The 71,706-nt window shown below is 49.1% G+C and overlaps 1 protein-coding gene and 2 pseudogenes across 3 annotated transcripts; 2 read left to right on the top strand and 1 right to left on the bottom strand.

Annotated features, from left to right (window-relative positions):
* The first annotated feature begins 12,895 nt into the window (after positions 1–12,895).
* LOC311194473 lies at positions 12,896–23,660 on the top strand (annotated as a pseudogene). Its single transcript has 5 exons — positions 12,896–13,024; positions 13,692–13,762; positions 16,083–16,467; positions 18,672–19,000; positions 23,565–23,660. The product of its transcript is annotated as an uncharacterized misc_RNA (transcript).
* An 83-nt stretch (positions 23,661–23,743) lies between these two features.
* On the bottom strand, positions 23,744–67,162 carry LOC311194472 (ventricular zone-expressed PH domain-containing protein homolog 1-like; the record flags this gene model as incomplete). The annotated part of the gene is given in 13 exon segments (XM_084267579.1): positions 23,744–23,829; positions 23,944–23,998; positions 25,579–25,677; positions 37,150–37,289; positions 41,383–41,777; positions 42,214–42,368; positions 45,132–45,341; positions 46,656–46,737; positions 46,739–46,790; positions 59,192–59,389; positions 64,561–64,765; positions 67,029–67,075; positions 67,078–67,162. Coding segments are annotated over 13 exon segments (1,809 nt in total).
* On the top strand, positions 47,295–53,863 carry LOC311194136 (pentraxin-related protein PTX3-like; annotated as a pseudogene). The gene is made up of 4 exons: positions 47,295–47,324; positions 49,274–49,454; positions 49,854–50,376; positions 53,249–53,863. The product of its transcript is annotated as a pentraxin-related protein PTX3-like (transcript).
* Positions 67,163–71,706: the final 4,544 nt, after the last annotated feature.

Here is a 71,706-nt window from a genome sequence, read left to right as displayed (position 1 = left end):
GAGTGGGCACACAAACTGCCTCCGCAGCAGCAGAGCCAGAGGTGAGGCTCCTGCTGTGGAGCTTAAACGAGGGGCTTTTCCTTTCTGCTTCCAAATAGCAAAAAGAAACCTGGAAACTGCCTGCTCTACCCTTGCTGCTGTTGTTCACAGCTCGCTGTCCAACACAGCACATTTTTCTTGTCATTGTTCTTTCAGGCTGATCTATTACTGCATCCCTTGAAAACAGTAATGTAGTCACCATAACCACAGAACTACTTTGAAGGACCTTGGAAGGGGATCAAGTGTTCGCTTAGACAGAAGTCTTTTAGGATCACTCATTCCCCATGTTGAGATTAATTTAGCTTTTAGTTCCCAGGGTCTGTTAGGAAGTGTATTCTCTGATCTTCCATATAAAGTACCCAGAGAATACCTTGAAGTAAGAACAGAAACCAGAAGGCTCAGAGATTACAACCTACATGCGGACCTCTGCAGAAACTGGGCATCTGAACCTTCTTGGCCTTCTTTCAGCCACAACAGAACCCTGAGCAGCAGCAGTTCACAGAGAGCAAGAGAGGATAAAACAAAGTATGTTACCTTTGATGAGGTTTAATGCCACAAAATCATCAGTGGGTCCTGCTGGAGGCAGAGCATGTAGGGACTGTGCAGCTGTGTATCCTGTCTGGGAGGAGTGGGGCTGGAGGGTGGGCACGGGTTACATGCACAGTGGCTGGAACCAACAACTCACGGGTACTTGAGGGTTTCTGTAGCACCTCCTCCTCCTGCGTAGGAGAAGATTCCATGTCAGTTTGGTCTTGAGTATCAATCTTCTGACCAAATAAATGGTGGCAGTATTTTCTGGTGAGGTCTAGGACTTCATTTACCACTTTCTAAAAGTGCTCAATGGATAGCAGTGGTACTCAGCAACTGTAGATCTGAAATGCTGTGCTGAAATCTGAACTAAGGAAGCCCAGAAAGATGTGATGCCTGGTAGTAGATCACCCTGTGAAACTGGAAGTGCAGGGCCCTCCAGCTAAGTGCTGAATTGAGTCATGCTTGCATGGGTGGGAAAGTGGACACACCGAGCATCTTGGCTCTCTCAAGGCTGGAGAGGGTCTCCTCAGCTCTCCTCGGAGAGTGTTGCACTCAGATGGCCCCTTGGCATGGGTTTGGTGCCTGGGGCAGGGATGGAGCAGGAGATGGCTGTTACAGGGCTAGTGGCAGGGCTCCAGTGTGTCCACTTCTGTTTGAGCACAGGTACAGCCAAGGCACCCGAGGGATACAGGCTGGTGACTCAACCAAGGCCCTGGCCTTTCACGTGGTCCCAGAGCCTCACTGGTTGGGCCCTGCGTTGACAGAAGTGGACAGGAGGGAAAGCTGTAAGCACCAAAGGGCTCCATATCGGCTGTCTATTTGGCATCGATATTCAGCATGCACTGTAGCTAGTGGGGAACTGTCTTGCTGCCCACTCAGTACCTGCCCAGCTGTCTCACTGCCTGCTTACCCTCAGCACCTGCCCAGCTGTAAGACTACTTCATTGCAGTGATGCTAATGGAGGCTGGCTGCTCATAAAACAGCCTGAAGGCTGTGAGAGAGGAGAAGCCTGCTGGGTCAGTCTCAGGGGTGGAACACACAGGCACTGGTGTGCCGAGTGAAAGATGGCAGGATGCAGATGTGGGCCAGGTGTCCTTAGCTCAGGAGCTGGCATCAGGCAGAGGAAGTGCTGCAGCACAGCTGCCAGCAAGGCTGTGCAGGGTAGAGGACCCGTGGAAGATCTGAAGAGAAGACCCACCACGAGGCTTACAGACCTTGCAGCCACAGAGCGCTGTGTGTGCAGATCACAGCCCTCAGCAAGCAACCAGGCATCCAAAACCCTTTTTGTTTGTCTGTGACAGAGGACAGACCATCTCTGCACAAGGCACAAGCCATGTAAAACATCTCTGAACCACACGCTATTAAGACCCTCAGATACTATCTGGCATCTGTGTGGTGCTGTGACGGAAGAGGGCAAGGAACCATGCTGATGTGAAACACTGCAGTGGCTCTTTGGCTGCAGCACAGAAGAGGGACTGGGGGGGTCACTGAAGGTATTTATGGCCAGGAAAGACGTGTATGAGCAGAACCACAGATGAAAGGCTGTGGGGACCTGTTTGCCTGTGGTAGCTGCAGCTGTGTTTTTCAAGCAGAGGGAGATGGTGTGTGTTATTTTTGCCTGGGTGCCCAGGATAATGTCCCTGGTCACGGAGCAGTTGAAATTGGAAGGGGCTGCTTGAGGTTTACTCAAACCCCTTGCTCAGAGCCCGCTGCCCGGGGCCATGTCCAGTCTGGTTTTGTATATCTCCAAACCTATCTCCACAAATTCTCTGGGCGTCCTGTCCCACTCACTGCTTGATGACCCTGAGAGTCAACATTTTTTTCTTAGGTTTAAATGGACTTTCCTGTATTTCTGTTTGTGCCCGTTGCCTCTTGTCCTCTCACTGCCACTGATGAGAAGATCCCATCTTCGTTACTCCCTCCCATTGGGAGTTTACACACATGGATTGGATCCTTCTGAGCCTTCTCTTTCCCAGGCTGAACAGTCCCTCCTCATGTAAGAGATGCTCCAGTCCCTTAATAATCTCTGTCTGTCTTGTACTGGGGAGCCCAGCACTGGACACAGCCCTCCAGATGTGTCTCACGAGTCCTAGGTAGAAGGGAAGGGCCACCTTCCCTGACCTGCTGGCAACGCTCATCCCATTGCAGCCCAGGATGCTGTTGGCTGCCTTTGTGGCAACAGGATATTACTAGACCATGGTCAGCTTGGTTTCCACCAGGATCCCCATTCCTTCTCTGCAAAGCTAATCACATCCCTTGGAGCTCAGCAGTTCAGCCACTTTTTGGTCCATTTTCCTGTCCGTTTATCTAGCCTGTCTCTGTGGGTATTGTGGGAGACAGTAAAACTTTCAATACTAGTTGATAGAGACAGCATCCACTGCTCTCATTTCATCCACCAAAAAAAAGGCAGCTATCAAGTTGGTCAGGCATGATTTTATAAATCCAGTCACGTTCTTCTCCCTCGTATGCTTTTAAATGTTTTCCAAGAGGATTTCATCCATCTCCTTCCCAGGCATCGAGGTGAGACTGACTGTCCTGTAGTCCTCTGGATGCTCCTTTCTGCCTTTCCTGAAGGTAGGGGTGACATGAGTAAGTCAGCAGTGTTAGAGGGAAGAGTGCACCAAGAGCCCCAGCTGAGACACAGACCTGGAGAGGAGAGGTGATGAGCAGCATTAGTGTTGCCTTGAATGGGTAGAAGCCATTTGCCAGGAAATAAACCTCCTTGTGTTCCAGCTTGAGCTCAGCTATCAGAGGGGCAGGTGGTGGCTGGGTTTAGCGTCTGGGTAACTCCCAGTTCAGCACTGTAATGCTGGTCGCGCCCGACAGACTGAACGGTCGCGGTTCCGGGTGCAGGAGCAGCGTGACGCGCTGGTCAGTCTGCTCGCGGCCAGCGCACCGGCGCAGCCGGACCCCGGCGGCTTGGGGGCCTCCAGGCAGGAGTTACCATGGCTCGCTCAGTCCACTGAGCATGCGGGTTCTGCCAGTTGCTGGGGGGTCAGCCACTGTCTACAGAAGCAGCTGCAAGTAACACAGCAGCATGAACTAGCATAAAACTACACACAAAGCAACACAGACCTATCTGAGCAATATAGCAACATCAACCATTCTCTATAGAGATTTCCAAGGGTCCTTTGCTAAGTGTTCAGATCTCACCTGAGGCATCCCTATGGGGGATGAAGGGAGGCTCAGTCTGTCAACTGGTCCCAGAAGCCAGTGATGGTTCGTCGTGGTGTCTTCTTGCCTTGTTGTGATGGTATCTTCCCCAACATGCCTCCGTTCTTGGGCTACTTTTAAACTATTTTTACCTGTCAGGTGGAGCTTGAGTGACTCCGGTCATGCGTCCCTTTGTTGGGATTGGTGTAAATTTTCCTTGCTTTGTGTTTAAAGGTATAGGCTAGCAGAAATTCAGGACTCATACTTTTGGGATGGCACTGTGCTTTTGCTTTGTAATCGTATTGCAAGCAGCAAAGTTCACCCAAAGGACATGATCTTGACGGGAAAATGATGAAATACTGGCTCATTTTTGGTTCAGTTCTCACTCAGGGCAGAAACATCGCAGCTTCTTGGTACCATAGTAGACCACAGAGGCTAGCTGCCGTGTCTTTGCTCTACCCTCTGGGTACCATTCTCTCAGGGTCAGTACATCAAGCTCCCCTGGTGTTGCCAAGCTCTGAGATTGCCTAGGGAACTTTATTTGTGAAATGGGCTCTCTGCGTGTGAGCTGCACTTCACCCTGGAAGCGCCTTCAACGCTGAACCTTTTCTTAAAGCAGGAACATAAGTTTAATTTCTAAGTCTCCTGCATCAATTATTCCACAGGTAGGTCTGTGCCAGTAAGGTCAGTGGCACCTGCCTGTAAGTGGAGTGTCCAGCCTTGACACAGGGGTTGGTATCTCCACAGGAGAAGGCTGTCTGTGCCAAGGCATCCTGAGCACCTGTATATTTTGCTGGCATTTTTCACCAGTGTCCTACCAAATACGAGCTGGAGGATGCTGAACTAACAGAAGTCACATCTGATTGTGTTTTGCTAAAACACAGAACACTTATTAGGCCTAGATGCGGTTTTGGTTGAGATGTGAAATGGGGAACGCCTACATGGGATGCTGCAGACCTTTGTGAGGCATCTTAGGTGGCATTTGAAGGTGCCACTTTTTCCATGGCAACAAGGCAAAACCGCTCTTAAACTTAGGGGTTGGGTATTTTTCTCCTAGCTTGCCCTCAACAAACATCTCCTGCCTACACTATCAGTCTGACAGGTCACTTTGTTGTGCAGCCCTTCGGGTGTGGAAGGTCTTCTCCTTTATTAAGATTCCAAATCCGAAGTTAATTTATTTACAATTTACATTCACGTGTCCAAACCAAAGATGAGATGAGGATAGCATTGCTTGTAGAGCCAGCCAGGCTTTATTCAAGGGCTGGCCAGAGCAGTAACCCACTTGTACAATGCTGTAGAAATACATTGTACAGGTGCCTCTGTCTTGAATGACTTTCACACCTATGGGAAGGGATCGTTAGCGCTCCCCAGGCAACAGCCTATTCAGCCTCATTAATGTTGATGCTATAGACTCAACTCATTGATTTCTTGAGCTGAAAAAAAAGCCTCCTTTTGCTTTTATGTAAGTGTAAGAACCATTTTGTTTCTGAGCACTCTGTGCTGGGGTGGAGACACCTGATGGATGCTTCAAGAGCTTGGGAGGATTTTTTATCCCTCTCTCAATGACAAGACATACACACAGACACACACACAGACACACAGACACGAAAAAAATTAAAAAGAAATGGTTGCTGCTAATGGGAAGCAGCAGAGGAGAGCAGCAGAGGCTCTCTCAGCCCCCAGGGCACACTGCTGGCTCATGGCCAACCTGTCATCAACCAGGACCCCCAGGTCCTTCTCCGTAGAGCTCTTCTCCAGCAGGTCAACTCCCAGCCTGTACTGATACAGACAGTTGTTCCTTTCCAGGTGCCAGACTCTGCACTCGCTTTTGTTGAATCTCATCTGGTTTCTCCCTGCCCAGCTCTCCAGCCAGTCCAGGTCTCTCTGGATGGCAGCTCAGTGCTCCTGCGTGTCAGCCACTCCTCCCAGCACTCCTCCCGCCCCACGCTGGGCCACCCCACTGTACCCGTCCCCAGTAAGGGGGGCATGGCACCTCACACACTGCTGCAGGCCTGAGGGGCAGGGGTGGCTCATCAGCATGGCAATGGTGCTGGGGGTCTGGTGGCTCCAGGGTGGCACAGCTTGAGCTAACCTGGAGTCAGCGCTGCACTGTGCACCCACGGGCAGGCAGAATGGAACAGAGAGAAACGGCACAGAAAGAGCAGTCCAAAGCTATTGTCTCCATTTTGAAGTCAATGCCCAGGGTCCTGTGTCCTCACGTGACCCTGCCTCCATGCACACATGGCCCTAGCCTGCCCTCAGACCCCGTACATTGTTAAACTGTGGAACTTTTGCTGCAGGATGCAGGAGGCAGAAAAGCAGGCGGAGTGTTCACGGACGTACAATGGGAAGAGCTTTCCATAAACATCCACTTTATAGAAAGAAAGTTATCCCATCATTTAAGAACCAGTAATGAATCAGCAAGGGAGAGGTGGCAAACCAGACACCAATCCATCTTGCTGCATCATTTGTGGAAGGCGATAATCCCTCGGTGCCAAAAAGCTGCTGTTTTATCATCACAGATCTCAAACCATTAATGAGCAAATGTGTCATCTGATCTGTTTCCATTTCCTGAAGTGGAAAACAAATTTAGGACTACAGTTTACTAATAAGTTTAATAACTGAAATTTTGGGACTTTCCCCTTTGAGTCAGTATTTTCAGAAGGTCAGTGAGCTAACTGACTCTAGCGAGGGAGGTTCAGCTGAGATCATTAGTGCCAAGGAACTATATTCTCGTCTCTTCGTCACTGTGTACCAGATAACCACCCACGTTTCTGCTGCACACAGGAAGTAGCAGATAAGCACCAAAAAAAAAAGAAAAAAAAGTGTCAAAACCATATGAAACAGCAAAATACAACCTGGCAGCCTCGTTAGTGACATGGCTGTATGCCAGCATCACCCAGGCACTGCTTGCACCGGGCACCACTGCCTGCACTGGGCACTGGCTGGTGACCCTCAAGGAGGTGTTTAGCCCTCACACACGAGCAGATGGGCACCACTATGGCACACAAGGACTGCAAGCACCCACCCCAGCGCCAGTGAAGATCGATGTCTCATCAGGGATTAAGTGGCTAAATATGTGTTTCTGATCAGGGATAGGCCAGCTCCATTGTTAACATTACCCAGCTCCAGAGTGCCAGGGCTGTAGGGCACACCAGCTAACGATGTGTACCCTTCCTCTGTACACTAATGAGCATTCAATATAATTATACTGTGTTATTGGAATAAGGGGATTTAAAGCAAATGACACCACCTGGAGCCTGCTGGGGGAGCCATAGTTAGGAAAAGTGTAATACCTCAGCGACTGGATTGATGGGCAATCTTTGCAGGCTCACCTTTGAGACTGAAGACTAAGCTGTTCATGCCTGCTTTGCACTTCAGGACAGGGAAGCCCATAAGCACACCTATAAATGTCAACCTTTCCTTTTGTAAGAGCTGCGTGGACTCACTGCTATCAAACAAAACAGCAGAGCAAAGAATATGAAGCTGGCTGATGCTCTGGGAGACGGGCACACTCCCACCTTGAGTGGGCACCAAGCAAGGAAAATGAGGTTTGGGAAGTTCAGTTCCAGGCTCCACCACTGGAATTTAGTTTTGAGCCTGGCTTTGGGTGTCTCAGAGTTAAGACACACATGAGGAAGCAGAGCTGAAAGCAGTGCACCCACAAAGAGCTACTGATTCACTCCAAGGCACTGTCCCTCTTACTTAATCACTCATTTACCCTGTCATCCAACAATTTATCACCAGTGAGAATTCAATGCAGCACAACATTTAAACCCCCCTGCCCTTGTGCCACTGGGCAGCCTTTTGTCCCAAGCCCTAAGAACATGACAGCTTTGCCAGCATACACAGGTCCCCCTTGGGCCTCCCACTTGAAGACCTCTGTGTTTTGTAGAAAAGAAGAAACAAAACTCAGGCAGGAAATTTGGCCAAAAAGACACCATCCCATGGTGGTGGCAGCTCTCCTCCCCAGCCCTTATCAGCACAGAGCAAGCACAGAGCATGAGAGGAAAGGAAAAAAAAAAACAACCCAAGAAACAGATGAAGTTGTGCTGGGTCTCGTGTAACTACAAAGTTCATTTGGTGTCTGGGGCTTTGTCTGCTTCGGTCCATGACATTTCATCTGTGTGACAGCCTTTCACCACAGCTTCCTATTCGGGAAAGCAGCAAATTTCCCCCAGCTCCATCGTGCAAAGCTCTGGCCACAATGCACTTGCCAGATGACAGTGATACAGACCCTGAGCCTGCAGATAAATTTAAAAAAAAAAAAAAGAAAAACATCCACACTTTTTTTACAACTTCAATGTCACCTTCTGCCTCTTCAGGGCCACACTTGCTGTTAGTCAAATGACGACGTGACTTGCCCAGATTTTGTTGCTGTAATAGTCTCCACAGCCTCCTACTTAGGTTGTGCCCCCCACCCCCACCCCGCCCTAGCCTTTACCTTTCCCTAGTTTTAATGGGTTTTAAAGTATTTCCAGTGGCTTAAAATACTCATTTATCCCAGTATTGGTGGTTTTTTTGAGAATTAAAGACCTGCTGTGAGGTCAGCAGGAGCTGAGGGGAGAGCATGGCACCTAGTGCTCACCTGCAGATGAAACGGGGACTTGCTAATGTCCATACCCACAGAAGGTAATGCCCATCCCTCAGAACCCCAGGAAACATCACAAGTATCTCCTGACTTCCTTATTCAGCAGGGCCCAGTGCTGACACAGTGATGTGACTGACTCCACCAGCACTTGTCTGGTTGCTTTGGGATACCTGTGATGGGCTGAAGTGTTGAGCACCTCTCCTAGCAATGGCAGACCAGCACTAGCCATCGGTGAGGTAACACCTGGGGGTTACTTACTGGGAGCCTCCACCTGCTGCTGACGGCCACACTGCTGCACAGGTCTTAGGAAAAACCTGAGGTTTCTGAGCAAACCTGCTGCTGGCACTGTGTGAAATGCACTCTCACAGTTTGCCTTCTAATGCAAGGCTTCATGGAGAGCAAACCCCTGAATGCCTGGGTCACGCGGCAGCAGGAACCTCTGAGGGGACATGTGCTGCTGACCAGTTGCTGAGGCAGCTTGGGACAATTTCTCCTTTCCCTTAAACCACAGCCCCTCAGGCAGGCTTCACTCATTTCACTGGGTCAGGAGCCCTTTGGCATTTCAACTAAGCTGTGTGGTCGCTGCGCTTGCCTGGGTCTCGAGCACAGCATGTATCTCACACATGGATGAAACCTCACCTCTAGCAGTTCTCCTCTCCTCCCTGAAGTAAAAGATCAAGGAAAAAAAATCAAAGTCAGCTGTGATATTTATTTCTTGCACCCTAGACCCTTAGGTTTAAAAACTCGCAGGTACAGGAAATAACTCTCCACAAATCACATTAATTTTTAAAGCCATTTTCTACTGTACTACAAGATGTCAGAGCCATCAATTTGTTTTATTGAAACTCTGGGGTGCTAAAAGCCAGCCACTATTAATGTGCCCACAGCCCTTAGTGACTGTAGGAAGGAGGATGCTGATGCTAGATGACCATGACCGCAGACCTGTCCACCTCAGCCCTGTAAACCAGCACATATTCAGTGAGGTGTCCCTCAGCAGTGACACTGTGGCAGGGTGTGCACTGCTGTAGGGGCACCAGCTTTCCTTCAGCTCTGGGAGAATAACAGAATGTTTTTGGTTGGAAAAGACCTTCAAAATCATCGAGTCCAGCTACCTATCCAGCCCTACCAGGTCCAACACTAAACCATGTCACCAAGTACAACACCTGCTCTTCTTTTAAACACCTGCAGGGATGGTGACTCAACCACCTCCCCAGGCAGCCTGTTCCAGTACCTGAGAACCCTTTTGGTAAAGAAATTGTTCCTAATACCCAACCTAAACTTCCCCTGATGCAACTTCAGACCATTTCCCCTTGTCGTGTCACTAGCTACTGGGGAGAAGAGACCAAACCCAGCTCACTACAACCACGTTTTAGGTAGTTGCAGTGAGCAATGAGGTCTCCTCAGTCCCCTTTTCTCCAGATTAAACAATCCCAGCTCCCTCAGCTGCTCCTTCTAAGATTTATATTCTAAACCCCTCACCAGCTTTGTAGCCCTTCTCTGGACACACTCAAGCATCTTGATGTCCTTCTTGTAGTAAAGGGGCCCAGAACTCACCACATTACTCCAGCTGCAGCCTCACCAGTGCTAAGTACAGGGGAAAAGCACTTGCAGCTCTCTTCTCCAGGATTATTCCGAGCACACTTTTTCCTTTGACCTCTCATGCACCTCACACCAAATGCAGGCTGTGTTTTGTTCCCTCCTATGCTAGAACAAACCCAAAGTGATGTTTGAACAGCTGGGCAGACCTAGATGCTCATACACAAATACCCAGTGTCAGTGAATCCAAGCAAGGACATGTCCTCTGCTCGGACAGGGAAGAAGGTTGTGCTCAGCTTGCTGACATGCTTAATTCACAACAGCACGGTTCCTCTTTCCCTCCTGCCAAATGACACTCACTTAATCAAAAACCTTGTGTCACAGGAAATCTCTGCTTGAACTGCCTTCCTGATTTCCAATCACGTCGCTTTTCCTGTCATTGACCCCATTTCTCTCACAGGCCATTTCGCGGGAGCTCTGTGGGGAATTAGTACCACCGCTTGTCTACTTGTCCTGGTGGGTGCTGTAACATTGGCAGCCACCAGAAGGTTACCTTCAGGGGAAAACAGTGTCTGAAGGTTGCTTTGCAACTTTGAATCGTCATCTGCAGCTCCGGCAGAGTTTCAGATTGGCCTGATCTCTGTGGGCAGATACGAGAGCGGCATTTGCCCTCAACATTTGGGTACATACAGCCCCCAGCCTCGAGCCCCTCAGCAGGGAAAGCTCCAGCCCATTCCCTGGAAGAAGGCTGCCATCTTACCAACACTGGAGCACCTGATGTCCTACACCAGGCCAGGGCTATTTTTGGGTCCTGCACATACACAGTAAAAATAATTCCTGCCCAAAACATCTCGGAGTTTAAAATCCCTGGCTCTGGTGGCAGCCTCTCTGGCATCACCAGCGTTAGTCCAAAGAGGGCGTGAGCAGCACTGCCAGTGAGCAGTGCCCAGCGCTCTACACGTGTCAGGGCAGCACCTAGTGCTGAGCCCAACCCTGGCACAGCCAGCGGCACCACCACCGTGTCAGCCTCGGGGACAGAGCTGTTGCTGTGCTGGTTTGCTCTGGTGGGACAGGTCCTTTGCAACCAGCACTCTGTGCTTACCAAGCTTGAAATGCCCGAGCTCACAGCCCAGTTGGTACCTGTGCGGCCTTTGCAATCCATTGGGGGTCAGAGGCAGCTGACCTGGGTTTTGCACCCATGGGTGCAAGGAGGTGAGCAAGTCATCTCATAACCTACTCAGTGGCTCTGCCTAACCCTCAGCTGGGAGTTTTTGAGGGTGTCACAAGCAGGGGCAGCAACAAATTAGGAGACCAAGTTCTGTGTAGGGGACCAGCAAAACATCCATTTGATGGGACAACCTGAAGGGATCCCCCAGGAAGCATCCACGTGCTTAAAAACCAGCTCATACTAGGCACTCAGCACTTCACTAAAATGCTACCCAAAGTCTCTAGCACTGTCATTACAGAGTGCTCCCTAAAAGCAATGGCTAATATTTTAATGCTCTCTGCTGAAATAATGAGATGGCACTGGCTGGTTGCACTCTGACACCTCACCAGTCCTGTTACGACACCCTGGGGCTGCAGCCGTGCAGAGAGATGGCAACTCAGAAAGAATGAAAGAGGAAGATCCTGGAGAAATGAAAAATCCAAACCTGAAATCTGGAATGAGAATGAGAAGGGGCAAAGAGGAACGTCTGCTCCCAGCCTGCCCATGTACAGCAAAGAGTGGCCAGTGCTCACCCCGGAGTTACTCACATGGTGCTGTGGCTCCACCCCAACCAGCAGCGGGATGGGGTTGAGGATGGGAAGAGTAAAACTGAGAAAACCTGTGGGTTGTGATAAAGGCTTTTTAACAGGCAAAGCAAAAGCCACACACGCATGCAAAGCAAGCCCAGGAATCTTCCCCACTTTCCACGGGCAGGGAGGGGTTCAGCCATCCCCAGGGCACCAGGGCTCCGGTGACTTGGGAAGGCAAACCCCATCCCTCTGAAAGTCCCTCCTCCTTTCTTCTTCTCCTGAGCACGATGTCATATGGTGTGGGATATCCCTTTGGTCACTAGGGGTCAGCTGTCCGCTCCCAACTCCTTGTGCACCCGCCGCTACTCGCTGCTGGGGTGGGGTGAGGAGCAGCGAAGCCTCGGGTGAGCTCCAGAACATCTTTCTATTATCAACACTGCTTTCAGCACCAATCAAACCACAGCCCTGTACTAGCTACTGTGAACAATATTAACTCTATCCCAGCCAAAACCAGCACACACAGTGATTAGGAAACTAATTAGCCAACAGACTTTATTTGGGGGATAAAGACCACAGGCTGCAATGGCAAAAAGACAGATAATATCAAATGATCCTCCACACACATCAAATGTTCAGCTACAAGCAGAGGATTGGCGTCTGGGGAGAAACTCAGGCTGCTCTGCCAGGAAAAAAAAACACATTTTCATTACTACCTTTGGCCAAACCCAAAGGGTGACGGGCAAGAAATCCTGTGGAGCAGTTGGAATTATGGAGTCCAGGCATCCAGGACACGGTGAGAGGAGTTTATAATGTATGTTACCGTCTGATAACCATGTGCTGCTCTGGCAAGGGAAATACCGGTAGGTGTTAGGATGGCTGACCCCACCACGGCCGGGGAGATGACCTCCCAGCAGAGAGCTGGCCATAGCCTGCATCTTCTTGGGTGACCTTACCAGTGTTTTGCAAGCCAGGACAGAGAAGGCATGAGATCACCCCAGCTTCCCCAGCCACGACCCAAAGAACCAGATCCAAATCCACACAGGTCCAGCCGTGCAGTGCCAGGGAGACACGCAGAGAGTGGCCAGGCTGCTAAACCTTTGGGGAAATTACATTGGTTTCCCAGAGCAGCAAGCAAGAGCTGGCAGGTAGGAAACGGAGCAGGCGATGCATTCGTCATGACAGACAACCTGTGTTCCCTTGAAGTCAAAACCAAACAGAGCTTCCATTCTACACCATGTCCCGTGCCTCTCCCTGCAGCATTTAATCCTCTGGGATTAATTACACCATGATTTGCTGAGATCAGGATAGATGGGGCGAGAGCAAGCCATGTACAAAGCAACCATCTCTGTGCACATAAGCCTCTTTTTTCACTACATTGTAATCCTTCAGATACTGGCAACGGGAGTTGTGGTATTTTCACTGGCTGCAATCAGTCCAGTAGGAAGATTATTACCTCTCCTATCATTAATAAGAGAGAAAAGAGGTCCCCCAGTGTGGCTGACCTCATTGCCATCGACAGCTGCTGTCTGGGTCCACTGTCAGTCCCTGGGCTTGCAAGAGTCTCACTGCCCCCACCAACACCATCGCCATGGGGGTCCCTTGGTGGGTCTTTGTCCCTTGGGGACTGCCTGCAGCCACAACCCTGGTGCTGGGCAGTACTGCCACAGCAGTGTCCCTGCAAGGTGTGCTCTGTGGTATTGTGTCAAACAGATCAGCCCAGAAGTGCAAGAGGTTACTCTGGGTTACCCCATGCTGTGCCTACACCCTACCAGGATGTCGCTCTGACAGCTTTCCACACTCTGGGTGAAACCTGTTCAACACCTCCACTATGCAGGCAATGACTGGCAAACACCAGCCAAGGGCTCCGTGCACCTCAGGCTGCCCCTTTCCAGCCATTATCCAAATATTTGTGTGGGAAATGCGTTTTGGGATACTAGCTGGATGCAGATACTCAACAGCAAAGCTGCCTGTGCAGAGCCCAGCTGCTCATGCTGTGGTTTGAGCTGCAGCACAGCCACTCGTGCATCCATCACCCTGGGTGGGTGGGATCCTGCCCCCAGACCTACCGCATAACCCCTGGGATCACTTCTTCTGTGCCTCCCAGCACTCTCGGGTCCCTGAGCAGCTGCACGTCCTGCGCTCCCTGACCCACGATGATCGGCTGCGGGAGTGGCCGTGGGGCCACCACACGCCTCCAGCATGCAGATGCTGGCCATGCCAGCCACGTCAGCCAGCCTGCAAGAGTGGCTACAGGCAGCTCATTGCCTGACAAAGAATTTATCTGTCCCTGTGTAAAACTGGGGTGCCACAGAAGACAGTCCTCAACAAGACGTCGATCTGAAAACCACTTTCTTCCCTGCTCCGCCAAGCCTGTACCTGCTGCTGGGGTTCAGGAGACCCTCCACCTGGCTGATACATCCCAGGAACGCTTAAGGTCCAGGTGTCCTGATAATCCTGTGCCTGGATTTCATTTTCAAGCAGCCTTCCCACAGCCCAGAGTCAGGCACCCCGAAACACCCATTTCTCTGCTGATCACATTCACATGTTATTAGGGATGGCCCCGTGCCATCATGTTGCCACTGTTAAACCAGAGGCAAACTCAAACAAACTGCAGAGAAAAAATCTGCTGCCAGCTGCAGCCCCTGCCCCAGCCCTGGCCCCAGCTCCAGACACAGCCCTGCAGCAGCAGCTCTGCAGCAAGATTCACTTCTTTAAAATAAAACGGAAAAGAGAGTTGAAGTGAAACAAGATGCACATCTGCTTGAAAACATGTCTTAAATTTACCTCTAACTTACCCCTGAAAACACATGCCAAATGCCTTACAAGAAGGGGCCAGCTAATACCTCGCTTCTGCCTCCGAAACCCAAGATGTGCTCCTCCAAGGAACTTCAGCACCTCGACACTTCCACCCAGCTGAAGCTCACTAAGCTGCAGGCCCTTACAGAGCATACTGAAACAGGTCTCTCTCTGCCATTAAGTGCCCAAATCAATGACAAGAACAGAGTTTAGGAAGATCAGTCCCGCAGGCAGCATCGCAGTGGGATGTGACCAGGAGATTCAAATAGCCTGGGACGCAGACTGGACCCCCAAAACAAGAGCAACCAAGGATGCTCAGACACAGGTCCTACACAAGCAGCCCAGTTTTCCCCCTCTGCAAAGTGCCACATGCTCCTTGGATGCCTTTCTGCCTTGCCTAAATGTCTCGCTCCCTTCCTTTCCTCTTCACTTATCGCAGCGAAGGGACTTGGTACCTCACTGGCAGGCAACGGTGCTTCACAGCACCGCGCTCAGTCACCCAGGGACGTGGCTGAAATCACACGTGACACTCACTGAGAAAATGGCATCACTTAAAACTGACACGGTCCGTTCAAAGCAATTTTGTGTTACCAACATGATTATTTGGTACATGTTCAGTAAATGGCCTGAAACCTCCCAGGCCAGCGGGAACAACCTTTTGGCTTTATTGCCAGAGGAGGCTGCAGCCCATTTTCATCTAAAATCAAAGTTCCCTTTCCAACAGGAAGCCCATGGGACCTGAATTTTCCTCATGTTAATATTTATTTTACTTCTATTAATATTTATGTTATTGCTTCCATATTTTTCATTTAAAAAAAAAAATCATTCAAAGCAGGGAGCCTGTGAAATGCCTCCTCCTTGTAATAACCATCCGATAAAAAGAGACAAATGAGAGGCAGAGAAAACAGTCATCCTTCACTCCCTCCTTTTCCATACTAATCGCTCCCAGCAAAAAAACTACATGAAATGAGACAAATTCCCTTTTCATTTGCCAACACAGAGCAAATCCTTTATGGGTAGAACAGTGTGAATTCTTATTCCCCTGCGACAGCACCTTAAGACACAAGACAACACTCTTTTCTGAGGGATGGGGTATGGCCAGAACCTACCTGTGCCACAGGAAACGTGCTATGCATTTTAAGAGATTTTAATTGATGAGAAACAATTTATTGCATGGCTGGTTGGTGGCTCAAGCTTCACCCTTTCCCTGAATGACAGGAGATTCTGGATCAGCCCATGCTCTTCACAGCTTTACTCTGACAGGCCAAGCTGAGACACACATCACTTAGTGCTGTACCTACATGTGCTCTGTGTGTTGTGCCACTCCATGCCTGAACACAGCAGACTTTTGCTCTGACCTGACGTTATTTGCATTCCCAGCTTTGCAGCAGCTCCCCAAACTATGACACTTTCCTCACAGAATGAGATGTTCCAGAGCAGCGTCTGCTCTGGGAGGTCTCCAGCCACAGCCGTGGGTGCTGCGCAGGGCGGGACGCTGAAGGATGCTCGTTTCCTCCCTCCGTCCCTGGCCCGCAGCGCAGCAGGCTCGGCTTCTCCGGGCCGCGCTCCCGACTCACACCTGTGATGAGGTCGCGCCCGGCCTCAGCTCTCGGGGCGAAGAGGGCGGAGGGAGGAGCATCTGCTGACGGCCACACGGTGGAGCACGGCAGGCACTAACCCTGCCCGCTCTCCCCTTTAGCGGAACGAAGCAGAACCGCCCCCGCCGGCTCGGGGGGACCGGCAGAGGCTGCCGGCGCGGCGGGGGCAGCGATGCCCGGCGCGGGCGAGGCGGGAGCCCCGCGGGGATGCCGGTGCCTGTCGCCGCCGGCGCTCACAGCCGCGGGGCCGCGGCCGGTGCCCGCGACCCGGGACGGGAGCCGGGGCCGTGCCTGAGCCCCTGCGGGCGGCTGGCGTAGGCAGCCTGGGCTCCTGCAGCAGCCCCTGGTGCCGCTGCTCTTCCGGCGGTCCCGGGCGCTGCGCTCCCCCATCAACCGCTCAGCACCCCGCTGGGGCCGGCCGCCGCCCGGGGCCGGGGCTCGCCGGGGGCGCCTGCGCCTGGCACGGCGTCGCCAGCGCCCTCTGCGGTGAGTGGCCCCCCGGAACCGGGGGAAGCCTGCGGGGAATTCGTCCGCACGGGGAGGAGGGACGGGGCGGCCCCGGGGCCCCGCAGCCAGCGGTGGGGGGTGCTGGGCTGAGCGTGTGCGGACAGGAGAGCGGGGCGGGGGGAGCGGGCGCGTCTCTGTGCCGGGGGGGCGGACCCCCGAGTATGCCGGCGGCGTAGGACCGCGGTTCGACTGTCCCAGCTCCAGTCGCTGCTCTGGAAGAAGCTGAACACCCGCCAGGCAGCGATAGTAAGCGGCCTCGGGCAGGCTGCCCCGTGGGGTTACGGAAGAACTCTCAGACTTCAAAGGATGAGAGTGGAGCAGGCAGCGCGGAGCCTCAACCCACAACTGCTTCCCAAGCTTGTGGTTTTCCTAGCTGACCCCAGGTCCCAACTGCGGCAGCAGGCAGCACTGGGCAGGCCAGGACGGCATCGCACACCCCAGGGCAGTGGGAGTGAGGTGGGGGCAAAGGAAGCCGCAGGATGCTGCCGGTACAGAGGGACTTGGGATGCAGGGTGGAGCACAGAGCTCCAGGACCTGGGGACTGGTGTTACTCCAGACAGGGCCACTGCATTTGCCCAGGCAGGGAGGGTGGTGAGAGGGAAAGCACATCCACCATGTGCACCTGCCTTTACCCAGCCCCCTCCTCACTGGCCAGCCAGGTGCCTGGAAGGAGACCCAAGATGTGGTGGAGGTGGCAAGGGTACTGTGGGGACAGCTGGTACACAGGCCTGTCCCTGTGTCACCCTCCCAAAGGTTAGGAGGTTAACTTAGGCTCTGCCTAAGTTACAGAAACAGAAGTTTAGAGCAATGTTGCCCTGAGCTAAATCTGACAATATCTTCTATACCCAAGCTTCCCAGCACCGAGTCTCTCCATGCCTGCTTTGACACCCCCAGCAGTGACACACATCAGCAGGGCTGTACCCCAGCAGTGCACACAGGGGACACAAGCTCTGCTGGCAGAGCCATGGCTCTGCCCTTCGGTAACAGACCTGAGCGACCAGAGGCAAACAGCTTAGTGTCGCATCCAGGCTGCACACTGCTGCTTCTGGAGATGCTCACAGCACTTACACCCACCCTGAAAATACAGCATCTGCAGCTGCGGTTCGGGTGTCTGCTGCCACCTCTCTCCCTGTGCAGTTACACAGGGTAGCAGCCAGGCTTCTGCATGTAATACCACGACACACTGAAGGAAAGGTTCCAGAGTATGTTGCCGCTTACCAGCACCTCCAACTACACAGTGGTGCCTGACTGCATCACTTCCAAAATGCAAAGTGGGAGGTGCGTGGGGGGAAATGATGAGCTCGAACAACAACATTAGAAGTTACTCTCCCTCCCACAGCGTTACTGCATGCAGCAGCAATCTCTTGATTTGCTGCTAAGTGGTTTTCATATCCCATTCATATCTGCTGACAGAACCCCAACCGCAGGACCTATAAATGTCTCTCTCCCACACCCCTGTGTGGCCCTGCTGACGCACACCAGAGTGTTTCCAAAACTCAGAGAGCTCTGTGATAACATCCACAAAGTGCCAGCAGTTTGTAGTGTCTGGGGAGAGGGCAGGGACAGGGGAGCTTTGTCCTGCTTCCTGCCCAATCTGCACATGTTTCAATATTGCTGTGTGTATTTGGAAAGCGATGGGGAAGGTTGTGTGAGGAGATCAGAAGACAGGTGTGGATATTTATTGTTCTTCACACACCTTTCTGGCAGGGGAAGAAAGAAACAATATCTGGGAGAAAGCATAAACTGCAGGAAACAAAGAGCAAATGTTTTGATGTCAAGCAGAAGCAGGGATGCTTAAGGAAGCCTGTGGAGCTGGATAAGCCCTGGACTTTGGGCAAATGTAGATATTAGTCTTTAGTCCTTCAGTTGTGGGGGTGCACCAGGCACCAAATCTGGTAGAGAAAGCAGGGTTTTGCTGCAGGTCACACACACATATGTACGCCTGCAGACACATCTGCCTAATTACTATTCACTGTTTATATCAGACTTGCTGAAAGACTCCCTTACTGTCAGAGAGGGAGGTCAGGCTCTCAGCATTGCTCACTGCTGGGGGGACACCTCCAGCCCCAGCCCTTGCCCACCATGTTTCCAGAGCCTCATCCTTCAGTTGAAGTACCATGTTGGGAGGTAGAGCAAAGCCTTACTTCAGCCACTGATGCAAACAGACACGTGGTTTGATACAGGCATCATCTTGCCCATCTCCCTGGCTGTGCTTTCTTATGAACGTTACTGCCCCATGACGTGTAGAACAGAGACCGATACCACAAACAACAGGAAGGCATGGGCAGGCATCACCCTGTCCTGGATGTACTTCTTGGTCTGGACTGTGCCTCCCCTTTTCAGCTGGAGCAGCTATGGGCCAGAAGGGCCAGGGACAACATAATCCATGAACTGGCATTCAGAGGACACTAACAATGCCTCCTACATCATATGTCTTTTCATCATTTGCCTCGTAATCCCCTTTGTCATTATTGTCTATTCATATGGGAAGCTACTGTGCTCTATAGAGCAGGTAAGTAGATTCCTCACCTACCTCTGTGCTGTGACCCCCAACCAGGCAGAAACCAGTGACTACCATTTTCCACCTCTAACTTCTTCGGAAGAGGTGCTGCCTCCCTTGGAAGCTGGCTGTCCTGTCACTGTCTTGGTGACAGGCTCCTGTCTACCAGGGCTTTGAAAGTTGCACTTGAGTGTGAGCAGAGCTGGAAGTCCCTTTGACAGCTTTGCGGGTGAAGGAATTTTGCCAAACCACTTGAGAATCTCCCAATTACCCGTAATTAAAGTGAGAAGGGACTTACCTACCTTGATGAGATTGGACCTAGGCCTTGAATCTGCTGTAAGCCTCTGGAGAGCTGTGCATCACCTGCAGCTTTGGAGGCTGTACGGTCACTGGGGGTGTGGGAGCTGGGAATTCTGAAGATCAGTGTAGACCCTGCAAAAACAGACAAGTCATGTACAACCCAGCTGTTGGCAGGATCCAGGCAAAGCAAGAGGTTGGAGTGGAGCAAATACAAACTGGGAGGCAGTCTTGTGGCACAAAGCTTACTCCTTGCACACAGAACAAAGCCAACCCATACACTGGATTAACTGCCAGGATAAGGGATATTTGTTTTTAATAGCACTTACCCACCTGATGCTGTACCAGGTACTGAACACCGACAGGTCAGCACCATCAGGCAGCTGGAAATGCAGACACAGAGGGTTTTGTGCTCTTGGGACACACATCTGCGGGCAGCCACAAGCCATAGGGGAGCAGCCCACGCTTGGGGGCTGCCTGACTGTGGCACAGCGATGGTGGGGACGACCCAGGAGCATGACAGCCCCTCTGTCATGCCTGGCAAGAGCCAGCAAGTGGTTGCCTGCTTTCCCCCAGGAAAGTGAGCTTCTGCTCCTCTACAGAGCTCCATGCTTGGCCCCCACCCTGGGCTGGGTACGAGATCCGTGGGTGATACGGGATCCAGCTGGCTTTATCTCAGCTTGAGAAGCGAGCCCCTGCAAGATACGAGGGAATTAGATCAAGATCACTCTCTGAGATATGTTTGCAGATGTGAAGGTTTAACTTGAGCTTATTATTGCTCAGGGATGTTGGGTGGAATTAAGTGAAATCAGTGGAGATGTTTGAGTTAATTATCATAATTTCCCAGCTCGTCATCTCATTACAAATACACTGTGTTCCTGGGTAGTGAGCTCAGTCCTCTCTGGTCACCCCTCACTGGGAACAGCGACTGCTCCTGCACCACCACAGACCTGTACCCCGAGCGCAGGCGGGGGCTGTTGCTCACAGGAGGCCCATTTTTCCATCTTTTGAAGCTAAAATCACTCATTTAGAGGTGCTGCTTGGTGCGAGTCATTCCCAGCAGCTAGAGCTGGAGCAGGTAGTACCTCTATGGAGAGGCTCTTCCTCTTCAAAGCTCCTCCATGGGCAAGAAACAGCAAGAAAACCTGGATGGAGAGTTGGCCCCTGTGGGAAGTCTGTGCTGTCTGATACATCTGAGCGGTCCCTGCTGTGGCACAAGCTTCTCCCAGACGATGCTGCTGCTGCTCAGCTTTCCCCATGGCAGCAAGGTACAGGAACAGCAAAATCCCTGGCACCTGTGAGAGGGAGGGAAAAACCAAAGAAACCCCCAAAAGACAGAGTGCAAGTCACATGCAAGCTAGGTATTTAAGGCATTGAGCATCAGACATCTGTGCTTTTGTAGGAGCCCAAGTTATAGGCAATGCCTTTTAAAGCTTTTATCCTGCTTTCAGCTCCTGCCACGAATGGCTTCCTGTCACTGAGGTTACCTGCACCACTTTGAGGAGTTAAACTGCAGTGGGACATCGGGGTGTTCAGTTTCAGCCAGGCATGAAAAATTACATCCTTTCACTTGACATCTGTATGTCATGCCCTGGTTTCTGACATGATTGTCAGCACAGGAGTTGTGCGGAGATGCTTAAAATCTTTGAAATCAGTCCAGGCTCTCGTATTCTCCTGTGCTGATGGCAAACAGCTGACAGGTCTGACCCTCTTGCTTCAAGCTCCCTGTTCCCTTAAACCTGAAGAAAATCACCACCACCAGCAGAGGACCTGTTTTCATCTCATTTCAGGATGGCAGCGAACAGGCAGAGGGAAGGGGCTGATTGCTCTGAGCCATTTCAAATGGGCCCCAAAAGAGCTTGAATGTATTCCAGCATGCTGGTGAGAGCATATCTGAATACTGAAAACAACCATTAGAAAATGAGGGGTGTTTAGGCTTTCAGACACACTGAGCTTTCCTCTTAATTGTCTTTCTGCTTCGATACTGATTTCATGCCCCCTGCTGAAAGCAGGACCCGGGGGGACGCAGAGACAGCTGCTGTACCCAGGGAGAGGCTGCTGGGCTGCAAAACCACCATGACATGTCAGTCTCTTTGCAGCTGGTTCCCTGCTTCTCCCTGAGGTTCCTGCACAGAGCTTTGGGTGAGGAGCTGGCTTTGCCTCCTGTGCCAGTCCCCTTCCCAAAAGGGAGCGGCTAGAGGAACCTGCTGCCTGGGATTTGCTGCAAAGAGGACACTTCATAAATGCCCTAGCTTTGTTAGCAGAGTCTTGAGAGAGTGTTACATCCCCTGTGGCCAAGTGTGTGGCCTCAGATGGGTCAGCAGGGTCTCATCCACGCTACATGCCACAGCAGGAAGCGGCGATTCCTCAGCTTGGGTCGACTTGGAGGTTAACAGAAACAACAGACATGAAAGCAGAGCCTTGGAGATGGCCAGCAACCTGCCTGAGAAGCTGTGAGAAGAGGAAAAGCAAACCCAACAGCCGCTTCTTACTTTGTGTAGCCCACTGCCCTTGGAGCTCCCAGGTACCCAAGCAGGGTCAGAGGGCATGGGGCAAGCTGTTCCTGTGCTCTGGGTGAAGCGGCTGCTCTCAGCCCGGGAAACCCTCCAGCATATGAAGCTGGGCAGCACAGGAAAGCTGGATGTGTCCTCCAAAGTGCCAGGGCTGGTTTGAGAAGCTTGGTCGTGTGTATTGAATTACTGCTTGAAGACCATCCCAGTCACAGAAGCAGTGTGCACGGACAGGACTCCCCAGAGGAACTTCAGCGATGCAAACAATTCACGGGTGACTTGAAGCGATGGTCTGGGGTTTCTTTTAGTACAAATCCTTGATAGGTGGCATCAGGTTCACCCTTGGATGTCCTGCAGAAGTAGAGAGATCTTTATGGACATGTTCTGGCAGTGCACACAGCCCAAGGTGCAGGGTGGAAAGTCCCCAGGTACATACCTGCTTGGGTAAAGCATCTCGCCAAACATGGGATGCATCCCAAGCGCCCCACTGGACACCAGAACTGACTCACTGAAAGCAACACACAGTGGTGACTCCTCCACCACATCCATGACCCTTGCAGGAGACAACCATTCTGCTGCCCCCCCACCCCCTTCAGAACAGCTGTAGTCAGCATGTAGAAGCTTGAAAATGCTTACTGGAAACTGAGATCATCTTTTGAGCACAGGGCTCAGAGCTGTTAGCAAGCTGGGCAGAGTGAAGTGTCAGAATGCAAATATAATCGATTCCAGCCTTTGTGTCACTCTATTAGTTTTGGGAGGGTTTTTTTTCCTTAGTTCACTAACAGGCTGTCTTTCTGTCATCTCCTTGACAAATCAATCTGACATACCACCTCCAACTTACTGACCAGCATCCGTCCTAATGGACCCGCACCTGGGCTCAATACTTGGCTTTTCTGTGCAGACTCCTGCCCCAGGCTGAGTCACAGCAGTGTGAAACTACCATAGTGCAGTGACGCAAAGCTCCTGAGGCTGGAGGGAAGTTCAGAAGCCTCAAGACTCCAAATGTGTTCAGTTTCCAGAGATTCAGTTCCCCTTCCTGTCCCGGAGCATCCTTCCCCGTGGGGAGGAGATGAGAAGCACAGTGAGGCAGCCAAGCCCATCAGAAGTCAGGTTCTTTGGCAGGGTTGCAGCCCCATCTCCTGTTCTCCAGCTTGCACTGGCACACCAGCCCGGGGACAGGTGCACAGCACCAGCAGCCCATGGGAAAGTCCCAACGCCATCAGCACCACTGCCAACGCACAGGCTAGCGTGCTGGCGTGGGCAGAGCAGAGCCCCAGAGGTGAGGCTTGGTCCCCTCAGCACCTCCCAGACACACTGGCTGAAGAAGTTCCTCCTTATATTTACATGGAACTTCCTCTGCTCTGGCTTGCACCAGCTGCCCTTTGTCCTGTCGCTGCCATCACTGAGAAGAGCCTGGCTCTGTCCTCCTGATTCTCACCCTTCACGTATTTATAAACATTAATAAGGTCACCCCTCAGTCTCCTCCAAGCTAAAGAGCCCCAGGTCCCTCAGCCTTTCCCTATAAGGAAGGTGTTCCACTCCATCATCCTGGTGGCCCTGGGCTGGACTCCTTCAAAGAGTTCTATGTCCCTCTTGAGCTGAGGGGCCCAGAACTGGACACAATATTCCAGGTGCGGTGTCACCAGGGCATAGCAGAGGGGAAGAAGGCCCTCTCTTGACCTACTAACCACATCCCTTCTAATACTGCCCAGGATGCCATTGGCCTTCCTGGCCGTGAGGGCACCTTGACCCCGTGTGGGCTCTTAAAGCATGTCGGGGCTCGTACGGTCCTCACCACCTGCTGCCCTCTGAGCCCCCTTGCTCCAGCGGTAACCACGGACAAGGCAGGACAAGCCGGCACCTAGGCACAGCGTCATCTGCTCTCTGCCCCCTTGGTCCCTCTAGCGTTACAGGAAGGAAAAACAACTGCAGGAAGGTCTTTACTGTGTTACCTATTAACATCATCATGTCGCTTGGCAAGTCCCACGGTTTCTAATGCTGGTGCAATAGCTCCACGCAGCTCGGGCAGAGGGACTGGGGAAGAACCACAGTTTGACGGCAATCCCTTCCCCAGACAAGAAGGGGAAAAGGTAATTACACCGGTCCCCAGGCACTTACCTAGACAATTAGTGCTGCTGCAGTACTTACCCAGAACAAACACGTTCTCAAAGGCAGGAAGCATTACAGATTGAGTACTGAAACACTGCAGATGCCAGAGGAATCAGTCTTGAGATAGCTGAACCCAGGGGAGCCTGTGGTAACAGTGCAGCCCTGTGACTGAAGAGAGAAACTGCCTTGAGAAACAAAAAGAATTCACCCATCCACAAAATAACCAAGGAATTGGGTTTCTTTGCTTCATTTGACCTCAATCCTGGTGAAAACACAGCCGTGGGATGCTTTCACGTTTCCCCACGCAGTGGCAGCTGGCAGGCTGCTCACTAGAGCCGGGGGTACCAGGTCTGTCACTGGAGCTGCACGTCTCAGGTCATCTCTCCCAAAGGTGCTCCTGCCCTTAAGTGCTCACGTTCAGAGCTGGAGCACCTCTGCCTTGGCAGCACTAACTGGGCCCGAGGGGGTCAGACACCTGTGGGAATACAAAGCACACGTAGGGCGAGGGGCACAGGACGGCTCTGAAGCAAGGGGCAGCACTGCCACCCCGGGGAACTGGGACTCCTCGCAGGGCTTGCTCTGGCAGCAGGGCACTGCCACTGCCCTCAGCCTGTCCCAAGCCTGGAAGGGACATACCTCGTGCTCTGCCACTGTGTGTGTGTGTGTGTGTGCAGCAGAGACCTATCCAACAGAAGTGCAATCCGATGAACACACTAAGGATTCTTCTAGTTGAAAACAAAGCAGCTGGGAAACTATTATTTTTCCCTTCTCTAGCTCAAATATTTTTCAGCAAGTGCTTCAAAGCCTCAGAAGTGAAGCGCTGGGGTGTTTGCAGCTCGGGAAGCTGTTTCGCAGGACAGCAGGGAGCAGCCGTGCCTGCAGCTGAGCTGCACAGCCCCAAGCACCCCCCTGCCAGCACCAGAAACTTCCTTTGCCTCTCCCTCCAGCTTTTTGTGACCCTCCTGGGGTACTACAGGGCTGCAGGGCCAGCCCAGGCTCCCGTCCATGCTGCACTATGCACCGGGCAGCATTTCTGTGCACCCCATTCTCTGCCCCAAGTTTCACCCCGTGACCACTGTGCAGGGAAAGCATGCTGTGGGAATGAGAAGGGAGGATCCTGCCCGCAGGACTGAGTCATTTTAGCACAGGGCAAAAAGAAATTACCAACGAGGCTCAGCAGGTGAGCAAATCCCATCCCTATCTATCTACAGGTGCACCCCTCATAGCAGCCCTTGAAACACTGGTTAACCCCCCTGCCTCCAGCCTGGGTCAACAAGGGAAATCCCAGTTACCTCTCATTTTTCCTTGGGAAAACACCCTCCCACCCATCAACCCTCAGTCTGGCGACTGGTCTGGGCTTGGCAGAGAAAAATACCAGAAAAATTGAAATCTGGAAGACACTCACTGCCTCACCTTTACAGGAGGGCTGTGACTGCCCTGCCAGCACACCTGCACCCAAAGGGGCACCTGGAATGGCTCCCACTTACTCTTCGAGCTCAGACAAGTGCAGGGCTGAGTGGAGAGCAGTCCACTAGCCTGGAGTTTGGAGCCATTTGAAGCCTAACGCAGCTCTACCCCAAACACCACAGGCTTTTCCATTTTAGCAGCCAGGTTTCACCCCACAAAATGATCCAATACCATACCAGAGTGCCCTGGAAGAAACAAGAGGCTCACCACCAGATCCCCAGCCCTCTGGGTGCACGTGGAGAGGTCCTTCTTCACCTCAGAGAAGAGGTTCAGCACTGCAAGCCCGAGAGCCTTCTCTGAGACATCCTGCAATTGCAAAAGTCCCACTTGGTGCACATTGGCATGGAGCTCCCATACAGAGATACCTGCCTATTGTCACATATGGCATCACTAATTCATTTGATTTGCTGTTGCAGGCACAGCTATTATCTGTGTTCTTTAGGAGACAGTGCAGGATGTCCCCTGGGGAGAGCAGGCACTGGGACACCCTTCTCATGGCTGGCAGCAGCCACCAGGTCTGGGCTTTGCTGTATGCCAGGAATGACCCTGCCCACCTGGACACCCCTAAGACACCCTGGGACAGTCTTGGGTAAATGTATCCTGAGGCTCCTATTCTGCTAATGCTTGATTTTACACCTAGACATCACATAATGCTTGAGAAACCCCCACACACACAATGAGAAGAATGTGCTGTCATCCAAGCATTGCTGATAAAAGCATCAAAGAAAGATGCAGGAGGGGAACTAAACCAGTGCAAGCATAAGTAGTGCTTAAGTATGTTAACGCTCACTGATAGTTGTGCTGTGCAGATTAATAACTCCAAAGGATGTCCTTCCTTCAGCCTGTAAGTATTTTCTGCCTTACACAGTTAAGCACCCTGAAGCCTAGAAGCACACCCACTGCCTTGCAGAAACATCCAGAGGGAAAGGATGAAGCAACACTTAGAGATGCTCAGGTCAACCCAAACTGTGCCTCAATAACTGGGTAAAACAGAGTAGGAAAAAGGCAGGAAAGAGTTTGGCAAGAAGAATACATTGCTCACCAATAATAAAAAAGTATTCATCTTGTTGAAGGTTTCTTGACCTTTTCACATGCTCTGAGAAGAATGGATGCCATCTCTCAGCTGCATAATCAATGGACACTTGGTCTTGAATGTCTGCTTGGGCAAGAAATGTGCATGGGGCAGTGTTGGTGAGACCAGAAACCTTAAACAGGGAAAGCAAAGCACCTCCAAATGACTCCAAACCTGAGCTCAGCTCCCTCAGGCTACACCTCTTTTGTGGAACCCCCCCACCCCAAAAAGGATGGAATCCTAGTTAATTAGTGGTTTGAGGCAAAACCAATTCCTTACAGATGTTTTATTCCTCCCTGTGCTCAAGGTGTCCCATTATCCATAAAATTACACTTAGTCCCAGGCAAGATCCCAAGTGCCAAGAATGCCACAGCCACAGAAGAAACATGACCACTGCCAGCACAGCCCTCTGCCCATCACCTGGAGACACGCTCCCTCCTTCCCGGAAATCCTAAGGAAGCTTTCCCAGCAGTGAGAGTAAGAGCACTTTCTGCTCCTGAAACTAACACTCTAACCTGATCTTGCAACATTTCTGGATGGTATCATCAGCCATTTGGTTTCCTTGATGAACACCAGCATTTCCTTTCCAGGCAAAACTTCTTTTATTACGTGAAGAGGCCATGCAGTGCTATTAAATGAGCCACTGTATCTCTGCCTGCTGCTCCAGAGCTTCAAGGAAACTCTCATTAAGCCCCAGCAATAGCTTCTGAGGGTAACTTCATTCCTCTCTGCAAGCACCTTGTTGACTTTCTGCTTGAAGTTTTCTGCTGGGCTTCTATTTCTTTTTGCTTGGCCTTTGCTCAACAGGCCCATGCTCACAGAGGTAGGCGTGTTCTCATGCCAAGAGGTCTCATGGACCCTGGACCTCCTGTCCCTGCTCACCAGGCTCCCTTGGCCACTTGCTTTGTGCTCAGGATACACCTGATCTCATTTTAAGCACCTTGCAGCTCGTCCCAGGCAACACACAGATGTGTTGATGTGCACACCCACAGATCTCCTGACCCAAGTTGTAAGCCTCACCAAGAGCAGATGGCAGTGTAACACTTCAAAGAGCTTCCCCTGAAGCATCCAACACATCCACTGCAAACCCACTACCTACATCTATCATTTCTTAAGAGTAGGGCATAAGCTGGTACGTGGGGACCATCAGGAAGCCTCACACCCACTTTAGAAGAAATTGGATTGATCTTTAACGTACAGGCAGTGCAATTTAATTGCAGCATTAGTAGGTTATAGTCTGGTTCTCTAATATATATTCAAGCTCTTAATTGACCAGAGCATAGTATAACCAACTTGATCTGATTTCATGGCTCTCGGGCTCTCTCTCTCAATGTGTGATGTCTGAAGGGGGTTCAGCTGCTGCCACAGCTCAGTGGGGTCTGTGCAGCCCGTTTTGGAGAAGCACAGCAGCTTTGCTCACATAAGCCAGAGTGCTCATCACATACCCAGTTGGACGGATATATTCCCCCTTCTATCTCCCTTTATTCTGCCTCAGAATAAAGGATCATCCTCCAGTCCTGTGAGTGTCCTTTTCAGCTTTCCAAGCTCCAAATGTTAAGGTGGTTTTACAAGATAAAATCAAAAATAAACACAAGAAAACATAGTCACTCAGCTGTGATTCTCAGATTGACCTGGGGATTCAGGAATTAATCCCAGCAGGAGCTTCATGGCTAAACCTCTCAGGCAGCCCTGGGTCTCGGGTCCCTGGATGTTACTGGGCAATTTCCACAGCCGTTGCTGAAAGCACATATTTTACTTTCCCAGCAATGTGATGAGTCTGTTATTTCTGCACAGTATGTGTCAGCAACACCAGCCAGGAATCTGCTGTGTCCACAGTGACCTCTGTTTAAACCTGTCCTCTCTGCTTGCTGTGTTAGTCCCTCACCCATGTCAGCCAGTGCCATGCCACACAAACACCGCCTTTGCGAGCATCTCTGCTCCTACAACAGGAGGGTGGACGTGTAAGTTCCCCACTTATGGCAAATGAAAACAGACAGGCAAATTAATCACAGGGGCAGGCAGGATCACCATCTTGAGGTGTTTCTCTAGAATAGAATACAAAAAGTAATGTAGCTATCAAATGACTGGTCCTAGCATGGGAACAAGTAGAACAGAGGCAGCACAAGTTCTAGAAACCTGAAAAGATCCCTTCTAGGAGAAACAGAGGCTCAGTTTCCAGCAAGGAAAAGATGAAGCTATAAAAGCACATTTTCCATGCATATTTGGTATACTGAAGCTTATAGAAATACTGAGATTTTTGTTTTAAATTCTTGCACAGTAGATTGAGGTCTAGATTTTTGACTAAACCAGAAGGGAAGGAGACTTTATAGCAGCTCAGCGCATGGCCAGGGTAACCCTACACTGAATCCCTGCAGCGGCATCACTCCTGTTTGCCCTAAGCCAGAAACAACCCGGGCTGATTTTCCAATCTCCATGGGCCAGCCACTGTGGACACCTTACCTGGGCCAGACTTGTGCTGTTACTGTCCCTGGAAGCTATCAAGACAAAGCTAAAGCCAAAGCCCACAGTACCGCTTGCCAGCATCCCACAGCTCTTTGCTTCGGGCTGTCTACAGAAGTCGATCCGACAGCCAAAGTCTCAGCACAGCCCTGGAGCCGTGTGGTATATCCGAGTCACCATCCGCTGATGACGTACCAGCAACATTTCAAGGTTGCTTGAGCTTGTTTAGATTTGCAAAAGCTTTTTCTGCATGTGCCTTGGATATGAATATCAAGGTCTCATGTTTCCTTGGCTGACCAGGGGAGCCTCATAATTGAAAGCAAAAGTGCCTCAAGGAGAATTACAGAAGGGCGAGGATATTCAAACTTTCCTCCCCCACGACACCAACAATTCTTTCTCTCCTCCTTTATTATTTAGGTTTAAAACTAAATTATCTCATGAAACTGCCCGGGACATGGAAGAGATCTTGCCATCCCTTACCAGGATGGGGGGAGCACCCAAACAAACCAACAGCCGCGAGCGCTCTCCCGGCTTACCGCCGTGCTGAGCCTTGCTCCCAGGCCTGGGAGCAGCACAGCCAGAGCCAAGCTTGTGAAACGTCAGTTTCTCCTTAAAAAAAGGACAATTGCAACTGATGTAGAACCAGTGTGAAACTTCTCAATAGCCATTTTCCTGAGCAAGTGATTCTGCTGACACAACAGCACGCCCTTTCCCTTGGCTGCCAGTAGCAAGGGCCGTCTGAGCCTGGCTTGCAGAGATTATTATTGAAGCTGGTTCGGACTCTCTTGATGCTGGAGACACCAGCTATCAGTGTTGGACTGTGCAGTTGTAGAGAGGCCACAGAAACAATCTGTAAGATCAGAAATCCCTATTTCTTCTGCTACTGGCAGTTTCCGTACCCTGACGCAAGAGCCACCCTCCGCTCACACAGAGCAAAACCCCTAGCAAAATGGGTATCGAACCAACCCCTCTGAGAGCTTAAGCCAAGCACAGTAACACCAGTAACACAGTTCTTCTCTTTCCCCTAGTCAAATACAAATCAAACCGACCAATGTGGTTTTCATCAGTGACCCCATTACTGTGATCCCTACCGTGCTTCTTAGTGCATCGCTGTCCCAACTGTGGGTGACCTGTCAGACCTCCCCAAAATCCCTGTGCCACAGCAGACCAATAGTGGTCAGATCTAAGCAGGCTCAGTCAGGGAACAGGCTCCTACAGACCCGAAACCAAGCTGGAAAGGAGTTAGTCATTTCTGCTCTCCGTATTGCTACGCAGTCGGTAATATCTGTGTCAAATAAAACCACAGGATGACTGTTGCAGCCCTGTCTGGAAGTTTCACTGCTGGCTCTCTTCCCTCCCTACTGCTTAGTAATCAAGGGATTATACAAACATAAATTGATGGAAAAAATCGTTTTGAAAACCCAAATGTCCCCAGATAAAGTCAGCAATCTGTGCACAAGCCAAGTGCTAGCCTGGATTTCGGTCCTTTACCCATTCCCTGTAGTGCTGAATCAATGAAGCAGTGCTGACACCAGCCAAAATTACTTCCTTTGTTTCCCCTGGGCTTGTTCTTCTTTCACTGATGTGTGAAGTTTGTGTGCACACATGAAGGAAAAAGGCAGGCACCTCTTTCTCCCCCAGTCCTGCCCCCTGTGACCCCATCCCACCTCACCTTATAGAGACCCCGACCTCAGCACGAGCTCCCACTTAGCACAAGGACATCTTTTTCCTACAAAACAAGTCAGTTTCTAATACATATTACAATATCATTACAGCTGTGCTTGTTTCAGGACCATTCCTGGAGTGTAATTGAATATAAAGACTCCACACACATGCAGTAGTTTTACAGGTGCGTTTTGGCACTTCTGAGATGCAACAAAGCCACCGCCAACTCCAGCAACAAGTCCTCGTCCAGGTCCTGCTGCACACTGCAGCAGGGGCAAGGTGGCACCGGCCCTGTGGCAGCTGTCTCAGCTGAGGGCCTGGATCCCACCAGGAACACACACCCGTCTCTGGAAGAGACCCCAACAGCTAATCAAATCTGCTGATGACTCACACCAACGCCTGCCCCAGGCTGCCAGGCTAGGGTCACCAGCTGCCACCACATTTGGGGAGTTTGAATCTAGATAGGGGAGTTTTGCCAAGTAACCTTGTTTTGTGGCTTTGTTTCTCATGAAAACTTGTCTGGCTGCTTCCTCAGAGGTTGATTTCACCAATAAGGGTTTTGCTGCTACTCAAAGACACTTCCCTAATCAAACACTGGGAAGTTTATGGGAGTTTTGGAAGAAAACAAAATAAAAGCCACAGATGCCTCTAAAAAAAGGTTTAAAAAATAATTACCCACCCCCCCAACCCAAAAAACACTTTCTAAAGATTTTCTGCCAAAAATGCCCCCCCCCTCAAACCACCCTAAACCCAACACCAAAACAGAGATGGAGAGCACCTTGGTGCAGAATACCTCCAAAAAATGTTGGGCGAAGCAAACAGGTCACCCTCCAGGAGGGAACAGACTGACTTGCAGAGGGTCTCTCTGGCTGGGATTACACTGTACCTTCAAAGTCTCACTTCACTTTGCAGTATAAACCTGACCCAATTAACAAAGGACTGCAGTTACGATTGGAATCTCTGCTGAAATCAAAAGCACGGATACTACGTGTGTTTCAAAGCAGAGAAAGCTGAAGCTTGAGAAATATATACATATATTTTTTAATGTCTTTGTTTGTTTGTTTTCATCATTAACTTACAAGGTTATTGCACCAAAGAATAATTTCCCTGTAACACCCAGTGAACAAACGACTCTGAATCCTCAGCACTCAGCTAGGTAAAGCCCTTGCTTCTGGAAATCTGCCACTATGTAAGAGGACAGCAAGAGCGATTCCATCTCTTTTTAGAAGTGTATTTACCTATTTGTGGAGCCAAGAGCCAGACCGGCCAATGAAGGCTGTGAGCAGTGCAGCTGCCTTCATTTATACGTGATGAAACCCTGCAGCACAATGTATTCTCACCCAGAAGAGTCCCAGTGACCCCATCAGGAAAGCTCGTTGGGGACCTTCTCCAGGCTCTTCCTCCTAGACCATCTCTGGGAGCTGAGGTGGCAGACGGTTTCTGCTGCAAAGAGAAAGGTGTTGGAAAGCCTCAAAAGTACAGCTGGAGGAAGAATTAAACCCACAGAAACACAAGACAACCTTCTCCCTCATTAACTCTGAGCAGAGTCCCAAAATTTTGACAATATTTGTCATCCCAATGGGAAGGAAAACATGAAATAGCAAGTCTCTGGAGAATGACTTCTCAAATTCCATCAAACTACAGGGAAGCACATCTTTCGGAGGAGCTTCACACCAAAGTACATCCACACCATTGCCCAGGCAGCTCACAAAACCTGATAGTGCTGTGTCTGAATGACCCAGAAAACCAGGAAATGCGGTGAGGTGGGTGAAGCGGTAACGTGGGACAAAGAGCTGGCTGGGTTTTTTCAGTCACTGCTCGAGTTGGATCTGTTTCAAATTGCCCAGGTTAGACATTCCCCTGTATGTATGTACACATGCCACTTTCAGGAATAACAAGCTGCTAAGGACTTCAGCACAGCCACCCACCACTTGCAGCTGCAAGGGAGCGAAGATACTGTGTTTGCCTGTACTTCTTTCCTGGAAGTAAAAACATCTATCCCCCAGACCAGTCCATCAAGGGCTTTAAAGCTGAGTATAGCGTTTAAGAAAGAGCACTTACTGAGAAACTGCTGCCACAAAACCTTCACAGGCTCAGCAGAACCCCCAATCAGCCCACGCAGGACATCTCTAAGCAGCCCCCAGGGTTTCTGCTGCAAGTCCCTGTATCCCCGCTTCCCCCACCGAGGCTGCCAAAGGCACCTGTATCCATCAGAAGTCATTCCTGGGCAAAGGTCTGAAACCACCAAGAACAGAAGCTAAACCCACAAACTGAGGTGCTTGCTGAGGTTACATTAGTGGATGAAATCGAAGCAATGGGTGCACTTACTGCTAACAACTACACATCAATTATTTATTCCCATGTGCTCATCTTCAAAGGGTGGTTTGTTATTTCCAGATTGCAAAGCACACCAGGAAGTTTTTGGTTCATCTTTTCCTTTCCTTGCTATTGTCTCTAGGCAGATTATTAAATTTCAATATGCATTTCTACATTAATATTAATTTTACAGCCATGTGGTGGGTGGTTTTCCTAGATGCACGAATCCCTTCTGTCTCAGAGCGTACAGATTTCGCTCTGGTGGATGCCTTTGAGGCATTAAATAGCTTGTGGCTCCTGATGGGTGTTTGTGTTTTCCACACAAATTGGTGATTGCTGTTCCATTAACACTGGGTACCCTGGGGCAACACCACTCGTGGGCTCTGCTCCAGCAAGTGGCTTGTAACTGCACCATGCTGTCCAAAAACATTCAGGGGGTGTAGCTACCAATAAAAATATTTTTGTGGTGTACCCTGTAAGCCTTATTGCTGAGGTGCAAGCAGAACAGCTTGGTCAGGGAAGCTTTCACAGGGAAGCTGTTTTGACAGAGGAACTGAGGCGGAATGTCAAAGTAGCAGTAGTAGTGGGAACAGCGAGCAGAGAAATTGGATTCCCATGACTCAAGCATAGTCCAGGAAAAATAAAAGTATCTGTTAAATATTACAACCCCATAAGGTTTTGGATCCTTCCTAAACATTTAGGAAACTTCAGCTTTCTTGTCAGGCACAGTTTGGCAAAGCTTAGGTGAAAACAAACTGGCAGAAGTCCTTTGGGAGAAGGGTGAAGACCTGTGGGAGATGACTTTCATAGAAGTCCAGTTTTACTGGTGGCGTACAAGAGGGGACAGCCAGCATCACCCTGGAGTTACTCTGCAGAGTGTACAGCAATAAGCAGCAGGACAGCTTTGGTCAGTGCAGGAATCTGACAGGACAGTGCCCAGAAAGGAGCTGACGTACAAGTTATTTTTAGGTAGCGCAGTCCCAGGGGAGAACTAAATTTAGCGCTTTTATGTATGTGTTTTCTTTGCCCTAGATCCCTTGCTGAGGTTTCAATCATCTTTTCATAGAAGAGAGGAGGCAGCATCAAATGCTCTTGTTCTACTCGCAGTGTCTACAGGGGGTTCTACTTTAAAACACAAGGTTTGTGCCAGAAGGCCAGACAGCAACACAACTTCACAAAATTGGAAGCTCTATCAGTGATGGGAAGAGCTTCTGGAATGAAACCTGCAGGTTATGGCAGCAGCTCTGTCCATCAAGTGAAATAAAGCTGGGAATGCTCCAGCTAGAGTTTTCGGGACTGGAGAAGCTAAAGGAAACCCTCCTTAGGGCAGGGATTGGGTTCACCCCCAGAAAGCTCAGTGGGGCTTTTCTCAGTGAACCAAGTGGAAGCTGCTCTAAAGACAAACTCAGGTTCTGCATTAACAAGCAAAACCAAAGCTGAGGAAGCAAACCCTGCGACACCTTGTGGAGACCAAGATTGAACGTCCAAGCCCTTCATTCCAGATGTAGTCCATCTGCCTGTCTCATCCTCTGAGGGCTGTGAGGCAATCCACAGCCCCCAGAGCTTCCACACTTCTGTTCAGTGTTTAATCCATCAGACCAGGGAAGAGATCAGTGTCTCATCTTCCAGCTCCCCTATTTTGGGAACTCAATAGATCCTGTTCCTGTCATGGAGTGATGAAAGCTCACAAAACAGGCCAGATGCTGGTATCTGAGCAGTAGTAGGATTATGCAACCCCTGTGCTGGAGAACAATCACATTTCTAGGGTGTTGGACACGTTTTGCAGACTTTGTGTGCGTGATGTGCTGCATCTAAACCCTGCCCACCAAGGCAGGGCCCTTCCTAAGCTCTCTAATCACCCCAAACTCCTTCACACCCCACCAGCTCCCACTTTGGACTAGCAGATGTTGGCAGGGACTCAAGTTAAGCTGGTGTTGAACACAAAAGCAGTCCTAATGCTTTTGGATGTGTCAGGCTAGGATTTCGATAGCAGCTGAAGTACTTAGCTGGAGCTCCAGTGTGCCCAAGTAAAACAGGCCCATAAGCTGGCTCTCAGATGTGGGGATCCCCAACTCCTCACTCGAGCTGCAGTCCCCACTCCAGTGCAGCATTACCTGGGGGGCTCAGGTGGTGTTTCTAACACAACTCCAGGGTTGCAATCAGCCATAACCTTTGCAAATTAATCCCATTCAGTCAGACATCTCCACACATACACCAATCTGAGGGAAAGCATTTTAAAACCCATGTTTGACAATTCCCTTCATCCAATTGAGCTGGATGGAGATGTTCAGGAATAAATAGATATTTGTTTTACAATCCTCCAGCATCCTTTTCCAAGAAGCCTGATTAATAGCTTTGAAATAGCACTCACTAAAATCCCAGAGACAGTAAACAGCTTTGCAAGAGTAATCTTCCAGACTGATGGGGGGAACTAATGGTGCATGTGACCAGTTCCACAAAATCCAAGCCTGTGTTTAGCTAGATGAATTTCTAAGGCAGCTAATCTGAATCTAGACTGTGAAACTGTGAGTAGGAAAAAAGAAAAAAATCCATCCTACAGCATCAGAGAATCATTTTAATGAATAAATCTGTGAAACTGAGCATTGCATCTACCAAATAACCTCTCTAGCCACCCCTTATGCTCATTTTTTCCCCTCTGTTAGTCATCACTTAGCTGTAAGACCATCCTCGGACCGCTGCTGACATACGTGTCTCTTCTGACCACCCTCCACTAATAACTTGCTGTTCCACAGCTTCTGTCCCAGGGCTGCAAACCAGAACTGTTTCAACTGATGGGTTTAAAAAGGAAAGTGGGGTCACAGAATCCCAGACTCACAAGGTTGGAAAAGCCCTTTAAGATCATCGAGTCCAACCATTCCTGTCCTGTGCGGACCCAGATCCCTGAGCACCCTATCTACCCCTCTGTTAAACACACCCAGGGGTGGGGACTCAGCCCCCTCCCTGGGCAGCCTGTGCCACAGCCCCACAACTCTGCCAGGGAAGAACTTTCCCCTCACATCTGAGCTGACCCTGCCCTGGGGCAGCTTGAGGCCATTTCCCCTTGTCCCATCTCCTGTCCCCTGGGTGATGAAGTTCTGGATCTGTCCTGGGGAGCTGAGCAATAAGGTCCCTCTCTGAGCTTTCACTTTCATGGGATTCAGTGTCAAGCAGCATGTGGAGTGACCAGCAAAAAAGGCATAAAAATACAGGAACAACTATCAGAATCTTCAGAAACTGGTCTGTTAATCTGTTGAAAACCATGTTTTTATCACCAGCCTTTCATTGAACTTACTGCTAACACCCTGTAAAGATGTTTTATGCCAAATTAATCTATTGTATAATTTCCCAGGCTTAAATAACATCATCCCAAGGCTGAAATTAATGCCTGGTATTTAATTTAATAATAGTGATATATCCAGTGCTTAAAAGCTTTAGGATTTTGAACAAAAGAAGAACATGAATTATCTGACATGAAACTCAAACGCTCTGTGCAACACAAGAGGAATCTTTTTTTTTAATAAAACCCCCAAATAAAAGCATTTTAAGTGATGTGTTTACAACATGTTTGCAAAGACACAGAACTGAATTGCATTGCTTTGAGCCTGGCTCCAGCATCACAAGGAGATGCTGCTGGAGGCTCCTTGGCAGAGGGCAGCACTGGCACAGCTGGAGCAAGCTGATGGGACTGTAAGGAGCAAAAGCAAAGCTTTGGGAAGAGGAGCTGCAGTGGGACAGATGCAATCACTCAGCCTGGAGCAGGGAAAGGCATGGGAAAAGGGGGGGACTGGTGTTTTGGGGCAGTGTCTGAAGGAAGGAGGACCCAGCAGGGGCACGGGGGGATGGGGTGGGCACCTGAGTGTGGAGGAATAGGGAAGGAAAGTTCTTCAATAGGAGGGTGGTCAGACCCTGGCACAGGGTGCCCAGAGATGTAGTGGAGAGGCCCCATCTCTGGAGACACTCAGGGTCAGGCTTGATGGGGCTCTGAGCAACTTGCTCTAGTGATGGTGACCCTGCTCACTGCAGGGGTGGGCCAAGATGGCCTTGGAAGATCCCTTCCCACCTCACACATTCTATGATCCTATGATTAAACACAAAACCTCATAAACTCCAAATCACTGCCAGCTCCCCCAGTGAGCTGTGAGAAATGGCAGGGGTCACAAAGCACCGTGCACTAACAGCATTTTAAAGAGGTTAACCATCAAAACCATTTTCCCCCAGTACAAATTCAACAAGACAGAGGTACCACCAGTTTGTACTGCACACACCTGCTGGAAGAGGAACATGATGTGGATCCACAGTGGGGGCTGCTGGCTGACCAGGGTGAAGCTGGATTTACTGTACAGGCAGTAGTGGCCCTTCAGGGGACAGCTGAAGAACAGATTTGCTACACAACTCTGAACAGAATCTGGAAATAAATACACAGAAAGTTAAAATTAACTAAAAAAAAAAAGGCAGAAACCTACCTGTCCATCACCAGTGTACATACAGCCATGCAGTGCTGGGGTAGGTCAGCCTGGGTCACCTCCTGTAGTGTTCAGAAAGGCGCTGCCACCCTTAAATTAAACCTGGAACTAGGGAAATTGAGTCTCTGCTGCTTTAAACCTTACATAACAATCATTCACTCTCCAAAGCCAATGGTGTGAGGCAGCCCACACTCAACTGTTCATCTTCTTCATGCTTCCTCATGCATTTGGAATCGTCACTGAGCTCAGGGAACCAGGTGGATCTGTCAAAACTGGGCATCTCTTACTCTCATTTAAAGAGTTTGTTGGGAAAAGCATCTCATATTAGGAAAAAGCATCCCATATGAGGAAACAGCCATACAGGACCTGACATCCGTGGGATCCCTGCTGAGACCTGCAGGTCTGCAGGGATGGAGGAGCACAGCGCAGCGCTGTTGAAAGCTGCAGAACTTCCCCTGGGCAATAGCTTCTCCAGGAGCCAAAAGAGGCACGTAGCCTGATTGTTATCTTAGAAATTCATCACCAGAAATACCCCAAAGAAGAGTGTGAGCATTCATCAGCTGATGTGCCAGCTCCTGCCCAGCACCATGATGCTCCCACCACAACCCTGCTCCCCCAGGAACTGCAGCCCAAGAGTTTGGGTCCACCTGAACCTGCCCATGCAGAGATGCTCTGCCTACAGCCCAGCTCTAGGGGCTCCAGGTCCTACAAACCCTGCTGCTCATTGAGCACAGATGCTACAAGTCTGCTGCTCATAGGTGGGTTTTACACACGAAGGCAGGGAGCTGCAGGGAGCTGCAGGATTTGCAGCTGTTCCTGGAGAGGTACAACGTGTGAGGGACAGTGCAAGGGACAGTGAGACACAGTGACTCACTGAAATCACCCATCCAGTGCAAGGGCAGCTGCTGGTAGAGCCTGTGGGCTACAGCTGCCAGCACAGCCACAGGCTTGGCAGAAAAAAACCCATGGAAAAGGAAAAGACATGGAGCTCCAGGTCCAGCTGGAGGAGAGACTGCAAGTGCATTCACAGTTATGCACTGGGAGAGGTGGGATGTGTCTGGTCATGGCTGTGACTCAGTGTCACTTGCTCCCCACCCAGGTTCTCTCCAAAAGCACAGTCTGACTCACAGTCCCAGCTCTGGGGCACTACAGAAGGATGTAGAATCTCACCTTCTCCCTGCTCTCATACTGACCATTTGTGCCATCCACAACCACCTCATCTGCTGATGAAAACCCCGCAGGGGATGCCCCTGGGGTCAGGAAAGCTGTGTGCTCTGTGGTGTTACCTGACACTGAACTCCCCATGCTGGTTTGCACTGGGAATGGAGCCCCTGAGACACACAAGTCTGTTTTACAAAATCCTGACCTTGAACCCTCACATTTTATGTCCCTGGATGACCACTCATAATGGGAACAGCATGTTAGGCCTGACCTAACCAGGCTCCTTTATTAACTTAAAACAGTGGAATCATTTTATAGCCCCTTTGAACAGGAACAAGCAGCTGTCCAAGGGGAAAAGGCATGGAAAACAAAAGATGGAGACCCTCAGGTGATGACATTGGTGTAAACACAAGAAAGCTGCACCCTCTTCACCCAGGTGGAGAACTGGCAAGGGGAGGGGAACAACCGGTCCCACCAGCTGCTGCTGTCCTGGGACACATTAAACTGGCTGAAGAGACCATCACCCACCTCTCTGCACCCTCCTGTCAGGTCAGTGGAGGTGGGGAGAAGGTCTCCCCTCAGCCTCCTCTTCTCCAGGCTGAACACCCCCAGCTCCCTCAGCTGCTCCTCAGAGGATTTGCCCTCCAGCCCCTTCCCCAGCCTGGTTGCCCTTCTCTGGACTCGCTCCAGGACCTCAGTGTCCTTCTTATGGTGAGGAGCCCAGAACTGGACCCAGCACTCGAGGTGCAGCCTCACCAGTGCCCAGCACAGGGGCACAATCACCTCCCCAGACCTACTGGCCACATTAGGTCTGACACAAGCCAGCATGCCATTGGCACACTGCTGGCTCATGCTCAGTCACCAGTCATCCAACACTCCCAGGTCCTTCTCTACTAGCAGCAACCAGCCGCTCTGCCCCCGGCCTGCAGTGCTGCAGGTTGTTACGTCCCAAGCACAGGACTCCAGCAATTCCTAACTGCTGCAGAATATAGGGATATAGGGAGAGATGGAAAACCCCAGGAGCTGCTTAGCAAGCCAGTGTGGATGACACTGAGGAGAATACTGAGGCTGACAACATGTGCCAAAACAAATGTCAGCTGAAGCACTGGATCCGTGCTGGCTGAGCAAAACCTCAGTTCCTGGAAAAAAGCAGCATTCATCTGTCAATTGCAACTGAAAAAAGCCTCTTAGACAGTTGTTAAACCTTTGGTATGAGATGAGTGGTTACTCGTGGCTGTTCTGCTACGTCTGATTTGCTGAGTGTAGCAACACCTGGTAACAAGCCAGAGCTTGTGATGCGAGGTTTTCAGTGGCTTGCAGAGAACAGCCAATTTCAGCATGTCACAGAATCCCAGAATCCCAGAATTGTGGCGGTTGGAAGGGACCTCCAGAGCCCATGGGGTCCAACCCCCTGCCAAAGCAGGGTCCCTAGGACAGGGCACACAGGTCGGTGTCCAGACAGGGCTGGAATCTCTCCAGAGAAGGAGACTCCACACCCCCTGGGCAGCCTGTCCCAGGGCTCCCTCACCCTCACTGGGAAGAAGTTCTTCCCCAGACTGGTGGGGAACTCCCTGTGCTCCAATTTGAGCCCATTGCCCCTTGTCCTGTCCCCACAGACACTGAGAGGAGGCTGCCCATGTCCCCCTGTGTCCCACCCTTCAGCTATCGATACCCATTGATCGGATCCCCTCTCAGGCTTCTGAGGCCCCTACAGCTCTGTGATTCTGTGATTTTTGGCCTAGCAGTAGCAGAGCTGATCTCTGGAAATGCTGGCCTGAGCCTGTGCAACTTTGTGGTCCCACTGAAGGAGCAGAGGGTCCATCTGTTCCCCATCAACATCTGGCTCGTGGAATGCTGGAATTTATCAGCCAGTGCAGGGCGAGCAACGAGCTTTTCCATCGTCTGGAACCCATTATCCCTCAGAACAGCATAAAACATAACAACAACCAGATCTGAGGCCAGTGTACTGCAACCTGTTCCCCTCGTTGCCTCCCCTCTTTGCAGTGCTCCCCCATTAGTCCCATCAAAGGTTTCCTGGCTGGATTTCCTCCTGCAAAGCACTGAGGAGCCAGGAGTGAGTCGCCACTATAAACCAGTGAGACTGTTGCTCACTGGATGGCATCGTGTTTTGAATGCAGCTTCAGTGACCAAGGGCTGAACTGGATCTTCCTGGGCTCTATCCTTTCAGTCACAGTCATGGAATCACTGGGGTTGGGAGAGAGACCTTTAAGATCACCGAGTCCAACCACAGCCTGACCCTGCCCAGCCCACCTCTAGACCATGTCCCCAAGCACATCCACTCACCTTTTAAACCCCTCCAGGGATGGTGACTCCACCACCTCCCTGGGCAGACTGTTCCAACACCTGACAGCACTTTCAGTACAGAAATTCTCCCTGATATCCAACCTAAATCTCCCCTGGTGCAGTTTGAAACCATTTCCTCTCATCCTATGGCTTGTCACCTGAGAGAAGAGACTGACCCTCTCCTCCTCTGGAGAGATTCCAGCCCCGTCTGGACACCGACCTGTGTGACCTGTCCTAGGGACCCTGCCTTGGCAGGGGGTTGGACCCGATGAGCTCTGGAGGTCCCTTCCAACCCCTAAGATTCTATGATCCTTTTCCAGGGAGCTGTGACAACCAAAAGGCACATCAACCTTCATGGGAGGCTGGGACAGGTGAGGGCTGTGCTGCATCCCAGAAGGAAGCCACAACAGTCCTGGAAGATTTCAAACCCCTGCAATTCATGAATGATGCTGTTTCATAACACCAGTGTCCCTCTCCATCCCCGAGCTCTGTGCTGGAGGATCATTGCTACCCCTTTGCTTGGAGCCCATGAGGACTTACAGCACAGTGTGAAAGGCTCAGACCTCTTACCTTCAATAACACACTGATCAGGGACAGGGATTTTCTGCCCCATCTCCATGGCATAAGCTTTCACTTGACCCAGGTTTTCCTTCAAGTGCAAGTAGAGCTTGTCCTGACATTCCATGGGGCTCACCACTGCTTCTGTGCTTCCTCTGAGGGCCTTTTCTTCAGGAGGTTCTGGCAAACCCGCTGCTTCTGTGTAATCCATGCTTTGGTGTGATACCAAAGAAGTCCCCAGGTGCATTGCTTCAGTACCCACACTACAGGGCAGCTTGTCATTGTCTTGGCTAAGGTAGATCTCTGTGAAGGACATGCCAGCATTCATCTCCCCATCCTCCTCGTCCTGCCCGCTCTCTGAGCTTATCCCCTTCATGTGAACAGCATGCAAGGCAAGGCTTTTGGACCTGGAAGGTGATCAAGAAGAGGAAAGATGGTTTGGAATAGAGGTAAGACACAAAAAGCACCCCAACATGCTCTCTTCTGAGTTCTCTCCATGCAGTTGGTTCGGAGAGCAGAGCGTGGGGCTCACTTGGGCCAGAGGCAAGAATCGTTTGGTAAACACACGTTTCACAAGCAAAACTGAAGCCACAGCTTTAACAGGCAAATGAAACTCAATAATATCCATATATCCCAACATCTGCATGCCATGGAGGGAGCTAGGCAGCCTGTCTGCAAGAAACACATCACCCCAGGACTGGAGTATGGGCTTTATTGGTCACATCATAAAAGTGCCATCCAGAGGCTGTATAACCAAACCCAGCCTCCAGGGGTACAGGAGGTTCTGCTCTGGCCTCATTTTCCACCCTAGGGAAGCAGAAGGCAGAGATTTAACCCTGGCACATGGTGCTCACAGTGATGCTGACGCTGTATCTGGTGACATAATCATCTTTCAGCAGAGATTCTCTTAGAGGACGATGAATCATTTCCAAAATTTCTACATCAATGCCTCTGCCAGACTCATCCAAAACACTGAAAGCCTCACACAGCACCACATCCTAAACCGCACGTGATGTCTGTGCATAAGTGAACCCCCAATCTTTCCCTGACAGGACCCCAGCAAGGCTTTTCAGCTGAACCTAAGCCACCCTCCCTGCTTGCTAAACAGGGACTTATGACACTGTTCTCCTAAGCCAAGCACTGAGCTAACCACAGTGTTTATAGAGGTCTGTGGTTTCAAAGCTCTGACCAAGGGACATGCAGCTCCTACTGAAAAATGTCTTTGCAAACTCAGCACGTGGGCAGGGACGAGCTCAGGAGAGCAGCCAAAGAGCAAGAGAAACTCAAGGGTTAAAATGAACATGTACAGCTGCAGGGGATGCTGGGTGATTTTTGTTAGGTTAATCTTAGGATACATAAGCTTTTAATGCAAAATTCAAATAATAACTTTAAATTAAATTGGAGGGGAGCTGCTAATCTTAAAGAACAAAGAGAAATCTGCTGTGAGATGTGCTGCTGGGAACCATTTCCCTTCTAGTGATGAAAATACCCTGTGACCAGTGAAAGGTGCTGCCCTGTCAGAGGCCCAGCAGTGGGGCAGGAGTTGCTACCAGCCAAAGCCCCATGGCATGGAGGAAACTCTCCATGGAAGGGTCCTGGTCCCACCACCCAACCCTGGGCACCGAAACCTAAACTTGGGGTATCCACACTCTCCCTTGAAGAAGCTGCTTGGCCTTTGTGTAGGAGCAGGACTGAGTTTCCCAGGAGAACAACAGCACACAGCAGCTTCTCTGGGGAGGTGCCTTCTGCTGGGGGGTTATATGTCCCCATCTCAGTCCTGCCAAGACACAGCACCTGGGCCAGAGAGTCATGAAAGCATTTCAAAAATGGTCAGAGAATTAAGGGGCACTTGACAGCATTTGCTCTCTACAAGCAGCTTGTTTTGCTCCTATTCCTTCCCTTGGTTTTTTCCCCCTGATGAGCAAACATCTGAATAGTTTATTCCATAAAACATGGACATGGAAAGCCACAAATGAGAGTTTTAACCCAGCGCTGTCAGAGTCTCAGCAAGTCACACTCACAGTCGGGAAGCCCATTAAAACCTCCAAAAGTCTTCAAATTACCAACTGTGGAAACAAAGAGCGAATACCACATCACAAAATGCACTTTTTCATTTGCTTTGATAAAGGCAGCTCAGGATCTGTCTCAGAGGAGTTGGCCAGTTTTGTCTTGTTTTGGTTTTAATTTAGGCAAGATCTCATAATACATTAACGCTGCAGAACACTCTGGAAGAAAAATACTGATAATAATTCTTCTGTAATAAAGAACCTCGGTGTGACCTTTCCTAACAAATCTTTCTGGAGATGTGGGACAAGATTTAATTTATTAGAAAGCTGTCACTCCAACATAACTCTCAACACTGCTCTCATTGTGGGAACCAAGCACTAAGGAAACAGTCTGGTACATACATCTAACCCGTATAAAGCCCCCTGGCTACAGAGAGGGGATTGATGGACTGACGGGGTTTATGAATGACAGGCTCAAACCAGAAGCCTCCATGATGTTTGGAAGGAAAAAAGGCCTTTTAGAACAGCACCTTTTTGTCCAATGTTCTCCTGTTGAGCTCTGATGGCTTCGGGAAGGATGTATGAGAAAATGCTTCTGCTAAAGAAACACATAAATGAGTCTTTACACGTTAATGAATCTTACACATTAAGGCACACGGGGTTTGTTGTTGCTGGATGCTCAGGATTTTTGACCCAGACAGCGCCTGGGATGTTGGGGAGAACTTCAAGCCCTGCGCTCAGCCCTGGCCATGCCCCAGAGGGACCGCTCATCCTCCTGCACACCCACTGCTCTGTGCTCACATCCACTCCCAGGAGGCCAAAAGCACAGAGCCCAAGTGAAAGGCTCTGCAAAGCCTCCACCCCATGCCCAACAGGACGCCTGGCAGGCCTCTCCTGCTGGCCTCCCCTTCCAGCAATAGTAAAATAAACTATTGTTTGAAATCTTGGCAAGGGATGTTCGGTACATTGCTGAGGTTGCTGGAGCAGGATCAGTTTACACCAAAGCTCAGGCTGTTCTTGAGAGGAAGAGGGTGCACAGACCTGTTGAGAAATCCTGAGGACCTGGCTCATGAAGGCGGTGTGATGGCACTCACCCTTCCTCTCCAGGCCTGGAGCTACACAAGGTGGCCCAGGGCCCCATCCAACCTGGCCTTGAACACCCCCAGGGATGGGGCACCCACCCCTTCTCTGGGCAGCCCATTCCAGCCCCTCACCACTCTCTCTGTAAAGAACTTTCCCCTAATACCTAATTTAAACCTTCCCTCCTTCAGCTTCACTCCATCCCCCTTGTCCTGCCAGTCTCTGCCCTTTAACAAGCTGATTCCCTCCTGTTTCTGTGCTCCCTTCAGGGACAGGAAGGCTGCAATGAGGTCCCCCCACAGCCTTCTCTTCTCCAGGCTGAACCAGCCCAGCTACCCCAGCCTCTCTTCATAGGGGAGGTGCTCCAGCCCTCTAATCATGTTCATGGCCTCCTCTGAATCCCCTCCAACAGTCCCACATCTTTCCTTGGTTGGATGGCCAGACACTGAATTAAAATTTCTGTGCTACTTGCTCTCCTCTCCACTCTCCTGGTGGCATTCCAGTCTAGACCTATTGTGAGCTTATGACATGTTCTGGTAGGGCAGCCCACTTACTCATAAAGATAAGAATACTTTGATGTATCACTTCATACAAGATTTCGGAAAAAAAAAACCCAAAACCCCAAACAACCCAACCCAAAAACCAACCAACCAGCATTTTTGGTTCAAAGCTTACCTCATCGATGTGTCCAACAGCTCCAAAGATCTTTGCAGTTTGCCCAATCAAACTTGGAAAGCTCTCACCAATTTCTTTCAGCATTGGAAGGGAAGCAGCTAAGGCAGTTGGTTCATTGCCAGATATTTCTACAAGTATGTTTAGAATAATGTCATTATGGTTGGGGTCTCTCAAGCATCCCAGGAGAAGTGGAACACACTCTTTCAGCACCTATTAAAAAAAGATCAGATGCAAACAAATGGTAAATGTGGTTTTTTATAAGTTGTGAATACCAATAGAACAAAAAAAAAGGAGGCACTGTACATCAAAGTGGTAAAAATAAAACACTTGGGTAAGAGGGTTTTTTCCTAGGCTATCGCTGAGGTCAATCAAAGTTCAGCTCCACATAGGGAATAAGGGCAACCCATAGCCTGGAAATATTGCAGTTATGCATATATAAGGGAGGAAATGCCCAATTGTTAAAAAAAGACCAAAAAAGCCTCCTCAACAAATATTTCCCTTGCTCTAGGCCAGCTCTATACTGTTTTGATTAAAATAACACAGGACTTGGCCTTCCCTGATGACACAGTAAATTGAAGGTCTAGCAGAAAGCTTTGGTTTCCACAGGAAACTGAGTAACATGAGGAGGTTAATAGCTGGAACAGAGGGGGAAAATAAGAGGCAAGATCCTCACTGCATGAAAAAAACACTAGGGGGGAGCTGTTACTGCTTGGAACAACACTGAAACCTTTGAGGGGCTGAGGGTGTTGAGTCCTCAAAACCACCTTATGGGTGGGATGCAGCATATACAGCTGCCTACTGGTTTTTCATAGAAACACACACCTCTGATTCAGTGAAACCACTGCACCTGCATAGAATACACCTCAGGACAGGAACGGGGCTCAAAGTGACCCCTCCTTCCATTATCTTCTTTATTTTTGGCAGATAAGAGTTCCAAAAGGAGCTCTAGTTCCTCTGGGATCATGTGTTGTAACACACTTTCCTTGGCTGCTTGGGGGATGACAGTAACTGCTGCTGGTTCTTCTCTCCCAAAGGTTTTACAGATTTCAGAAGGTCACAAAACAGGCAGCTTTGTGCCTTGTTCCAGTGTGCTGCGTGCTGTCAACGACATGGAATTTCCAAAGCATGATCTAATTTGCCTTAATTAATCTCCAGCTCACTCCTAATCAATTCCTAAGTTTCCTTGATACTTAACTTACTCCAGTTCAGATACTCGAATGGAAACAGAGTTATGGGAACTCAGCTGACAGAGGAAGAGCCAAGAAAGTAAAAAAGTGGTTTATCACAAACGTTTTTGATCCAGCAGAGTCATTGTTATGTTCTCTTTGTGATTAGATGGAGGATTTGGAGCAAAATTAAAGTATTCATGGGGAATTAGTGTAGGAAAGCACTGTCATGCACGTTACGGGACTCCTCACTGTTCAGAGAGCTGCCAGCAGACACATCTTGCCAAGTCATCTGAAACAAACTCCCCCAAAAGGAGGTGTGGCATTTAGCTGTAACATCTTCCAAACATGGTTTTACCCCTGGTTCTTTTTTCCTAGCCACGGTCTGGAGGAGCCGGAGGAGGTGGTGGTGTTCAGCTTGATCCAGGTGAGCCAGCAGGCTGGGGTTGCTCCTCATACAAGGCAGGCAGGACACGCAGCAGCATGGAGTTCCCTGAGGACAGAGCACAGCGAGGTCACTACTGACAGTCAATAATCTCTCTGTAAAGCTAGAGAGAGCCCTAAAAAATCAGCACCCAACCAGAGAGAGCAAGACACCACCAGATCTTAAGAATCACCAGTACAAAACCAGACAGGCACAAAATGTGCTGTAGAAAAATACATACTGGGCCAAGAAGACAAATAATCAACATAAATAGGATGCTTCACTGCAGATATAACAGTGTAAGTGGGGGAAAAAACACAACAAAAAAAGAAAATCCTATTAATTATTGTTTTGATTCTCAAGCACAATATAACAAGAAGGCTGGTTAATGAACTTTCAGCTTTGGATGGTACTCTGTTGAGTCCTAGACCAAGCTAAGTGTGATTTAAATTAACAACAAAAAGACAACTAAAAAGCAGATAAAAGCAATGTGGCTCCTTTGCTGAGATTGAGACTTGCAAATTAAATAGGCAGCATATGGAAAGAATAGCTGGTTATTTAAGAGAGCTAAATATGCACGACAGTAAATTTGAACATAAACAGGTAAGGATGCCATTTCCAGGAATAGAAAGGAGCCAGAGAGAGTCAACTGCAGACAGACAGAGATACACTACACCCTCCTTGCACATTTTCTTAATATGTCTGTGCATAATTCAATCTGAAGCCCAGGCTCATACTGAAATGTAACACCCCACGTTGCTCAACATGCCTGCCTCAATACATTTAAGTTTCCCTTGAACAACATATGGAAAACATCTGCCTATTGCAATGCAGCATGGCTCCTTTCTGTAAAGCCTTGGAAGTCCTTGGTTTGCAAGAGGAACTAGCTCTCTGGCCTGCTGCTTTTTCTCCCATTTAAATCCCAGCCTTGTAATTCTGCAAGATAAGCAGGTCACTTCATGGATGGCAGAAGAGTGATCCATGGGTTCAGACCAGACCACACCAAGCTCCTGCCAGACACAGCGAACACAACCCAGGACACTCTTAGGTCTTGCAACACCACCTCGGAGCCAAGCAGCTTCATATAATTCACTGTGGGTTCAGACATGTAACTTCTAATTGAACATCTTGTCATGATCCCAATGGGGTCCTCACACTTTGGAGGAGTGCCTCTCTACTGCTCAGCCAGCCACACTTCTGCATTCTACCCTGGAGCACTTATTCTGCTCAAGGAATTGTTGGATACTCCTTGATGGCAGCTCTGAGCCCCCCGTATAAGCACTGTGATGCTGAAGGCAAGGTTGAAATCCACAGGCATGGTGAATTCCTGTCTGGTTTGTTCTATATATAAAACACAGAGTCACAGAGCTGTAGGGGTTGGAAGAGACTTTCAGAGCCCATGGGGTCCAACCGTGGCAGGACCCCAGATACACACCCAGTGTGAAACAGAGACAGTTTGGCACGTAGGAACAGCAGCAGTATGGTGGCCATCAGCCCAACGCACAGGTAGCCCAGGGATGGGTGCTGGGAAGCATCTGGTGCAGCAGCCCTAGGAACAGCAGGATGCCCTGGGGTGTGTGGGGTGAGCTTGGAGGAGCTCCAGCCTTCCCCATCTCCTCAGCAAAAGGCACCACCCGCAAGGTGCCTCTTGGGCCTCACTTCAGGAGGGAGTGATGGTTCATGCCACGCACATCACCTCTGCCACTTTGTACCCCACAGGTCCAGTGTCAGAGACAGGACAAGGTATGGGGTTCTCTACATGCTCCAGTGATACACCAGAGACTCAAATGGGAAGGGAATACAGATTGGTAGACAGATGCAGTTACACAGGGGTGGGTTTTACTCTATTCTCTGAGTATTTCATAGCCAATATGTAATTTGTGCCATAGGACTCCTAATCTCACCTAAACAAAGCATCTCTGAAATAATTAATGGCTGGCTGAACTGATAAGCTGTTTACAATTTAAAGCTGATTATCACAAATAACAATAACACTTAGCACCAGATTAATGTCTGACCCAGGAGTGCCTCACTTTGTGTGCTCAAAGTTGACAGACAACCCCACTCACACTGCTGATCTACGTGCTCACAAGGCAAACCCCTAACGAGCTGACTCTGAGTTCTCCATTGCTGTTTCAAGCAGGACATTGTTAGTCTAGAGTAGAAGTTTTTATATAAAACTACCAGAATAAGCTGCAGTATTTAGGTTAAGCCCCACACACATCCAAAAGCAACTCCTGGTATGTTTGGTTTCCTGACTGTGCCCCACGGCTGGACGTTCCCACAATCAGCTCTCAGGGGGGAAGCAGCAGCTCACAAGAGCAGCTTTCCCCCTTCCTTCCCCTCATCTATCCCAGTGCAAACCTGGAAGGCTGGGACTGTGCAAGCTGCACGCCCCCTTCTCCTCTCAGCCAAAACCAACAGCCAGAAGTGCTCTGATTACACCACGGCGCTCGCCCTGCTCATTCATTCGGCTCCTGCAGCATTTATTAGGGGCTCGCAGCCTCTCGCACGCAGTCCCGTCCCCGCTGACATCTGGCTCTCAGCTCCAGCCAGCCCAGCTCTCTCCAGGATGCAGCCAGACAGTGTCTCCCCAAGAAATACTTGCCCTGCTTACGCTGTTGTGTGTTTTCAGGGCTTCAGTTTGTGTTCTGGATGAAGATGATGACTGCGATCTCATGTACGTGAACCTGGATAATGAAATTGAAGGTCCAGCTCTTGGTGCTGAGGAATGTAAGTAGATTTAAACCAAATCTCTCTTAATTGCAGAACTGTGGTCACTGTTGCCTGGCTCTTGTGAGAGTTAAAAGCGTAAACTTTCTTTTCAGAAGCAGCAGCTTGTACCAGCTGGTTATTAGGGATGGCAAATGCCAAAGCCCTTGGATGGTGTGCCTCGGAATTCGCTTTATGTATGCCTTTATTTTTTTCCAGTTTTCCTGCAAAAGACTGCCCAGGATACTTAGGCTTGGAATTACTATAATACATACCACTTTCCTTCCCTGTGTTGATGCAGAGGGAAACACACTGACAGCCTCAAGCATGTAAGACTTGCAGAGCACCAGATTTTGTCAAATATTCCTGTTTAAAAACGTAAGTACAAAGGAATAGCAACATCTGTATCTTCTTTTCCAGCTGCTTCGTGCGACTGCCAGTGAGAGCACACCAAGTGGGACAAGCCCTTCATCATGCTGGAGAACTCCCAGATTGAGAGAGAACATGATGCTGCAGGCTATGGATGAGGTGCTGAAGGGGGACCTGCAGACCCTGAAAGCAGAGCTGAGCCAGCTCACCACCAACCTCGCCACCATGGTGAAGAAAGTCACCTCGAACGTCATGTCACAGGTAGAGCAGGTGCTTGAGAGGAACTGTGACCAAGCTGAAGAAGTCAAGAGGCTTCCAGAGTCTGAGCAAGGAAAGGTCCTTGAGCACGTTCTGCTGCTGAGCCACAAGGTGTCCAGCAGGCTCGGCCGGCTGGAGAGCGCTTGGCTGAGGAGGTCAGAGGTGGATGCTCAGGAGACAGCTTTCCAGCAGGATACATTCGGTCCCACCAGAGGAGACAGTCTGGTTTGGAACTCCCTGTGGAAAGAGCTACAGCAAACCAGAGATGAACTGAAGGCATCGCAGAAGTGGGCGGCTCCGCACTTACTGCCAGCAGGTAAGCCCATGCGTGCTGTATCGGGGAGCTCTCTTTGGTGGGCCTGACCCAAACAGACACCCTACAAACACCCACCCTTACACACCCTCCTCTGCCCGTGACTCTGAAGCAATCCTATGTAGAGCACAGCTAGTTTGAGCTGTCTGTGACACCAGGAGGAAACCCCTTCTCTGTTCTCAAAGTAGAGGCACTGAGCTTTTCAAACCTGGGATCAAAGGAGGGCTTAATCCCAGTCCTCACACAGGGCAAAGCCAGCTGGGATCCCAGCTCCTGCAGACTCTCCAGATCAAAAGGGTTGCCAGAGAGCAGCAACAATATTTTAAGCATGAAAATGATGTTCTCTCACCTCTGAGATGCACTAGTCACTGAGCTCTCCTGTTCTCTTCATGCATGTCCTCACCTCCTCCTCTTCCTAAACCAAAGGTTGCTCCTCACCAACTCCAACTGCCTGAGAGCAGAGCTAGACCCAAGGCTGTGGTGTGGATGTCAGCCAGCTAAGCACGCATCCCACAGCCCAGAGACCACATTCACCCCGTGCAACTGCCAGGACGGAATATATCCTTGAGCACAGATAGATCAGTAACTCTGGGGCAGTGCTGTGCCTTGGGGCTTCTTCCCCCTGCTAAAATGTTTGCCAGCAAGCAAGGTAGCCACAGAAAGATGAGCTCCTATCTCAAATTCCACATCAGATTTTCTGTGTGCTATGATACAATGCTCAAAGATCAGCTGCAGCCACTGGGGGATGGCAAGGCAGACCCCAGCAATCTAAAGCCTGGGTGCAAAACTGTTCCATCCACAATCTAACTACAACTCTACCTCCCTGTGTGCCTTCCAAGTGCTGACATGCATTGAACAGCTGCATTTTCCCCAAAAGCATGATGATGCAGCTTAAAAACCCCACAGAAATGCACTCACAGAATCCCAGAGGGGTATGAGTAGGAACTTAGGGGTACAGTCACAACAGCCTCACCAGCAACACCACAAGTGTGAGCTCTTACACAGGTGAGCAAGGAGGGCTTCTTGTAACCACTCACATGCAGGCAGCAACACACACAAACCCACTACAACACAAACACAAGAGTTTACAAAGCCTTTTAAGACCCAACATGAATCTATCCTTTCAGGTAGGACAACACAGACTCAGCTTTGTAAGCAAGTCTCTTTTACACCTTTCCTTATCTCCACCCTTCAGTCATCTGTGGGTGCTGGGAGTAGGTCTTACAGCTATTCCTGTTTTCCCCAGCACAGGAATGTTGCCTTCCAGAAAGCATGAGCTCATTCTTTGTCTCTCCCCATACCACAGCCAGCCTCACAGTCCGTTACTCTGCCTTAGGTGAGAGTAAGAGAACCCAACTTGAGCAGGACCTCAGTCTCATTAGTGAAAATCTAGATTATTTCCACTTGTTCCTACAGGGTTTTATATTAAATGCTCTCTTTTTTTTCCCCCTTTTTAATTTAAAAGATACACTTTAAGTACTTCTAGAGTGTCTCTTTGGAACTTTTTTTTTCCCAAGGGAATTTTTAGCAACTGACTTTAATTTCTCACATCTTGAATCGCTGCCAGCCATACTCTTGAGGGATTTTCTAATCACACTTCTTGTTCTTCAGCGAGGCTGATTTAATTTTGTTCAGGACTTGATAACAAAGCCTGAAAGCTCACTAATTAAAAGCTTTTTTCACAACAGAGTTCCTAAGTAGGATTTTAAGGAGTATCCCCACAGTTGCTCCTGCCCCTCTCCTCAGAAGGGGCGGTGAAGACCTGTGAGATCCACTGAAAAGAAGCGGTCTGTGGAATAACACGCAGCCTGGAGGACACAGAGAGTCCTTCATATCCCACAGCAGAATTTTCCCACACATTTTAGCTCCTCTAGCTTGTTCAAACAGGAAGCAAGCCAGCTGCTTTCCCCACTCTGTGCTGCTTGGGATATTATGGTATATATGACCAACACCATTTAGTGATCAGCAGTTACTTGTCTAAGTCTCCTAAGTCTCTGATGGCGCTCGTCACTAATTTCTAAACCACAGGTTAATTGGAGAGGAGAGATGAGCCCTTCTGAAAACATCAGTTGTCTTACTCATTTCCCACATGCACCCACTGCATGTGAAAGCTACTCATGGGTAGCTCTGAAGACAGGCTCAGGAGAGGCAGGAATAAACACACGTGTAGCTCTCAGCAGTGCCTGCAGCCAGCCCCGTGTCCCCGTCCCCCCCGCAGTGCCTGCAGACCCATGGGGCAGCCCAGCTCCCCAAGGCAGCCCCACACCTAAAAGGCACTTTGTGTGGTACAGGACAATGCCAACACACCTCTTCTGCAGCGAGGAAGAGCCAGGCCTTCCTCCCACAGCCCGATTAGCCCCTAGACCCATTGCCATTCAGCTAATTCATCCATGGGATCTGAGAGCTACTTCAAAGCACCCTACTGATGTGCTGAGCTCCCAGCTCCCCTTGAGAAGCCCAGAATCATAGACTGGTCTGGGTTGGAAGGGACCCCAAAGATCACAGAGCTCCAACCCCCTGCCACAGGCAGGAACACCAACCTCCAGGCCTGGAGCTACACAAGGTGGCCCAGGGCCCCAACCAACCTGGCCCTGAACACCCCCAGGGATGGGGCATCCACCCCCTCTCTGGGCAGCCCCTTCCAGCCCCTCACCATTCTCTCTGGAAAGAACTTCCCCCTAAGATCTAATTTAAACCTTTCCTCCTTTAGCTTTAATCCATCCCCCTTGTCTTGCCTTTGCCTACCCTTTTAAAAAGTTGATTCCCCTCCTGTTTGTGTGCTCCCTTCAGAGGTCAGCATACACCAAAGGTCCTAACTGTGCCAGCACAAACTGACCAGGTTTTCTTCACCTAACCCCCTTTCTATCTTTTTCAGGGTGTGAAACAGCAATTCTATTCCCCATGCGCTCCAGAAAGATATTTGGGAGTTTTCACCCAACTGCTGGAATGACCCTTCACTCCTTCACTGCTTGTATCTGGATCAAGGTGACTGAGGCTTTGGACAAAACTATTGTCTTCTCCTATGGAACCACGTTCAATCCATATGAAATCTAGCTGTACCTCAGCAGGGACTCAGCAGTGCTTGTTGTCAGTGGTGACCAACACAAGTTGGCTGTCAAAAATGTAGTAGTTCCTGGGAAGTGGATCCATCTCTGTGGTGCCTGGAGCTCAGAGAATGGATCGGCATCCTTGTGGGTGAATGGACAGCTCGCAGCCACTGCCTTGGGCATTGCTGATGCTCACACCATTCCAGATGGAGGGATTTTGCAGATTGGTCACGAAAAGAATGGCTCCTGCATTGGAGGTGGATTTGATGAAGCTTTAGCCTTTTCTGGAAAGTTAACTGGCTTTAACATGTGGGACAGAGTGCCCAGCACCCAGGAGATCACAGCGCAGAGTGGAGAAGATGCGTGTGGTATCAGGGGCAACATCGTCGGGTGGGGGGGTCACAGAAATTTTGCCCTATGGGGGAGTCCAGTATGTTTCTTAAGCTGTAGCACAGCAGTTTGAGGCATAGAAGGTGTTTCATGAAGAGCTGAAGGCCAACACAGACAAGCAAACACAGCTGTAGGAGCCTCTGGAATTCCCCAGGAAGATTAGCACTGCGAGTTTACAAAAGGAGACACTGTGGAGATGGGATTTGATCCCTCTCTGCTGTTTTGGCCAAACACTGACAAAACACACTGAGGTGTGACATTGGGAAAGCTGTTCCTGAGGGCAGACAACTGCTGCCTCCCTAGCACAGTGTTTTCTGATGTATAAAAGCCAGTGCCACTGCGGGCACTGGGAGCCCAACGGTGCTCCCAGCATCCAGCTGACCAGTCCCCACACATCCCATACAGCTGCACATCTCCCCAGCTCCCCCAGTCATTGGTGTTTAGAGCACCAACGTGAACTGTACAGAGGAGCCACAGAAGCAAAGTTAGTAATTTGTAGGTTCCTTGTTTACAGTATTATTTATGTCCCGGGTTGACCGGGATACATAAGTAATATTCCCCATCATAATCTGCTGTTACATTCTGAGGAAGTGCAGCTTTATTATACTGTAAATTGACTTTGTAATAATTTTATAGAAATTACTTTTGTAAAGTTGTTCTGTAAATAAAGGTACTTACTAAGCTGAAACTTGCCATGCTTCTCATGAGCTGAAACTCTGACAGTAAGTACCCATCAGGAGCCCTTCCACATCTTGAGCCAGGCAGTTTAGCTGATAATACAAAAAGAACGTAAATATTAACATCTGAGACACCCCCAAAGGATGGAAATCCCAGCATTAGCCAGAGATGACTAAAGGCCTGTCATGATAACAATCCCTCTTGCAAACATTGCCATGTGCAAGGATCTAGGAGTTCTCCCACGTGGAGATGGTTGCTGATACAGAAGAGATGCTCTGACATCCTGACAGACGTGCAGTGATTGGAGGCCAGGCTACCACGGTGCTTGGAGGCTGCAAGCAGGGTGGGGTTTGAGATAGGCCCAAATAAAAACCCATCACTACCCCGTGCGTGACGCCAGCTGTCTGAAAAGGACACTCTGGGTTTTAAGGTCCACGTAGGTATTCAAAGCAGCCAATCAGTTTGATGCTCACTAAGGTAGAACCCATGAATATTTGGTGGCAGCAGCCTTCTCCTCTCACCCAACACCCCCTAAGAGCGTAGGGCTGGAGGCAGCACATCAGCAGTGGACACAGTGGTGTAGAAGACAGCGCAGTAGCTGCCAGTGCCGAGCAGCTGCTCACTGGATACGCAGCCACGCATGATGGGAACAGTTACTCACTGCCTGCTGGAGCCTCTGAACAAGTTATCATACAGAATGTCTTATCCACAGCAGTTCTCATTGCTGCTGGAAGCAGCACACCCTCCTGCACTACACACAGCTTCCTCTTGCTCATGCTCTACAGGTTCCCTAAGACTGTGCTTGGAAAAGCTTCCTGATGCACTGCTGCTGTGCTTCTCCCTGACACACTGCAGCAGCCAGACCCTTCCTTCCACAGCACCAAAGTGGTAAGAAAGAGCTTGTTTATAAATATCTGAAGGGTGGGACACAAGGGGACATGGGCAGCCTCTTCTCTGTGGCTGTGGGGACAGGACAAGGGGCGATGGGCTCAAGTTGGAGCACAGGGAGTTCCCCACCAATCTGGGGAAGAACTTCCCAGTGAGGGTGAGGGAGGCCTGGGACAGGCTGCCCAGGGGGTGTGGAGTCTCCTTCTCTGGAGAGATTCCAGCCCCGTCTGGACACCGACCTGTGTGACCTGTCCTAGGGACCCTGCTTTGGCAGGTGGTTGGACCCCATGGGCTCTGGAGCTCCCTTCCAACCCCTATGATACTGTGATGCTGTGATAAGGTAGTTTCTGCTTCACTACTCCATTCACAGGGGCTGTGCTTCCCAGCTGAAGTTAGAAAATCTGCTCCAAAGTTCTGGCAATACCATTTATTTAAGGTAAAAATAAACCACTTCAAATGCTGGAATTTCTCCTATTTCCCTGCAATAAAAAAAAGTGTATCTGAGTTCTAAACACTTAGTAATAAGCACTACAGGAATCCCTTACTAAATAACAACCTGAACTACAGAACAACAAAGGTTACCTCCACACATCTGCTGTCAGCCAGGAAGCACATCTTCAGTATCAAGAACACTTCAGGTCCCAAGACTAAACCCCTCTCAAATCATCTTTCCATGCAGTACCCTCCATTAAATGAAAACAAATGTCCATGACACACAGCAGAAAGTGAAAAACCCTCAAAAAGATGAACCAGAAGTCCTTCTGGCTACTTGTCTGACTGCACCCCATACCTGAAATGCTCTGTCTTGGAAGCAGTCTTTTCCTATCTCTCTTCTAGCCTGGCAGAGCACCAAACACAAAGCCAGTTCTTTCATTCTGACTCAGCTGGAAAACTCTCCTCTTTCCAATTGCTTTTTTTCTTCCTTTATTGACTTGGTGGAGGAGCAAAGCTTTCCCACAGCCTAGCCCCCTCCTGCCCAGCACCACAAGCCGCCTCCATCAGCAGGATTCTCTCCTTCCTTTGCTATATTTCTCTTTGACAAGTTTGGAAAACACCAAGTAAATATCATTTTGGGGGAGTTTGGGCTCCAAATACAGACAAAGCCACTGTGACTCCACTCCCAGGCTGCACATGTAGAAATCACAGAATCAGAAGGTTGGAAAAGCCCTTTAAGATCATCAAGTCCAACTGTTCCTGTCCTGTGCTAAACCAGATCCCTGAGCACCTCACCTACCCGTCTGTTAAACACACCCAGGGGTGGGGACTCAGCCCCTCCCTGGGCAGCCTGTTCCAGGCCCAAACACAGGCTGGAACAAGCACAAGACGTGTGCCTGGAGTATGCTGGTGAGCCCAGATGTGCTCTCTAACCAGCCTCTGCTGAACACAGCATCCACATCCCTCACCTGAGCAGCTCTAGAAGACAGAGCACATGTGGGGCTTGATTACAGCAACAACTGCAGGGTAGTTTTGCTGCTGTCCCCTAGAAGCAGGGATAAATCTGACCCTTATGCTGATGGAGGGTGTCAGCACAGGGCCTGGCAGCACCATGGGCATGGCAGGGACGTTTGCATGTTTAGAAGCTGAGTTCACACTAGCTGGACAGGGTAGTTAAAGGCTCTCACTAAAGAGGTGTTTTTCAGCTGGCAAGATAAGAAACCGATTATGCAGCTGAACAGTTGCCCCAAGTAATCAAAAGACCCAGTTAGCTCTCAAACACTTGCAGGCAACAGGCCAAATTCTCCTATCAGTCCCAGAGGTGCCATTAGGCTGAGCCCTGTCTGACCAGCACCAGCACAAGACCCTTTGTCTCCACACCACTCTGTAAATCCATCCTCAGCTTATCCTCTCATTTCCCCTCAGCGAACACTCAAGCCCAGTCCTTAGCCTGCTGCAAACCAACCGTTTCATATCCTGAAACACAAATTACACACAGTGCTGTCAGACCAGTATGCAAAACAGAGCCCTGTGCCTGTTCCCAGTGCCCTCTTCCAGCCTGCAGTTTCCAAATCTAATGTCCACAGCAACATCTGCTGGTAGAACAACATAAATACACCTAACCGAGCAGGAACAGTCAGGATGTGCCATCAGCTGTGGATGTTAATCACTTTTCCTAGACTCATTTTCTTTCTTTCTATTCATAGCACCGAGTTACAAGTGGCAAAGCACAAGGGGAACATCTAGATACCAATGTCACCAGTCTTAAAGTGATTACTCATGAGGCTTCCTAAGTTGTCAGCAAGACTCAGTGTGGGACTCGACTCAATCAGTATTATCACACAGCTCATGCATATTTATAGTTTATCATATTTATCACATATTTGTCCTTAAGAAAAGCAGACTTGGATATGCAAACTCATACCATGTTGTCTTAATGATAAAATTACACAGACTCACAGAGCTGTAGGGGTTGGAAGGGACCTCCAGAGCCCATGGGGTCCAACCCCCTGCCAAAGCAGGGTCCCTAGGACAGGTCACACAGGTCGGTGTCCAGACGGGGCTGGAATCTCTCCAGAGAAGGAGACTCCACACCCACTGGGCAGCCTGTCCCAGGGCTCCCTCACCCTCACTGGGAAGAAGTTCTTCCCCAGATTGGTGGGGAACTCCCTGTGCTCCAACTTGAGGCCATTGCCCCTTGTCCTGTCCCCACAGACACTGAGAAGAGGCTGCCCATTCCCCCTTGTGTCCCACCCTTCAGATCTTTATAAACAAGCTCTTTCTTACCTCTTTGGTGCTGTGGAAGGAAGGGTCTGGCTGCTGCAGCATGTCAGGGAGAAGCACAGCAGCAGTGCATCAGGAAGCTTTTCCAAGCACAGTCTTAGGGCACCTGTAGAGAATGAGCATTCTTCTCTCCAGGCTGAACAGCCCCAGCTCACTCAGCCTTTCCTCACAGGGGAGATGCTCCAGGCCCTTCATCACCTTCATAGCCTCCTCTGGACTCCCTCCAGGAGATCCCTGGCTTTTTTGTCCCAGGGTGCCCAGGACTAGATACAATATTCTAGGTGGGGCCCCCCATTTTAGCTACCCCTCCAGAAAATGTCTAGAAGTAACGATGATCCATTTATATTTAATAAATACAGAATGCATTTCATTTGAGGACTTAACATTTGCCTAACAATGTTCTTGGAATAATCAGGCTGCTACTCATTGCTGTTACCCCCATACTTGAAGAAAGCCAAACTCTAGTTTTACTACTGCAGTAGCTCTGTATCACAAAAAAACACTGTGAAGGTTACTACTTCAGTTACACTGGACTTCCTTTTACACAGGTAGGAATGTTTTTGGCTTTTTAAACCACAAAAAGTAAAACATACACAGTTTATCAACAACATTCTACCTAAAGCTAATAACGTAGGCAAAATTAAAGAACCACTACAAAGCTTGTCTATCTGACTGTTTTGCCACAGAATAGGATTCATTTCATTCCCATTTATGTTCTGGAGTATTGCCAATGGTGCTAATAGGTGGGATAAGAGCCCAGCAACGAGTGTCTGGTATCATAGCTTATAATTTGAAGTCCATTAGTACAGTGCACTAACAAGTACAGATGTATTTCCTGCCCTCTGGGTCACCCAATCTATAATGAAGCTTCCATAGTCAACAAGGCTCAGTAAATTCACATCTTCTTGGAAGGTTTTCCTTGGTAGAGTCTGGTTTTAGACAGCATTTAACTGGTTTTATCACATGTTTATGGGTATGTCCACCTGTAGGCTGTCTGCATCTGTGGTTTGATATATAACATGCTTGTATATTCACCTAAACCAATCTAAGGGTGGGCATGCTGTAGGACTAAAGCCAAAACCTCAGTGCCTTCCTACCTTGAAGGATGCTTCTGACAATAGCATCTGCGTGACCAGCCAGCAGATCTGCTTTAGCTGTCGCAGCCAGGGAGAGGTAACTGGACATGTTTCTGCCCAGCTCCTTATTGCCCCTCTGAAGAAACCTCACCGCCCCTGGGACAGCCAAGGCCATCACTGGAGGTCGATTGTAATTCTGTAAACACATGAAAAACACCACTGAAAAATAAGCAGCTGAAAAAGAGTGATTTAAATGAAGTCTCATGATGATCAGAGCAGGAAAAAACACCCCAAAAATCAGAACAGGGTGGGGGAAGCCCAAAAGACTCATCAGGAAGGGTTATGCTTTAGTAACACCATGACGGCAGCCTTCACAGAAGGAGCAGGGAAGGACACTGAAAAGCATGGCACCAGAGATGCTAACACCACACCTATTTCTGTCCTCTGTAAGATGAGGAGACACAGTACCAAGGGCACCAGTTAAACTGTCACATTTCCAACATGGCAGTTTCTGTTTGGTGCTTCCAGAGAAGGCAGCAGAAGCTGCATCCATCACCACACAGAGTAGGTAATCCCCATCCCAAAGTGTAGGAACCCCCACAAGCAGTCACTCCTGTCAATGGGTGAATCACAGAGCTGTAGGGGTTGGGAGGGACCTCCAGAGCCCATAGGATCCAACCCCCTGCCAAAGCAGGGTCCCTAGGACAGGTCACACAGATTGGTGTCCAGACGGGACTGGAATCTCTCCAGAGAAGGAGATTCCACACCCCCTGGGCAGCCTGTCCCAGGGCTCCCTCACTGGGAAGAAGTTCTTCCCCAGATTGGTGGGGAGCAACCTGTGCTCCCACTTGAGGCCATCGCCCCTGTAGTACGGGGTGAGTTGCTGCCTGTTGTTCTTGTGTCACAGAGACCTGTCCCACTCCACCATCCAGCTCCAAGCAGGGAACCCAAGGTGCAGGCACAGAGTTGAGGCTCAGGGAGCTCAATTCCAAGCACAGGTAAGTCTTCCCCGCACAAGGCACAGCTTCCCTCACCTAGACTGAGGCATGGTGGCACTCTGAGCTTCAGCCTTTGTGCCTTATGAAGAAAATACCTCTCTGTGCCCAGAGCAGGTCTCCTGCTAAGCCACTGGGACTAAATCAAAGGGAAACAGGTCAAATGAGGAGAAGAGTATTGTTGAGTAAGTGCACTGGGAGCCTCTCTCATGAGGTAATAGCTTTAGTATTGATCATCAATTTTCCTCTAATAACAACTTAGATTTCCTTCCTTAAACTCCAATCGATTTCTCCGAGCACTGAGATCAACTGGAATTTTTGGAGACAGCTAACTCCTGTCCTCAAAGCAGCACCAAGCTCAGTGAGCTCAGCACACACACTGAAGTTTCAACATTAAGGTCAGAAAAGGTTTCCTTCAGCTCTTTGTGCACACAACATCAGTGTGCACAGACTATACCACCTACTGCCCCTTCAGTTCCCATTCCTAACTGCCCTTGAAGCCAGGAGGATATGTTTACGTGTAACTGAGGACCTACATTCTTTCTGGAGCCTCCTTAATCAGGGCTTTTCTCTCCCCTTGGTTTTGAACATCTCTTTGAAACTAGATTACATCACTGGTTTGGAAAATAACCCTGCAATATGATTATACTTCATTAGCATCTGAAATCACAGGCAACCACTGGAACCCAGATGTTTCAGAAAGCAACAAAACAGCACGAAGAAAGGCAGTGCAGGCTTAACACATGCTCTGGAGCAGCACTAAAAAAAAGAATAATACATTTAAACCTGAGGAAAGCCAAATCTGCCATTCTATATGCCCTACTAGGTTGTCTCCTAGGCCAGGTCTGCCTCCAACAGTGACTGCCTTTGTTATTAGCCTCTCAGAGAGCTGAACTGACCTTAATTATGGCTGCATCATGCCATTTAACCAATGCAAAAGAGCCAAGTGGAACCAGCTATGAGGGTATTTCCTTGAAACAGAGACTGACCAAGCAGCAGAGCAGTGCAGCTGCTGTGGGACAGTCCCTTCCACCAGCCCTTAGGGAGGAAGGGGCTGCAGCAACTCCTAGGTGTCAAAATAGCTCATCAGACAACTGCTGTATGACCAAAGACTGCATCTTTAGTGAGAAAGGCCCTCAAATGAATAGGCCTTTATGCAGCAACATGTTTAAATCAACATAATGCCTTGTTATATTTGGCTGGGAGGCACTACTGAGTAGGAGCCAAATTCTGCCTCCAAGTTATACTGCAGGACTCCACATAGAAAGAACAGGGAGATAAGGTTTGGCCTTCTGATGACGATTTAAAGGATCTAAGAAAACTCCAACTAATAACTTTCTTTTATTTCCTACAGCAGAGATAAAACAGTCAAGAAAAGGTTTGAATTCAGATGGAAGGAGAAAGGTTCCATTAATTCCATTATAAACATCAGGGCAGGAGCACACACTTATGAATATGTGAAGGTGACAATGAAAACCAGATTTCAACAATAGCACAGAGTGATGTTTGCAAACCATGGGGACCTCCCCACTGCTAACAGCAACAGAAACATGCAGGGAGATTCAACCCAGCTGGCAGATACTCATGACTACTTCAACTACCCCTCACAGCTTGTATAAAAACAACCCCAAACCCTCATTTTATGCCACCTTTCTTTTATTATCACAGAATCACAGGGGTTGGAAGGGATCTTGAGAGATCATCGGGTCCAACCCCCTGCCAAAGCAGGGTCCCTAGGACAGGTCACACAGGTCGGTGTCCAGACGGGGCTGTAATCTCTCCAGAGAAGGAGACTCCACACCCCCTAGGCAGCCTGTCCCAGGGCTCCCTCACCCTCACTGGGAAGAAGTTCTTCCACATATTGGTGAGGAACTCCCTGTGCTCCAACTTGAGGCCATCACCCCCTCTCCTGTCCCCACAAACATTGAGAAGAAGCTGCCCATGTCCCCTTGTGTCCCACACTTCAGCTATTGATAACCACTGATCAGATCCCCTCTCAGGCTTCTTCTCTCCAGGCTGAACAGCCCCAGCTCACTCAGCCTTTCCTCACAGGGGAGATGCTCCAGGCCCTTCATCATCTCCGTAGCCTCCTCTGGACTCTCTTCAGGAGATCCCTGTATTTTCATCCCAGGCAGCCCAGAACTGGACATAACACTCCAGGTGGGGCCTGAAGTCATGTAAGGAACATGCTGGTAATAGCTCTGTTTCAGGGAACAGCAAATGTACTCTCACAACTTTCCCATTCTGTTTCAGTGAGCTCCTTTCCTGAAGCAGCCTGCAGCACAGCACAGCCCCACAGCACCCAGATACAGCTCGATTCAGGCACACAGTCACCATCAGCAAACACCAAAAGCTTAGGCAAGCCGTTGCCTACTTCAGCACTGTCAGGAAATACGATTTCTAAACTACCACAAATGTGATTCTACAACATAGTCTGGGAAGTTTAAGCTGTGCTGCTGCCAGGATCCAAATCCAGTTACTGCCTCTTCTCCAGGGACAGGAGGCAGTAACAGACAGGGAGATTCGGCAATAGCTTTGGTCACATTCTTGACCAAACACCTGGCTAAATAAATCTCTGTGCTTCCCAAACCAAAGTCACAAGAACCTGGGCTTCAGAAAAGGAGCTTTTCCCTTCTTTTATAATAAAACAATATTTTGTGCATCTTCAGACCAAGGTTACGTGAAGGGGCCCACAGGAAAGCTGGGCAGGGCTGTTTGTAAGGGCAGGGAGCAATGGGATGAGGGGTGATGGTTTAAACTGGAGCAGGGCAGGGTTAGATGAGACATCAGGAAGACGTTCTTCACTCTGAGGGCGGGGAGACCCTGGCACAGGTTGCCCAGAGAGGTGGTGGAGTATCCATCCCTGAAGACATTCAGGTCACCTCATGCAGTCTGGGATTCTGTGATAAACAGAACTGACCATCATAAAGTAAAATTTCACTGAAGCAAAGCCAGCATTGGTGTTATTTTTTTCTGAAACTCTTTGTTTCTTTTAGACTTTAAACACTTTTAGCCAAACTCTATGAGGAACCTCAGTAGGTCTGTGGAACAATATAGCTAAGAATGGGCTAAGCAGCATCTCTCATGGGACAGTGACATACTTGTGCCACTAGCAATTGAATTTTTATAATGAAAGAACAAACCCAACCACAAACCAACCCCAGATCTGATTTGAGAGGCAAAGAAAACAACTGTGAAACAGCAGATGTGCTGCAAGCATCACCCTGGAGCAGTCCGGGCAGACAGGCACTCTGTAAGGACTTGTGGGGGCTGGTCCCTATGAATTTTACCCACAGCTGTAACTCTGGAAGCAACCCTGATTTCTGCTTCCAGCTAGGTGTAACTGTGCTCTTGTGTTTCAATTTGGGTCTCTCCAGTGTATTACACTGCTTTCCCAACAAGGAATGCTGTTGTCTGCAGTCACAGCTTGAAAAACAACCGAAACAAAACCCCATAACCCCCCCACCCCCAAAACAACACACATGCAAACACACAGAAACACACCCCCCCAAAAAAAACCCAACCCAAATTCACCTTGATTTAATACCAGATTCCCCCTTCCTCCCCCATTTAAATGTTTTTCATACACAGCTTATTTTCCTGGAGTGCCTCAGAGTAGCCCATTCCTGCCCCAAAGGCTCCTGTACCTTAGCATGTCTTCTTTTCACTCTTGCTTTCACAGGGTGCAACAGTTCAGACTACTGAGTTCAAAAAGGACTCAATTCCAGCTGTTCTAACAAACCTTCTTAGGACCTAAGTAATATTTCAGTCGTGTTGTTGCTGCCTCAACCATTTAGTAACCATTTCCTAAGGAATTATTCCAACTGTCCTGCCCAGGGCATAAATTCTTTCCGCCCCTCTGTTTAGAGCAGCAGCAATCAGACTATCATTCAGAAATCAGTCTTCTGCCTTGTATCTGGACCCAGCTTTTACAATGGTAATGTTAAGAGAGATCCTCCTAACTGATGGCATATCTAATGATGTTCTATGGTGTTTCTCTGCCTTCTGGAACAATTCCAAAGAGCAACCTCCTTCCTGATATTAAATGCTTGCAAATGAATCTTCCTGCAAGCACAGAAAGTACAGGACTGTGTCTCCCACATTAATAGTTAAATGAAATGCAAGTGCTTGGAATTAATGGAGCATTAAGATAAAGCAATCTGGTACTGGACAGCCAAGACACTTCTAAAGATAACAGCTGCCAGAATTTGTGATTCCCTCCAACAGATGCCACATGCATGTGAGGATATACATTAACCAGGGTGAAGATCTGGGTTTTAAACTCCAAACCACCATCAGAAAACAAAGTACAACTACATTTTGAAAGCTAAACCCAAATAGTGAACGAATGCATCAGCCTCCCCTGCTTCCAGCTCAGCCTCCCCTGCAAGATACAGCTCATGATATCGGATGCAATTTTGGCATGGGGGGTGTCCTTATCTTTTCCAGATGGCTTCAGGTTGTGGTCCAGGCAAAACTCCCAGAGAGCCATGAGGGCTCTGCAGTGCTTATTGACGGATGCCGTCTCCCTGATGGCCGTGGTGATGCGGGTGATGCAGATTTCCACCACAGCCTGGTCACTGTCATTGGTCTGGTAATCCTGGTTCAAAGGAAGAGACATCTGCCATGTGAATGCCCATCCTTTTCAAGGACTGCACAAATTTAGGCTGAAGACATAAGATTTCTGTATCTATATAGCATCTGTTTTCTCTCTTCCACCTTTACAAGGAACATTTACTGTGATTGAACACAGGAAACAGTCATGACATAGACAATTCATCAGTTTGGGTCTTAATTCTGGTTACTGTAAAGGTTTGGATTATGTTACCACATGATTTTGAGTGGGCTGTCTTGAAGCACAGCCTTTTTGACCAGGGATTGCAGCCACACACCTTACAACCATTTGTGGGGCCTCTTCTCCCATAACCATCCCTCAACTAAAACTGGAATTGCTATATCCACAATCTGTATATAGCCAAATGCAGGGTCCTAAATATTTCACATCACTGAGTCCCTGATGTAGTAAGGCCCCAGCACAAGGTGCCCAGAGAGTCTGTGGGAGCCCCTGGATCCCTGGCAGGGCTCAAGGCTGGGTTGGATGGGGCTTTGGGCACCCTGGGCTAGCGAGGGTGTGTCCCTGCTCTTGGCAGGGGACTGGACCTAGATGATCTTTGAGGTGCCTTCAAAACCAAAGCAGTCTGTGATTCCATGTAAACACAGTTAGTTTCAATTAGTATCAACATGGCATGAATAAAAGTTAATTAAATAGGCTTTATCACAAAGTCCTGTAATCTCCATTATTACTGACATAGATGCCATGTGGATACAGCACAGCAGCACATCATCCTTCACTCAAAAGACCCACAACACACAACTGCCAGCCCTTGATCTAACCTTTTGCATCCTACAAGAGTGGTGCAGATAAAGAGACAGACCAAAGTATTAATCAAAAGCCACTGGTTTGGCTAGATAAAGCACAGACACTGTAAAGGGCTGAAGCCAAGTTCAGCACCAGCTTGTGGAAGTGCAGCTCCACAGTGAGCTCAGCACATCACAGGCAGAAGCCACGATGCCTGGGTCCATCTCAGAGCAATTCTCCGCCCTTATTCACAGCTAACCCTTTACAAGCTCTGCTTGGTGTGACAAAAAAATAAAAGCCACAAGCTTATCAAAAGAAGACTACACGCTTTTTGTTCTGTATAAGATAATGGATTGAGCCAGAGGTGAAGAAGTTCACAGCCACTGGCTGGGGCAGCACAAGAGCAAACCCCTGGAGAGTCACAGTTACTGGCAGTGCATGGACCTGGAGAGCAGAGTGGTCCTGTCTGCACCTCAGTAAGACTCCTCACATTTAGGGAACAATTATACACACCCCTCCATCCACTCCTGCTCAGGCAGGCAGCGATCTCTAGAGCCCTCTGCTGGGAACCGCCACCCGGCAGCTGGAGGCAGCAACAGCTCTGCCCTAACTCAGACAAGTTTGCAAAACATTCTGGGGCAAATTCAGGCATTTTCTCTCAAAAAAAAAAAAAAAGGCACATTAGGGAGAATTTGTGTAAAATTCCTGGTCATCTGGAGTTCAGTGAGGGGGAGTACAGCACAAACTGCAGGGGTGATGGCCAAATTAACTCTATTACTCTTCTGAATGACTGTGCAGATGCAATCACTGTCAAAGAAAGGAGCAAAGAGAAGAGCTGGAGTACAGCGACAGCTCTGATGGACAAGTCAGTTCTCAGTGCAGGCAGCAGCGCTGCAATCGATGCTCTGAGAGTCAGAGGTAGGACACTGCCTGGACCGGCTCCTATTGGGACATGCTGTATGGTGCCCAGGAAAGCACAGTTGTGAGAACACATACATGCTGCTATTTGATTATCCTAAGGCTCAAAAAAGATTCTTCCCTTCAGCAGACTGGAAGCAGGAAGGATAAGCAGCTTGTTTGCTTTAGATTTTAAAGAATTTACCAAAATCAGTGAGCCTACCCTCATTCAGAACACTTTGTGCTGCAAACAGAATAGACACTACACATGCAGCAGAGCTGTAAGCCCCTTGCTAATCTTTAATATGTCTTAAGTAATTCTTTAATAGAAGTAAATTTAATAAAAATTATGATACAGATCAAGTTGAAATATCTTTAAAGATGGCAGGAACTGCATTTGGTCACCACATTTTTTAAAAATCACAGAATCACAGAACTATAGGGGTTGGAAGGGGCCTCAAGACATCATTGGGTCCAACCCCCAATCTTACACTTTGCTGAGTATTCTTGAGTATTTTTAGAGACTTAAATGTCCCTGTCTTAAGTATTTTATTTATACAATACATTTAATCTCAAGAAAAATGATTAAGGGCAGTGTTTCACTTACAGCAGATGAACTAATTATTCTTATCTGTTCAAGAGCTTCTGAGATGCTTCGATTTCAGCATCCTCTAAGGAGAGCAGATCCCCTGCATGTGAAAGGTCCTTTTGTGCCAGAACCAGCCCAAACAGATGATGCATGGCTGTGATTGCTGCCAGCCCTCCACGTGTACCACGTGCATGAACCCCTCAGGTGAGGCCAGAATGGAAGCAGTCCAGGGGAGCTGCAATCAATTGAATGTGAAGACTAGATCCGGGTGACTTAAAGGACTTAGGCTGCCTCATCAGGAATCCTGTGTAGAGAATTTAGGATAGCACATAAAATAAGGGGGAATACTGTTCTCAAGGGTTCAATTTGAGTACATAGCTCTGCTAAAAGATACAGATGATCCTGGACAATGAAATAAGGGGTTAAATCGTGACTGAGGACATGGGCTGGAACTTAAGGAAATCAGGCTCAATGAACAGGCTTTAACCATGTTGATTGTACATCAGGGCAAACAGGAAAAACGGGCAAAACGATGTGGGGTCTCGATAAATCTGATCATTTTGATCAGGAGTGAACAAACCTTTTCAGAGGCTACAAAATTAACACGTGCAACCTGAAACCTGTATGGAGCTTTTGACTTCCTTCAGCCCTAGGCCATGTCAGTTGCCAGAAAAGTTAAGATAAAGCCAACTACTTGCCAGTAAGCAGTTGTCCCAGACAAAAGGACTCATACATTTTAATTTTCTTCACCAATGGAAGCGGGAATGTCCCAGACATGCCATGTGTATTATATTGTGTACTGCTGTGGATGGGGTGCCTTGGTTGAGCCTGTAAAATCCATAGTTAAACAGAGTAAGGAGGTGAAAGATTCAACCTGAGGAAGAAGACTCGAGAGCCTTCATCGCTGAGACCCCCGACCACCACTACCACAGGACAATGCGCAGACGCAATTGGGAGGAGTTTATGGAAACCACCTCTTGGAACTCATCTTAATACGAAGCGGGACAGGTGATGAATATGTATAGATGTATGGTATAAAAATGCTGTAAGCCCTGACCAAAAGTGTGCCTACTTTGTTGGGTCACCCACTCTTGCAAGAGGGTATAATAAATTACTGCTTCACTACTTGTCTACCTTAAGTCCTGTTTTTAGGACCTTTTGTCATTTCTAACAGTATGACACTTGCAACCTAGATTGGTTGTAATCATTATCTGAGACACAGAGTATCCCCAAGCTTTGTTACTTTGTTTTATGTCCTTTTTTGGAGGGGAAAAAAAAAGTCAAATAAGGGTCAAACCCAATGCAAAACACCAAGAACCTTCTGGAAATAATTCAAAGCAACAACCTGTCTTGCGGGAGCACAGACAGCACCTCGCACTTGATCTCCCACAAGGTGGGTTTGCTGGCTTTTTTAATTTTCTCCAATTGATCAATATCATTAGATAGGACTTTTAGGTTGATTATTGGCAAGAAGACAAGAGGTAATAAGATGGCCAATGGGCTACACCCTCCCTCCTATCACTAGTCACCGAAACGAAGAGGACAGTGTAAGCACAGAGGAGGCTGTGCCCATGATGCTCCTACTCAGCAGCTCTCAAGTCCAGAAATAACAGTTCAGAAAGCCACAAACTGGTTTTTACAGGTTCACGATGCCACAACGACACCCTCAAGGATGGTTACAGGTGCAAGGCTTGTGCTGCTGTCTCCCTCTCCTGCTACCCCAGGCAGCACCCGAGGGCAAGGGGAGGAGAGCCGGGGGATCCGGTGGCAAGCAGCGAACCCAAAGCTTTTAATTGCAGTGCCAGGAGTCAGGCATCTCAGGAATGCAGACTAAAGCAGCCTAAAAGTTACCAATGGCTCCATCAGGTGACTAAAGGAACCTAAATACAGGAAGGCCTTATCTCTGAATGAAACGCTCTGTTTCCAGGACAGAATACAAAGCCTACTCCACTTGAGGGCAGTTGTTTTTAATACAGACAACAGAACTCTGTGTTAGTGGAAAGTTATCCTGCCCTAGGAAGAAGGTAAAAAAACCCCAAACCCTCAGTACACTCACACTGTTTGAAAGGGAAAGAACAAGTGAACAAAGCTTGCCACAGAAGAGATTTTCTGTCCAAAGGAATAAATGCTATCATTCTGTAAGGCTGGATGGGAGCACAAAGGAGGGGCTGAGGTTTGCTTTGGGGTTTGGAGGTACTCCCATGAGGAGCACAACAAAACCTACACACAGAATTTGGAAAAAACACTCAAGGAAGATCCCCCGGAACCCTCCCTGTGATCAGCTGCTCTGAAACACAGCAGCCCCTCCAAAACACAGCCTTTGCAAACACTACAGTTCTGAGAAGAGTTTCTCAAAGACCCTCTTCTCCATGGAAGAACAGACACAGTGTAAGTTTTAGGGACAATGCTAAGGACAATAGAGGGAAACATATACTTACTGTAAACTCTTTGAAATGGAATTACAGCAAGTCTTCTTAATTCTTATGTAACAGCACTAAAATACTCTTCTTGCATAGATCTCAAAAGGAGTTGTCCCTTAAGCATCTCCTTACTCACCGTGTGACTGTGTTGTTTCCTACTAATAGGTAGCTGGTGCTGAGGAAGAGGAAAGGTAAAATACACGTCCTCAAAAGTGTCGTTATTTTTTTAAAGGGTCAGAATGGGCAATAAAATTACTTCAGAGCACAGTTCCTGTGGCACCTCCTTACATTGACTCCACCTATCCATATCCATTTCTTCTTCTTCAGCTGGGACAGAGGTTACTGTATCAGATGAGGCTGTGAGAGGGATGGGACTTGTGGCTGTGTCCCATGTCCACAAGCACCAGAAAACAGGCAAAGGCTCTTGCCAAAGCTGGTCTGCCCTGCTCAGCTCCCCATCAGTGGCATCTCCTTGCAGCAGGGAACAGGGATCCCCACCTTCCTACAGTCAAAACATGGGAAACAAAGCAGCAGCTCCAGCTCTTGTAAGGAGCTTCAAATCATCATTATGCAGGGGAAAAAAAGACTCTGCTTATAACACAGGCCATTTCCACCCATTCCAGGTGCAGTCCCACAGCTAATTCAAAGCTGTGATTGTGATTTCCAACACCTAGTTTCCCTTTTCATGACAAGCTGAAAGAGCCAAAGGTGCCCTGGGACCTTGAAGCTGTTCCCCTCCAAGGTGAGTCTCTCAACTTGCTGGAGGCACAGCATTCTTACCAAAGCTCCTTATCAGAAGCAATCAGAATAAAAGCTAGCCTGACAGGTTTCAGAGCTTTAAGCACTTGAATTGGTCTGTTTGCAAAATAATTCCCCCAATAATAGAAGATTAACAATAAAAATTCCATGTAAAAGGGCAGTTGGACCTAAGGGCATCCAAAAGCCAATTGAACTTTTGAGTCTTGCAGTTCTGTCAGGAACTCAGATTCTGCAGAATGACATTAGAAGGACAAAAAAAAAAAAATTAAATCTCTTAATCAAAGAGGAAGAGGAGAGGATTTTTATTTTTTAAATTTACAGTGAGCAAAGTCCTACAAGAAATTAGAATAATTTCCTCAACTTTCAAAAGACTTGGAATGAAAGTGGTGTTGCTTGATTTTACCAGATGCCCCACTGAGAAGCAAAGTGCAACTTTACATGACCTGTGCAATGACACTACTAATCTAGTTTCATGCCAAGTAACAAACCAAGAAATCACTATATTTAAGGAATTTTAGGAAACACAGGCAACCTAGGGGTCATGTTAAGTGAACCTCACAGTACCATCTAGTAGCAAGACACAACTGAAACCCAGCTATACTGTTGAACCAATCTCATACATAAGTGTTATTGCACCCCAGATAGAGGTTAAGCACACACAGTACTCAGTCCTGAGCTAACTCACCCCTGCAGCAATATCCATAACCCACCACCATGAGGGACAGTCCTGGCAAGCTCTCAAAGCCACCAGCCAGTTGGATACATGAAGAGACAACAGGCTGTGAGTACAAACCATCCCGTTGTGGGAGTTGCACCAAGGATGGGTGATACTCCAAACTCAGTGCACAACCAGGACTCCCAAGGCTCAATCAGCACTTCCCAAACCCCATTCTCCTCCATAACACTGAGTTTGCCACGTGCACCATGCATGGTTCCCCTCAAATGCTGCAGCACAGCTCTCAACTGGAGCACTTCCAGCTGGAGTTTCTCATGTACTGAAGGACCAGGCTACCAGAGGAACCAAAGCTCTTTGATAAGCAGATGGCAACGCTCCTTTGCCAAAATACTACAGAAAAAATTCTAAAAGTTATAAACTGAGCACCTGGTTCAAAGAAGTAACTTAGATTCAAGTGTCAATGACATTGCACAGGAGAGGAAGGTGATCTGAGAACTCCCCAGTAATAGAGAGTCTTGGGTCCAAGGACTGGGATGCCAGAGGTCTTGCTTCACCGTGGTGACCCTGGGCAAACCCCAGCCCAATGCTGGGACTGCTCTATCTACAAAAAGGGGAAGAAAAAAGAAAGAAATCCATTTCCTTACCTGGCAGACATGCTGCCATGCTTAATAAATACCCTGGATCGTAGGAAGTGCTCTGGATGCCTCGGATGAAAGATACTATAGGAAAACAAAAGCATTATGGTATTAGTAACTCTTTGTCCTTCCAGCACTCTGTGTGCAGACTGTAAAACACATGCTGTGTGATACCTCCAGGAACACAACCGAGGAACTCCCCAAAC

Source organism: Gallinula chloropus, assembly GCF_964237585.1.
Source record: "Gallinula chloropus genome assembly, chromosome: 8".
NCBI classification, from domain to species: domain Eukaryota; kingdom Metazoa; phylum Chordata; class Aves; order Gruiformes; family Rallidae; genus Gallinula; species Gallinula chloropus.
Note: the sequence above shows the minus strand (reverse complement) of the source record. Positions and strands in the feature narration are given on the sequence as shown.